Here is a 72,089-nt window from a genome sequence, read left to right as displayed (position 1 = left end):
TCCTCATAGTATTACTATAGGGTAGTGACTATATACTGCTGTATACTCCATTAGGACCTGCTCCTTATAGTATTACTATAGGGTAGTGACTATATACTGCTGTATACTCTGTAAGGACCTGCTCCTCATAGTATTACTATAGGGTAGTGACTATATACTGCTGTATACTCTGTAAGGACCTGCTCCTCGTAGTATTACTATAGGGTAGTGACTATATACTGCTGTATACTCTGTAAGGACCTGCTCCTCGTAGTATTACTATAGGGTAGTGACTATATACTGCTGTATACTCTGTAAGGACCTGCTCCTCATAGTATTACTATAGGGTAGTGACTATATACTGCTGTATACTCCGTAAGGACCTGCTCCTCATAGTATTACTATATGATAGTGACTATATACTGCTGTATACTCTGTAAGGACCTGCTCCTCGTAGTATTACTATAGGGTAGTGACTATATACTGCTGTATACTCCGTAAGGACCTGCTCCTCATAGTATTACTATAGGGTAGTGACTATATACTGCTGTATACTCCGTAAGGACCTGCTCCTCGTAGTATTACTATAGGGTAGTGACTATATACTGCTGTATACTCCGTAAGGACCTGCTCCTCATAGTATTACTATAGGGTAGTGACTATATACTGCTGTATACTCTGTAAGGACCTGCTCCTCATAGTATTACTATAAAGTAGTGACTATATACTGCTGTATACTCTGTAAGGACCTGCTCCTTATACTATTACTATAGGGTAGTGACTATATACTGCTGTATACATAGGGTAGTGACTATATACTGCTGTATACATAGGGTAGTGACTATATACTGCTGTATACTCTGTAAGGACCTGCTCCTCATAGTATTACTATAGGGTAGTGACTATATACTGCTGTATGCATAGGGTACTGACTATATACTGCTGTATACATAGGGTAGTGACTATATACTGCTGTATACATAGGGTAGTGACTATATACTGCTGTATACATAGGGTACTGACTATATACTGCTGTATACATAGGGTAGTGACTATATACTGCTGTATACATAGGGTAGTGACTATATACTGCTGTATACTCCGTAAGGACCTGCTCCTCATAGTATTACTATAGGGTAGTGACTATATACTGCTGTATACTCTGTAAGGACCTGCTCCTTATAGTATTACTATAGGGTAGTGACTATATACTGCTGTATACTCCGTAAGGACCTACTCCTTATAGTATTACTATAGGGTAGTGACTATATACTGCTGTATACTCTGTAAGGACCTGCTCCTTATAGTATTACTATAGGGTAGTGACTATATACTGCTGTATACTCTGTAAGGACCTGCTCCTCATAGTATTACTATAGGGTAGTGACTATATACTGCTGTATACTCTGTAAGGACCTGCTCCTTATAGTATTACTATAGGGTAGTGACTATATACTGCTGTATACTCTGTAAGGACCTGCTCCTCATAGTATTACTATAGGGTAGTGACTATATACTGCTGTATACTCTGTAAGGACATTGCTCCTTATAGTATTACTATAGGGTAGTGACTATATACTGCTATATACTCTGTAAGGACCTGCTCCTTATAGTATTACTATAGGGTAGTGACTATATACTGCTGTATACTCCGTAAGGACCTGCTCCTTATAGTATTACTATAGGGTAGTGACTATATACTGCTGTATACTCTGTAAGGACCTGCTCCTCATAGTATTACTATAGTGTAGTGACTATATACTGCTGTATACTCCGTAAGGACCTGCTCCTCATAGTATTACTATAGGGTAGTGACTATATACTGCTGTATACTCTGTAAGGACCTGCTCCTCATAGTATTACTATAGTGTAGTGACTATATACTGCTGTATACTCCGTAAGGACCTGCTCCTCATAGTATTACTATAGGGTAGTGACTATATACTGCTGTATACATAGGGTAGTGACTATATACTGCTGTATACATAGGATAGTGACTATATACTGCTGTACACTCTGTAAGGACCTGCTCCTCATAGTATTACTATAGGGTAGTGACTATATACTGCTGTATACTCTGTAAGGACCTGCTCCTCATAGTATTACTATAGGGTAGTGACTATATACTGCTGTATACATAGGGTAGTGACTATATACTGCTGTATACATAGGGTAGCGACTATATACTGCTGTATACTCTGTAAGGACCTGCTCCTCATAGTATTACTATAGGGTAGTGACTATATACTGCTGTATACTCCGTATGGACCTGCTCCTTATAGTATTACTATAGGGTAGTGACTATATACTGCTGTATACTCCGTATGGACCTGCTCCTTATAGTATTACTATAGGGTAGTGACTATAAACTGCTGTATACTCTGTAAGGACCTGCTCCTCATAGTATTACTATAGGGTAGTGACTATATACTGCTGTATACTCTGTAAGGACCTGCTCCTCATAGTATTACTATAGGGTAGTGACTATATACTGCTGTATACTCTGTATTGACCTGCTCCTTATAGTATTACTATAGGGTAGTGACTATATACTGCTGTATACTTTGTAAGGACCTGCTCCTCATAGTATTACTATAGGGTAGTGACTATATACTGCTGTATACTCTGTAAGGACCTGCTCCTCATAGTATTACTATAGGGTAGTGACTATATACTGCTGTATACTCTGTAAGGACCTGCTCCTCATAGTATTACTATAGGGTAGTGACTATATACTGCTGTATACTCTGTAAGGACCTGCTCCTTATAGTATTACTATAGGGTAGTGACTATATACTGCTGTATACTCTGTAAGGACCTGCTCCTCATAGTATTACTATAGGGTAGTGACTATATACTGCTGTATACTCTGTAAGGACCTGCTCCTCATAGTATTACTATAGGGTAGTGACTATATACTGCTGTATACTCCGTAAGGACCTGCTCCTCGTAGTATTACTATAGGGTAGTGACTATATACTGCTGTATACTCTGTAAGGACCTGCTCCTCATAGTATTACTATAGGGTAGTGACTATATACTGCTGTATACTCCGTAAGGACCTGCTCCTCATAGTATTACTATAGGGTAGTGACTATATACTGCTGTATACTCTGTAAGGACCTGCTCCTCATAGTATTACTATAGGGTAGTGACTATATACTGCTGTATACTCCGTAAGGACCTGCTCCTCATAGTATTACTATAGGGTAGTGACTATATACTGCTGTATACTCCGTAAGGACCTGCTCCTCATAGTATTACTATAGGGTAGTGACTATATACTGCTGTATACTCTGTAAGGACCTGCTCCTTATAGTATTACTATAGGGTAGTGACTATATACTGCTGTATACTCTGTAAGGACCTGCTCCTTATAGTATTACTATAGGGTAGTGACTATATACTGCTGTATACTTTGTAAGGACCTGCTCCTCATAGTATTACTATAGGGTAGTGACTATATACTGCTGTATACTCCGTAAGGACCTGCTCCTCATAGTATTACTATAGGGTAGTGACTATACACTCACCGGCCACTTTATTAGGTACGCCATGCTAGTAACGGGTTGGACCCCCTTTTGCCTTCAGAACTGCCTCAATTCTTCGTGGCATAGATACAACAAGGTGCTGGAAGCATTCCTCAGAGATTTTGCTCCATATTGACATGATGGCGGCATCACACAGTTGCAGTCGCAGATTTGTCGGCTGCACATCCATGATGCGAATCTCCCGTTCCACCACATCCCAAAGATGCTCCTCTATTGGATTGAGATCTGGTGACTGTGGAGGCCATTGGAGTACAGTGAACTCATTGTCATGTTCAAGAAACCAGTCTGAGATGATTCCAGCTTTATGACATGGCATTGCATTATCCTGCTGAAAGTAGCCATCAGATGTTGGGTACATTGTGGTCATAAAGGGATGGACATGGTCAGCAACAATACTCAGGTAGGCTTTGGCGTTGTAACGATGCTCAATTGGTACCAAGGGGCCCAAAGAGTGCCAAGAAAATATTCCCCACACCATGACACCACCACCACCAGCCTGAACCGTTACCGATACAAGGCAGGATGGATCCATGCTTTCATGTTGTTGACGCCAAATTCTGACCCTACCATCCGAATGTCGCAGCAGAAATCGAGACTCATCAGACCAGGCAACGTTTTTCCAATCTTCAATTGTCCAATTTCGATGAGCTTGTGCAAATTGTAGCCTCAGTTTCCTGTTCTTAGCTGAAAGGAGTGGCACCCGGTGTGGTCTTCTGCTGCTGTAGCCCATCTGTAGCCTCAAAGTTGGACGTACTGTGCGGCGTTCAGAGATGCTCTTCTGGCTACCTTGGTGTAACGGGTGGCTATTTGAGTCACTGTTGCCTTTCTATCAGCGCCAACCAGTCTGGCCATTCTCCTCTGACCTCTGGCATCAACAACGCATTTCCGCCCCCCACAGAACTGCCGCTCACTGGATGTTTTTTCTTTTTCGGACCATTCTCTGTAAACCCTAGAGATGGTTGTGCGTGAAAATCCCAGTAGATCAGCAGTTTCTGAAATACTCAGACCAGCCCTTCTGGCACCAACAACCATGCCACGTTCAAATGCACTCAAATCACCTTTCTTCCCCAGACTGATGCTCGGTTTGAACTGCAGGAGATTGTCTTGACCATGTCTACATGCCGAAATGCACTGAGTTGCCGCCATGTGATTGGCTGATTAGAAATTAAGTGTTAACGAACAGTTGGACAGGTGTACCTAATAAAGTGGCCGGTGAGTGTATATCTCTGACCTCATCTCCCGCTACCTGCCCACACATAACCTCAGATCCTCCAATGACCTCCTACTCCGCTCTGCCCTCATCCGCTCCTCACACAACCGTCTCCAAGACTTCTCCCGTGCATCCCCCATACTCTGGAACTCCTTACCACGACACATAAGACTGATCCCCACAATCACAGGCTTCAAGAAGGCGCTGAAGACTCCCCTATTCAGGAAGGCCTACACCCCCCAATAACACTATCACCGCACCCCCATCTGTACAGTCTCCCCCTCTCCTTCTGTCTCTACCCCCTTCCCTCATAGACTGTAAGCCCTCGCGGGCAGGGCCCTCTACCCCACTGTGCCAGTCGGTCACTGTTAGTATGATATCTACCTGTATATTCTGTGTACTGTATGTAACCCCCAAATGTACAGCACCTTGGAATTAATGGTGCTATATAAATAAATAATAAATAAATAATAATATTGCCACCATAGGGAAATTTCAGTGTGTTACATTAGCAGCTAATACAGGAACAGGATAATACACAGTAATATATTACAGGACACACATAAGCTGAGGAAGATACTAAAAATCCATAGCAGCTAAGGAAGAAAAGAAAGTAAGAAGACTTCAGGAGCATGTAGTTCTCTGTGCGGAGTGTCTCCGCTTGGTCTGATGTAGATTATAGAGCCTGACCGCGGGCGGGATTGGGGTGAAGCAGTCGGTCGCTGACAGGACTGCGCAGTGCTATTACATACATGGGGTGGGAGTTTCCTTCTGTCACCCCCCCACACACACACACACACCTGTACTGGGTCCAGGCGGCTCCCCAGGACAGAGCTGGAGAACATTTCCATTCTATCCTCTCTTTTCCTTTCTCCTTATCAGCAGTCTGGTGAATATATAAGACAAAGTTTCCTCCCTTTTATGCTATTAGTAGTCCTGTGTAGTTCCATGTATGTGAGACTCCTTACTTCAAGTCATTATTTTCCTTCAGGTTCCCAAAGTACAGGACTCCCACTGCTAAAGTCTAAAGACAATGGTCTATGACCCACCAAGGATGGAGGAGGACACAAGCCACATAGCTGCAGAGATGTTACACCTCACCCTAGAGATCGTGGATATTATAACTGGAGAGGTGAGACCTTCACAGGACGTCCCCCCTTATCTCTGACTATAAGAGGTGAAGGAGTCTTAGAGACTATGTACTGATCTGTAGTGTCTCTCTCCATACACAGGTGTACACAGTACTGAAGAAGTCGTCTGGTGAGTCTGTGACATCCCGTGTGTCAGGAGGAGGGAGCCGGGGTCCCATCACAGAGCCAGGAGGAGGAGGGAGCAGGAGCCGGGGCCCCATCACAGAGCCAGGAGGAGGAGGGAGCAGGAACCGGGGCCCCATCACAGAGCCAGGAGGAGGAGGGAGCAGGAGCCAGGGTCCCATCACAGAGCCAGGAGGAGGGAGCAGGAGCCGGGGCCCCATCACAGAGCCAGGAGGAGGAGGGAGCAGGAGCCGGGGCCCCATCACAGAGCCAGGAGGAGGAGGGAGCAGGAGGTGGGGCCTCATCACAGCCCCTCCCCCTCTCTCCCTGATACATGAGCAGAAGATTCTAGAACTCACCAACAAGATGCTGGAGCTGCTGACTGGAGAGGTGACACTGCTGGGAATGCTGGGAAATTCTCCAGTAACAGCACTGGAGGGCTCGGGGTGATGACTGTATCATTGTGTTGTCAGGTTCCTATAAGGTGTCAGGATGTCGCTGTCTATTTCTCCATGGAGGAGTGTGAGTATTTAGAAGGACACGAGGATCGGTACAAGGAGGTCATGATGGAGAATGACCCACCAAGGATGGAGGAGGACAGAAGCCACATAGCTGCAGAGATGTTACATCTCACCCTAGAGATCGTGGATATTATAACTGGAGAGGTGAGACCTTCACAGGACGTCCCCCCTTATCTCTGACTATAAGAGGTGAAGGAGTCTTAGAGACTATGTACTGATCTGTAGTGTCTCTCTCCATACACAGGTGTACACAGTACTGAAGAAGTCGTCTGGTGAGTCTGTGACATCCCGTGTGTCAGGAGGAGGGAGCCGGGGTCCCATCACAGAGCCAGGAGGAGGAGGGAGCAGGAGCCGGGGCCCCATCACAGCCCCTCCCCCTCTCTCCCTGATACATGAGCAGAAGATTCTAGAACTCACCAACAAGATGCTGGAGCTGCTGACTGGAGAGGTGACACTGCTGGGAATGCTGGGAAATTCTCCAGTAACAGCACTGGAGGGGGAGGGGTGATGACTGTATCATTGTCTTGTCAGGTTCCTATAAGGTGTCAGGATGTCGCCGTCTATTTCTCCATGGAGGAGTGGGAATATTTAGAAGGACACATGGATCAGCACAAGGAGGTGATGATGGAGGATCAGTGGCCCCTAACGTCACCGGGTAAGAGGAGACATTTATATGGGCACAGGCACAGTCTGACGTTAGGAGTTATAAGAGTTCACCACGTACTGGTTAGGTCCTTTTCTAGTTGTTTTGGTGGTAGGGTCAGGATGTCGCTGTCTATTTCTCCATGGAGGAGTGGGAGTATTTAGAAGGACACTAGTAGGGAGAGGCTGTGGATGGCGCATAATCTAGAATGGACCTGGTAGAGGCTGTGGATGTTGCATATCTAGACTGGACATGGGGTTGGCTGTGGATGGTGCATATCTAGACTGGACATGGGGGAAGCTCTGTATGGTGTGTATCTAGACTGATCCTGGGGGAGGCTGTGCATGGTGCGTATCTAGACTGGACCTGGTAGAGTCTGTGGATGGTATATATCTAGACTGATCCTGGGGGAGGCTGTGCATGGTGCGTATCTAGACTGATCTTGGGGAAGGCTGTGCATGGTGCGTATCTAGACTGGACCTGGTAGAGTCTGTGGATGGTATATATCTAGACTGATCCTGGGGGAGGCTGTGCATGGTGCGTATCTAGACTGGACCTGGTAGAGTCTGTGGATGGTATATATCTAGACTGATCCTAGGGGAGGCTGTGCATGGTGCGTATCTAGACTGGACCTGGTAGAGTCTGTGGATGGTATATATCTAGACTGATCCTGGGGGAGGCTGTGCATGGTGCGTATCTAGACTGGACCTGGTAGAGTCTGTGGATGGTATATATCTAGACTGATCCTAGGGGAGGCTGTGCATGGTGCGTATCTAGACTGGACCTGGTAGAGTCTGTGGATGGTATATATCTAGACTGATCCTAGGGGAGGCTGTGCATGGTGCGTATCTAGACTGGACCTGGTAGAGTCTGTGGATGGTATATATCTAGACTGATCCTAGGGGAGGCTGTGCATGGTGCGTATCTAGACTGGACATGGGGTAGGCTGTGCATGGTGCGTATCTAGACTGGACATGGGGGAAGCTCTGTATGGTGTGTATCTAGACTGATCTTGGGGGAGGCTGTGCATGGTGCGTATGTAGACTGGACATGGGGTAGGCTGTGCATGGTGCGTATCTAGACTGATCCTGGGGGAGGCTGTGGATGGTATATATCTAGATTGGACATGGGGAAGACTGGATGGTGCGTATCTAGACTGGACATGGGGGAGGCCGTGCATGGTGCGTATCTAGACTGGACATGGGGGAGGCCGTGCATGTTGCGTATCTAGACTGGACATGGGGGAGGCCGTGGATGGTGCGTATCTAGACTGTACATGGGGGAGGCTGTGGATGGTGTGTATCTAGACTGGACATGGGGGAGGCTGTGGATGTTGCGTATCTAGACTGGACATGGGGGAGGCTGTGGATGGTGCGTATCTAGACTGATCCTGGGGGAGGCTGTGGATGGTGCGTATCTAGACTGGATATGGGGGAGGCAGTGGATGGTATATATCTAGATTGGACCTGGGGAAGACTGGATGGTGCGTATCTAGACTGGACATGGGGGAGGCCGTGCATGGTGCGTATCTAGACTGGACATGGGGGAGGCCGTGCATGGTGCGTATCTAGACTGGACATGGGGGAGGCTGTGCATGGTGCGTATCTAGACTGATCCTGGGGGAGGCTGTGGATGGTGCGTATCTAGACTGGATAAGGGGGAGGCAGTGGATGGTATATATCTAGATTGGACCTGGGGAAGACTGGATGGTGCGTATCTAGACTGGACATGGGGGAGGCCGTGCATGTTGCGTATCTAGACTGGACATGGGGGAGGCCGTGCATGTTGCGTATCTAGACTGGACATGGGGGAGGCCGTGGATGGTGCGTATCTAGACTGGACATGGGGGAGGCTGTGGATGGTGCGTATCTAGACTGTACATGGGGGAGGCTGTGGATGGTGTGTATCTAGACTGGAGCTGAGAGTGGCCAAGTAGGAGATTAGTAGAGAAATAGCTAATGAATTGAGCATGATATTTTGGAGAATGGAAGAATATGTTGGAATGGAATGACTCCTTATTGGACTGTCTTTCAGGGGTTCTGGGTGCAGCTCCAACGTGAAAGTCTGTGATGAGACAAACTTTTTGATTTCTGGATGCAGACATTAAATGTTGCTCAGCTTTGGTCATTGTATGTGACTATTCTTATAGTTAGTTAAGTAACTGATATCAGTATTGTGGTCCATCGCTGGCTGCATGTCATTGGCTCACTCCTTTACTTAGAGGATCTTTCACCATCTAGGGCACATGTGGTTTAATACACCGCTAGAATTTCGACAGAGCGCTGAATTCAGGGCACTATTGGCTTTCCCGTTCTGTGCCCTCCGTGAAGAGCTAACAGTGGCGGTACCATAGCTCTTTACTGTCAGAAGGGCATTTCTGACAGTCAGACAGGAACGCCCTTAGTCACAGCAGCGTCTATAGCGCTGTACTGCGAGAGGGGGTGAGGAACGCCCCCCACCCTCCTCCTGATAGTACCCGTCCATAGACGAGTACTGGGCGGCGTTCCTCACTGCTCAGCGTCATGGTTGGGTGGTAAGCAACGTCCCCTCTCACAGTGCAGCGCTATCGATGTTGCTGTTAGGAAGGGTCTTTGTGACAGTCAGAAACGCCCTTCTGACGGTGAAAGTCTACGGTACTGGCACCGATAGCTCTTCACCGGGGACACAGAACGAGAAAGCAGATAGTCCACTGAATTGAGCGCACTGTCGGCTTTGTAGCGGTGTATTACACCACATGTGCCCCAGATGGTGAAAGGTCCTCTTTAACACTTCTGGGTGTTCTGTAGTTGTATACATGTATTGCTTATTGTTTAAGGCATAAATTGTAAGATAGCAATTATTTTTAAAAATTACTTTTTTAGGAGAAGACTGGAGAAGAGGCTCCCATGGACATGTCCGTTCTTCTGCTTATTCTGAAGGAGAAGATAACCAACCACAGATCAGTGAAAAGACAACTGGTCATGGATTGGGGAAAAGTGTAACATGTTCTGAATGTGGGAAACAGTTTAAAAAGAAATCGAATCTCTCCATCCACCAGAGAATTCACACAGATGAAAGGCCATTCTCATGTTCAGAATGTGAGAAATCTTTTACTAGGAAATCAGCTCTTGAGGAACATCAGAGAATTCACACAGGCGAGAAGCCATTTTCATGTTCAGAATGTGTGAAATGTTTTACTAGGAAATCACATCTTATTGGACATCAGAGAACTCACACAGGAGAAAAGCCATTTTTGTGTTTGGAATGTGGAAAATGCTTTATGCGTAAAGACTGTCTTGCCAGGCATCAAAGAATTCACACAGGAGAGAAGCCATATTTATGCTCTGAATGTGGGAAAAGCTTTAGTCATAAGTCAAACCTTTTTGAACATCTGAGAACTCACACAGGGGAGAAGCCATATTCATGTTTGGAATGTGGGAAATGCTTTATGCGAAAAGATTCTCTTCTGGAACATGTTAGAGGTCACACTGGGGAGTTGTCATATTCCTATCTTGAAGGCGGGGGCCATTTTAGTCAGAAATCAAACCTTTTGGAAGATTTAAGGGTTCACACAGGAGAAAAGCTGTTTTCATGTTGTGATTGTGGAAAACATTTTAAAAAGAAATATAATCTCTCCATGCACAAGAGAATTCACACCAATAAAAGACCATTTTCATGTTCAGACTGTGGAAAATCTTTCACTAGAAAATCAAACCTTGTTGGACATGAGAGAACTCACACAGGAAATAAACCATTTTTATGTCTGGAATGTGGAAAGTGGTTTAAACTGAAACATCATCTTGAGAGGCACCAAGGAAGTCACACAGGAGAGAAGCCCTTCTCATGTCCTGAATGTGGGAAATGTTTTACTCAGAAATCAGATCTTAGTAAGCATCAGAGAATTCACACAGGAGATACGCCATTTTCATGCCCAGACTGTGGGAAATGTTTTACTCAGAAATCAGGTCTTATGCAGCATCTAAGAAGTCACACAGGGGAGAAGCCATATTCATGTACAAAATGTGGAAAATGTTTCACAAGGAAATCACATCTCCTCGAACATGAGAGAATCCACACCGGAGATAAATCATGTTCATGTGGCGAGTGTGGTGACATTTGTAAGATGAAACATTATTTTATGAGACATCAGCAAAATGGAACAGGGGAAAAGCCATTTTTTTGTTCGGAATGTGGGAAATGTTTTAGCCAGAAGTCACATCTTATTAGACATCAGAGTGTTCACACAGGGAAGAAGCCATACTCATGCTCAGAATGTGGGAAATGGTATTGCCACAAATCTTGTCTTGTCATACATGAGAGAAATCACACAGGGGGAAATGCATTTTCTTGTTTGGATTGTGGCAAATGCTTTATGCTTAAAGAGTCTCTTGTGGATCATCTAAGAACTCACACAGAAGAGAAGCCATATTCATGTTCTGAATGTGGGGAATGCTACATGCTGAAAGGTCATCTTGAGAGACATCAGAGAATTCACACAGGAGAGAAGCCATACTCATGCTCAGAATGTGGAGAATGTTTTCTCCAGAAATCAATTCTTGTTCGCCATCTGGCAACTCACAGCCTGTAGCTATGTCAGTTAGAAATGAGTGGAGGAAAGAAGTGTAGTAGATGTGGAGCTCTGCTGTAGGGCCTGTTTACTCAGGAAGCCTAGAAAAGATAGACAATGGAAAACAGGAACTTGTATAGCGCCACCTTCTGGAAGGTAGCTCTCTTTGCATTAACATATGGTTTTCTATTACAATTAAAAGGAGTTCTTAGACCCTAAAGCAACAATAATGATGGGTAAGGCCTATAATACAAGCAGAAGTATAGTGGCCACAAACCAATGGTACAATGAAGCAATAATGACTGGTGGCAGACACAAGTTACCAGATCTGCCTACAGTCAGATCTATGATACAGGCCAAGGCTAAAAGATATCTTTCACCTCTAAAAGGGCAACATTGGGCTGCAATTTCAGAGGACAGTCAGAACCCCTGGCGTATTAGGCCTCCATCTGATGAACCTGAGATTTAGAGTTAAGGATGTCTCCTATTAATCCCTAATGACAAGTACTGTAATAATATGGCGCTGTCTTCTGAATTAACGGACTATTACAGGTTATTCTGTTACCAACCAGCCGATGTCATATACCGATCTGTCTGATCAGTGACCTCAGACTGTAGGAGCCACGTTCTTGGTTGATCCTGTCCACAACTCATGGGCTGACCTGTATACAACTTCATGTGAAAAAAATGAATAGAATTCAAAAAATAAATAAATTCCATGAAGCGTCTTTTCCTATATAAAATAACTTATGTATTGTTTTTAGTTTTTCTTTGTTTACATATTGATATCACCGCATCTATGAACAACCCTTAAAACAATACACGTGATATAATAACAATACATTTTATGTCTATACCACCAACATACTCCACAGCGCTGTACAATTTGTGGGGTTCAAGTACAGACAGAGATATTACAGAGAAATAGTCACTTCACACACTGGGACTGAGGGCCCTGCTCACAAGAGCTTACAATCTATGAGGTAGAGCGGGTGACACAAGAGGTAGCAGGGGCGGCATCAGAGGTAGCAGGGGGTGATATAGGAGGTAGCAGGGGCGGCATTGCTTATACAGGGGTCAGACACTTCTGTAATAGAGGTGACTGTCATTACACATATAGAAAGCTGTAGGAGCCGTCACCAGTCGTTTCCTGTATGTGCTGATGGGGCCTGCATATATAAAGTTAGCCTGATATGGCATCATATCATGTGGGGTAATGTGGGAACAGTGGAGGGTTTGTTTTAGGGGTTCTAATTACAATAGGGAAGGGTTACATTAGGACATGTGATGGGCCGGTCTGATGTTTTTTTAGTTTGCACTTGAAGCTGTAGAAATTGGGAGTTACTCTGATTGTCCGGGGTAGAACATTCCAGAGAAGTGGTGCAGCTCGGGAGAAGTCTTATAGGATCCGTAGTGGGAGGTTCTGATAATAGAGGATGTAAGTGTTAGGTCATTGAGTGATCGGAGAGCGGGGGATGTGTGATAGAGATGAGGGAGGAAAGGTAGGGAGGGGCGGTATTATGGAGAGGCTTGTGGAGGAGGGAGAGAAGGTTATATTTTATTCTGTAATGAATAGGCAGCCAATGTAGCGAGGGGGACATGAAACTGGGGGCAGAGATGGAGGTGACATGAATCTGGGGGCAGAGATGGGGGACATGAATCTGGGGGCAGAGATGGGGGACATGAATCTGGGGGCAGAGATGGGGGACATGAATCTGGGGGCAGAGATGGGGGACATGAATCTGGGGCAGAGATGGAGGGACATGAATCTGGGGGCCATGAATCTGGGGGCAGAGATGTGGGGACATGAATCTGGGGGCAGAGATGGGGGACATGAATCTGGGGGCAGAGATGTGGGGACATGAATCTGGGGGCAGAGATGTGGGGACATGAATCTGGGGGCAGAGATGGAGGGACATGAATCTGGGGGCAGAGATGGGGGAAATGAATCTGGGGCAGAGATGTGGGGACATGAATCTGGGGGCAGAGATGGAGGGACATGAATCTGGGGGCAGAGATGGAGGGACATGAATCTGGGGGCAGAGATGGGGGAAATGAATCTGGGGGCAGAGATGGAGGGACATGAATCTGGGGGCAGAGATGGGGGAAATGAAACTGGGGGCAGAGATGTGGGGACATGAATCTGGGGGCAGAGATGGGGGACATGAATCTGGGGGCAGAGATGGAGGGACATGAATCTGGGGGCAGAGATGGGGGAAATGAATCTGGGGGCAGAGATGGAGGGACATGAATCTGGGGGCAGAGATGTGGGGACATGAATCTGGGGGCAGAAATGGGAGAAATGAATCTGGGACAGAGATGGAGGGACATGAATCTGGGGGCAGAGATGGAGGGACATGAATCTGGGGGCAGAGATGTGGGGACATGAATCTGGGGGCAGAGATGGGGGACATGAATCTGGGGGCAGAGATGGAGGGACATGAATCTGGGGGCAGAGATGGGGGAAATGAATCTGGGGGCAGAGATGGAGGGACATGAATCTGGGGGCAGAGATGGAGGGACATGAATCTGGGGGCAGAGATGGAGAGGACATGAATCTGGGGGCAGAGATGGAGGGACATGAATCTGGGGGCAGAGATGTGGGGACATGAATCTGGGGGCAGAGATGGGAGAAATGAATCTGGGGCAGAGATGGAGGGACATGAATCTGGGGGCAGAGATGGAGGGACATGAATCTGGGGGCAGAGATGTGGGGACATGAATCTGGGGGCAGAGATGTGGGGATATGAATCTGGGGGCAGAGATGTGGGGACATGAATCTGGGGGCAGAGATGGGGGACATGAATCTGGGGGCAGAGATGGAGGGACATGAATCTGGGGGCAGAGATGGGGGAAATGAATCTGGGGGCAGAGATGGAGGGACATGAATCTGGGGGAAGAGATGGGGGACATGAATCTGGGGGCAGAGATGGAGGGACATGAATCGACTCATTGCCTAAAGATGTAGAGAAAATTTTAAATACATAATTGGTATGTCGCAAAATAAAGTAGTTTTAAAATGGAGGGGGGCAGACACTTAGGCTGTATGGGGCCCCAAAATTCCTGATGGCGGCCCTGCACCTGCCATACGATGTGTAACAACGCACTACCTAAACCTACTGCTACACACTGTATGGAAAGTGATTAGCATGGCTCCTAGAAATGTTACCATTACCTATAGCCGCGGAGTCCTGGAAGAGCTGATCTGCAGAGGTCCTGGCTGTTGCATCATCACAGATGTAATATTGATCCTATCCTAAGGACAGACCATCAATATTACAAAGATGGATAAACCCTTTAAAGATTTGTCCAGGAATTGTAGCGACCCATGTGCTGGGAGAGAGGTGTAAAATAAAATAGAAATAAATAAAAAGCACATTCACCTGTCCCCGGTCCTCTGTTGTCCGCCGCCAGTGTCCAAATAGTCTCGAGCCGGCACCTCCTTGCTGGGAGTCCTGCACCTCATATGATCGCTGAGACTATTTAGGTGCAGGATTTCCAGAAATGAGAACGAACAGACACAGGCGGGGACAACGGGGTGCTGGGCACAAAAACTGCTGGGGACAAAAACACTGAAAAAACATTGAGTTCACTGCTATTTTTTTCCACAGTGTTTTTTAGCTGCATCTCGCTGTTGTGCCTAATCCTTAAAGAGGACCTTTCACCATTTGGGGCACATGTGGTTTTATACACTGCTAGAAAGCAGACGGTGCCCTGAATTCAGAGCACCGTCGGCTTTCCCATTCTGTGCCCCCAGTGAAGAGCTATTGGTGCCGGTACCGTAGCTTTTCACCGTCAGAAGGGCAGTCAGTCAGTAACGCCCTTCCTCACTGTAGCGTCTATTGCGCTGTACTGAGGGGGGGCTTTGCTTACGGTCTAGTGATGACGCTGAGCGGTGAGGAACCTCTCCCCAGTACTTATCTATGGACGAGCACTATCAGGAGGGGAGGGAGGCGTTTCTCTCCAATCTGACAGTACAGTGCTATAGGCTCTACAGTGAGGAAGGGCGTTCCTGACTGACAGTAACAAAACGCCCTTCTGACAGTGAAGAGTTACGGTACTGGCACTGATAGATCTTCACCGGGGGCACAGAACGGAAAAGCTGATAGTGCGCGGAATTGTGCGCACTATCAGCTTTCTAGCTGTGTATTAAACCGCATGTGCCCCAGGAGGTGAGAGGTCCTCTTTAACATCTCAATATACTGTACATCACACTATAAGGATAAGGCCTAACACAGCGTCCCGCAGCAAAAAAGCGCTATGGGAAAACCCCCGACACCAACACATCAGTTTTTCCTGCAGGGCTTTTTGCAGAAACTCCACAGAAGTTTCCTCTCAGGACTTCCTGCTTCCATTATAGGTATGAGTGATGCTGGGGTAACACCAGCGCCCCATCTACGTAGTGTATAATTGGGTGTCATCAGCATAAAGATGGTACCTGAAGCCAAATCTGGCGATGGTTTGTCCAATGGGGGCTGTGTAGAGAGAAAAGAGCAGGGGGCCCAGGACCGAGCCCTGAGGAACCCCAACAGCAAGGGAAAGAGGGGAGGAAACAGAGCCTGCAAATGATAGACTGAAAGTGAGGTCTGAGAGATAAGAGGAGAACCAGGAGAGCGCAGTGTCCATGAGGCCGACAGCGGAGCAGAGTGAGGAGGAGATGATGGTCAACAGTGTCAGAAGCTGCAGAGAGGTCCAGAAGAATAAGAAGAGAGAAGTCACCATTGGATTTAGCCATTAGGAGATCATTGGAGACTTTTGTGAGAGCCGTTTCAGTAGAGTGCAGAGCGCAGAAACAAGTGATTATGAAGATAATCTTGTTTCCCTTAGTCCTAACAGCGGCACAATGTGGGGTATTTCTGCCCCTGTGTGCTGGTAGGACAGGCGGATATTTATTTAGCCAATCAAATGCGTGGCAGGCCCTATAAGAGGGCACAAGAACCTCCCCTCTGCGTGTAAATACAAAAGTACCTCCATAACATTTATATACAGTTTTATACATAAGATATGATTCCCAGGGTGGGAAATCTTGTGCCGCTGTTAGGACTAAGGGAAACAAGATTATCTTCATAATCACTTGTTCCCTGTCGTCCGTACCAGCGTAGCTTTGGCGCCCTTGTCTTTCCCCGTGTAGCTGACCAACAGGTTTTCAGTCCGCCTAAAGGGGCGAGTGTGCTGCAAGTAGATCTGCAGGCATCTGACCACATCCAGCTTGTGCCATCTTTCTTCTTCAGCAGAAGAAGGGAACGGAAAAAATACTGGAAGGGAAATCAGTTGGTTCCTGTTTACAGCAGATGGCACCTTGGGACGAAACCCAGGGAGGAACCTAAGCTGTACATGGTCAGAGAAAAAGGTGGTATATGGCTCCTCAGCGGACAAAGCTTGTAGTTCACTAACGCGTTTGGCAGTTGTGACTGCCAATAGCAGCGCCATTTTGCCGGTTAGTGACTTGAAGGAGACCTCTTCCAGAGGTTCAAATGGCTGGCCACATAGGGCGTTCAGGACCGGAATAAGGTCCCATTGGTGGACAGGGGTGTTTACCACCGGTCTCAGCCTAGTTGCCCCTTTAATAAAGGTGCTCACTAAGGAATCCTGAGACAAACGCCTCCCCAGATAGGCGGACAGGGCCGCTACGTGTACCTTGAGTGTGGCCGCAGCAAGACCTCTGTCTAGTCTGTCGTGAAGGAAGTCCAGGATCGCCTCCGTAGGGGGATCGGTGGAGTCCACTTGATGCTGCAGACACCAGGCATTAAAGATGTTACCTCAGTCTCCTCAGATCCTGGCATCTCAGCTCTCCTTGGGTTACCAGGTCTGGGAGTGGGGGAAGCCTCCAATATATGCCCTGACTCATTTGTATGAGCTGAGCAAACCAAGCCCTTTTTGGCCAGAACGGGATTATGGCTATTCCCGAGGCTTGGTCCTGTCTTATTTTTATCAATACCTTCGGTATGATTGGAATTGGAGGGAATATGTAAAACAGCCTGAACCTCCATGGGATGGACAGGGCATCCACCGCCAAGGGATTGTCCTCCTGGTACAGAGAGCAGAAGGTCCCCACCTTGGCGTTGAGTCGGGTAGCCATAAGATCGACCTCCGGGAGACCCCATCTCTGGACGATCTGTTGAAATACGTCTGGATTGAGAGACCATTCTCCTGATACGGTAATACCCCGACTCAGCTGATCCGCTACTATGTTCAGGGAGCCCTTTATGTGAACAGCGGATAACTGGACCAGATTCTTCTCCGCCCAGGCAAATATGAGATTCGTCTCTCTCAGCAAGGTTGGTGACCTGGTGCCCCCTTGTTTGTTTATATAGACTACCACCGTAGTATTGTCTGACCGGATTTTGACAGACTTGCCTTTCAATTCTGAGGCAAAGTGTACTAGGGCCAGGTACACTGCTCTGAGTCCCTTGAGATTGGATGACCCCAGCTCCGGACATCTCCATCGTCCTTGTACAGTTTTGTCTTGACAATGGGCTCTCCATCCCCACTGGGATGCATCTGTTGTCAACAGGGTCCACACTGTTGGGACCGTGGACCTTCCGTCTTTCAGGTGTATCCACCATCTGAGGGAAAGACGGGTAGCGGGAGAAAGGCAGATCTTCTTGTGCAATCCCCGTGGAGACCTGTTCCAGGTTCTCAACACTTCCATCTGCAGGGGACGCAAATGCCATAAAGCCCAAGGGACCGCCCTGGCCGAGGATGCCATCAGGCCCAGGACTCTCATGGCGGTCCAGATGGTTACCTGCCGAGTGCGCAATAGGAATTGTGCACTGGCTTGGATTCTTTCCTTCCTTGGACTGGAGAGGAAGATCTGCATCGCTTCTGAATCCACTATAAATCCGAGGAATTTTCTTCGGGTGGATGGAACGATTTCGGACTTCTCCCAATTGATAATCCTAACTCCTGTAGGAAGTTGATGGCAAGGTTGAGCTGCTGGAGGAGGGCAGCAGGAGACTGAGCTTTCAGTAGCCAGTCGTCTAGATAAGGGACGATGAAAAGACCCTGAAGTCTGAGGGTCGCAGCGACCGGAGCGATCACCTTGGTGAATACCAGTGGGGCGGATGTGATGCCGAATGGCAGAGCTGTGAATTGATAGTGCTCCCTGTGGCCGGCCATAGCGACGGCAATCCTGAGGAACTTCCTGTGGAAATGAGCAATGGGGACATGTAGATAGGCGTCCTTCAAATCGAGGGTAACCATCACCTCTCCTGGCCGAAGAAACACAGCCACGGAATCCACGGTTTCCATTCGAAATGACCTCTTCCTGATAAACCGATTGAGGTACCTCAGATCTATTATCATCCTCCAGCCCCCGGTGACCTTGGGGACCAGAAAGACGGGGAGTAGACTCCCAGACCGTGGTCTGAGGCTGGTACCTTCTCCAGGGCGCCCTTGGTAACATAGTCGGCAACCGAGGCTTCTAGACTGGCCTGCTGAGAAGGTGGAAGAGTTTGGGTGGAAACGAACCGATCTGGAGGTGGAAGATGAAAGTCGATGTGATACCCATGCTGTATGATCTTCAACACCCATGGGTCTTGGATATGGGTGAACCATGCTCTGGAAAAGGAGGAAAGACGTCCTCCCACAGGAAGGGGGGCAAAGGGAGCTGCCCCACGTCAAAACTCAGGCTTCCTCTTGGTGTCCTCCTTGGAAGCGCCACGACCAGCTCCCCTAGGGCGATATCTAGAACGCCATTGTTGGGAAGGGCGTCTATAATTAGAGGAAGAACCTCTGCCTCTAGAGGGAGCACGTCTGCCCCTGGATGCTTGAGGTAGGGACCTTCTCCTACCTTCAGCTAATCCCTCCATAATGGCGTCTAAGCTTTGGCCAAACACCCTTCCCGGCTCAAAGGGGAGAGCACAGAGAGCTGCTTTAGACGCAAAATCTGCCCGCCAAGGCTTTAGCCAAAGGGGTCTACGGGCCGCAGTAGACAACGCCATAGATTTGGCGGAGATTTTTAATTGATGGCGGGAGGATTCCGCCAAATAATCTGCAGCCCTATGAACTCTTTTCATAGAGGCCAGAATCTCATCTCTGTCTACGCCCGAGTCTATATCCCGCTCCAAGGCGGCTAAGCAGTTGCGCAAAAAGTCACCAACCGTAGAGGAGGCTATGGCCACAGAGGCTTGCACGGAGGAAGCTGAGTAGACCTTCTTCAGAACGGAGTCCGCCCTACGATCCAGAGGGTCCTGAAGATTTGAACCATCTTCCAAGGGCACCAGGGTTCTGCGGGACAGCTTTGCTACGGCCAAATCCACCTTCGGGGGAGGCCCCCAGGAATCCCACTGGGTAGTGTTAACAGGAAACAAACTCTTGAAGATTCTGGAAAGCGAATGTCCTTTCTCTGGCTGTTTCCACTGCTGCGCCATAAGGTCGGTCAGCGTGCCGTCCGCATGGAAGGCAATATGTCCCCCAGAGGCAGACGTGGAGGCTTCCCCGTCAACATCTCGGCCCACTGTAAACCGGATGGACTTCAGCAGCCTGCCCGTTTGTTCATAATGGAACGCAGGTCTGCTGGAAATGACTGAGTCGTCCTCGGAGGAATCATCCTCTGCCCCCCGCAGGTGTTCCAAGGGGGGGAGAGACGAGGAACGGTGCTCAGAGCATGGTCTCTTGGTGAGCTGAGACAAGGTGCAATGGATCCCTTTGAGGGAATCATCCTGCAAAACAAAAAGGAGAGTACAAGCAAGGGAAAAACTATTTACCCAAGCGATGCCCAAACTCACCATCTCCTTGACCCAGGCCATTATATCTCTGGGAGAGGGCTCCACAGGTGGAGGACCTCTGCACCCGCGACAACGGGCCCACTCATAGCCTGAAAATAGGCAAGTTATAGGACCAGTAGTACCCCGCAGGGCACAACCTTTCAAGCCGCTACCTACCATCAGGGAGCGGTGTGTCGCAATCGAAGCAGGAAAGATGTTTCCTCTTGGAAGAGGTTTTCCTCCTACCATCCCCAGGAGGGGTAGTAGAGGATGACATATCCTACAGAGAGAGATAATAGACCATGCAACACTGTCACCCTGACATCATACCAGCTTTAAAAAAAAGGGTAGATCTTACCAGGTCCTGTAGACCGGACAGCGAGGTGACGGATCCCAATAAAGTTTGCAAACTGGCAAAGAGTTCAAGATCAGTGAACACCACAATTGCATGCCTTCAGCAGATACTGCAGGAAGGTCTCTGACACCAGGCCAGCCAGCCTCTTAATTCTGGCCGGCTGGAAGTGGGCGGAGCCACAATCAAAGCAGGTGAGGCAACCTGCCCAGACAACTACTCCTGTAATCAGGGGTCTGCAAAGATATACATTCCCCCCCATCAAGAGGCCCTTAACCCGGGCACTTACCCCCACATCTCCCCGTCTTTTCCGGCCTTTAATAAGGCCCGAGTGAGCGGCCGCCGGCGCCAGGCCGTTGCCATGGCGCCATGATACTTCCGGCAAGACCGGAAGTGCGCGCTTACAGCGGCCGGCGGGGAACAGGATACACAACAGTGTGGTTCCACCCGCCGGCAGTCCGCGTGGCCACCAGAGGCGGCATGCGGAGTCCCCGGACTCTCACCAAAATGTCAGGTAAGTCACAAGGAGCGAGGAAGCGGAGGAGAGGGGGGATAGAGGGGGGTAACCACACATGGCTAACAAGCACCTTCTCCCCGCAGGGCACAGAAGGTGACAAGAAGAAAACAACCGCTCAGGAGGTGAGTGATCCTGCTGAGCTTCTCTAAGAGGACACAAGTCCTCCCACCTGTCCTCTGTCCACACAGGACAGAAAAAAACACGCAGAGGGGAGGTTCTTGTGCCCTCTTATAGGGCCTGCCACGCATTTGATTGGCTAATTAAATATCCGCCTGTCCTACCAGCACACAGGGGCAGAAATACCCCACATTGTGCCGCTGGTACGGACGACAGGGAACCAGATTGTAAGGGGTCAAGCAGAGAGTTAGCAGAGAGATAGCGGATTAAACGAGAATAGACCAGGCATTCCAAGAGTTTAGAGATGAAGGGGAGGTTAGAGACGGGTCGGTAGTTAGCAGCACAGGAAGGGTCCAGGGAGGGTTTTATCAATAGCGGGGTTATAACAGCATGCTTGAAGGAGGATGGGAAGATTCCAGAAGAGAGAGAGAGGGTAAATATTTTAGTAAGGTAAGTAGTGACAGCAGGCAACAGAGATTGGGGAAGGTGTGAGGGGAAGGGGTCACTACTGCAGGTTGTAGGGTCAGATGAAGAAAGTAGCTGGGAGACTTCCTCTTCTGTAACAGGTTCAAAAGATGAGAATGGACAGTCTGAAGTGCGGTTGGTGAGGGGATCAGTACTATGGTAGCTGAGGGGATCAGTACTATGGTGGGTGTGAGAATCAATGCTACCTGGGGCTTGGGCAGTTATTTCCTGACGGATCTTATCAATTTTCTCATGGAAATACGTGGCCAGGTCATCGGCACTAAGGTCTGTGAATGGCGTCTGCACCTTGGGTGTGAGTAAGGAGTGAAAAGTATCAAAAAGCCTTTTAGGGTTGCTGGAGAGAGAAGAGATGAGGGCAGTGAAATAGTCTTGTTTGGTTGCGGTGAAGTTTAGAACTATATGTTTTAAGCATAAATTTGAAGTGGAGGAAATCTGCAGGTGAACGTGATTTTCTCCAGAGATGTTCGGCACACCTAGAGCACCGCTGAAGAAATTGTGTCTGTGGCGTGTGCCAAGGTTGCTGCCTCCTATGTGGGACTTTATGAGTTGTGGGGGGCCAACAATATCTTTGGAAAATTATATATGAAAAATTATGGGCCGAGATTATTCTAGCTGTCCATTTCTCTCTTCCAGAGATGAGCAGTTTGGAACTTGCCAGACTGGTTTTGATACTATCTCACAGGGAAAAAAACAAAAAAACTTGATAGTCTTCAGTAGTTGATACCTTTATAATGGCTAACTCATAATGATGACAAATTACTGACGTTTCGGAACGCTTCGGCCCCTTTATCAAACTAAATTTAAAACATTTCTGAAGGATGCATATATATATATATATATATATATATATATATATATATATACAGTCCTATGAAAAAGTTTGGGCACCCCTATTAATCTTAATCATTTTTTGTTCTAAATATTTTGGTGTTTGCAACAGCCATTTCAGTTTGATATATCTAATAACTGATGGACACAGTAATATTTCAGGATTGAAATGAGGTTTATTGTACTAACAGAAAATGTGCAATATGCATTAAACCAAAATTTGACCGGTGCAAAAGTATGGGCACCCTTATCATTTTATTGATTTGAATTCCCCTAACTACTTTTTACTGACTTACTGAAGCACAAAATTGGTTTTGTAACCTCAGTGAGCTTTGAACTACATAGCCAGATGTATCCAATCATAAGAAAAGGTATTTAAGGTGGCCAATTGCAAGTTGATCTCCTATTTGAATCTCCTCTGAAGAGTGGCATCATGGGCTACTCAAAACAACTCTCAAATGATCTGAAAACAAAGATTGTTCAACATAGTTGTTCAGGGGAAGGATACAAAAAGTTGTCTCAGAGATTTAACCTGTCAGTTTCCACTGTGAGGAACATAGTAAGGAAATGGAAGACCACAGGGACAGTTCTTGTTAAGCCCAGAAGTGGCAGGCCAAGAAAAATATCAGAAAGGCAGAGAAGAAGAATGGTGAGAACAGTCAAGGACAATCCACAGACACCTCCAAAGAGCTGAAGCATCATCTTGCTGCAGATGGTGTCACTGTGCATCGGTCAACTATACAGCGCACTTTGCACAAGGAGAAGCTGTATGGGAGAGTGATGAGAAAGAAGCCGTTTCTGCACGTACGCCACAAATAGAGTTGCCTGAGGTATGAAAAAGCACATTTGGACAAGGCAGCTTCATTTTGGAAACAAAAATTGAGTTGTTTGGTTATAAAAAAAAGGCGTTATGCATGGCGTCCAAAAAGAAACAGCATTCCAAGAAAAACACATGCTACCCACTGTAAAATTTGGTGGAGGTTCCATCATGCTTTGGGGCTGTGTAGCCAATGCCGGCATCGGGAATCTTGTTAAAGTTGAGAGTCGCATGGATTCCACTCAGTATCAGCAGATTCTTGAGAATAATGTTCAAGAATCAGTGACGAAGTTGAAGTTACGCCGGGGATGGATATTTCAGCAAGACAATGATCCAAAACACCGCTCCAAATCCTCAGGCATTCATGCAGAGGAACAATTACAATGTTCTGGAATGGCCATCCCAGTCCCCAGACCTGAATATCATTGAACATCTGTGGGATGATTTGAAGCGGGCTGTCCATGCTCGGCGACCATCTAACTTAACTGAACTTGAATTGTTTGTCCAAAATACCTTTATCCAGGATCCAGGAACTGATTAAAAGCTACAGGAAGCGACTAGAGGCTGTTATCTTTGCAAAAGGAGGATCTACTAAATATTAATGTCACTTTTCTGTTGAGGTGCCCATACTTTTGCACCGGTCAAATTTTGGTTTAATGCATATTGCATATTTTCTGTTAGTACAATAAACCTCATTTCAATCCTGAAATATTACTGTGTCCATCAGTTATTAGATATATCAAACTGAAATGGCTGTTATAAACACCAAAATATTTAGAACTAAAAATGATTAAGATTAATAGGGGTGCCCAAACTTTTTCATAGGACTGTATATATATATACAGAGAAGGCACAAAGGATGTTAGAATTCCAGGAGGAGGGGGGGGGGTTGTTAGTAATTGGTAGAGACAATGTAAACACTTCCAGGTCCTTATCAGTTCACACGTTTCTGTAAAGAGACAGGAAACCCTGTGATACATTCAATCCACACTCCAGCGTTTGAAGCAGGGTCATAAATTTACATTCATGAATGCATCGTTCTCTCTTTGATCTGAAATTCCCTCTCAAAACTAAAATTTTCATGTGATCAGTGATATTGTGATCTTCATTGCAGAAATGCTTTGATACGGGAAGGTCCATTCTTTTTTCTCTAATTGTATGGCGATGTGAATTCATACGCATTCTAAGTTGCTGTCCGGTCTCTCCAACATACAGGTTATCAGTGGAACATTTGATGCATATTATTAAATACACTACATTGGGTGTGCCGCATGTGAACGTACCTGGGATTCTATATTCCTTGTTCGAGTTCGGTATCTTTGTCCTGTCAGTGGTCAGTATGTGAGGGCAGGTTTTGCAACGTTGCTGACCGCATGGGAATGTTCCTTTGTTAGTTGGAGGTGACAGTGAGCTACTGACAACCATATTCCTGAGGTTTGGTGGCTGTCTGTAGCACAGGAGAGGGGGGTCTGGAGATATGGATATTACACGGTGGTCTTTTTGTTGTAGTGGATGTAATTTGCGTGTGATTCCTCTCAGCGTCTCCAGGTGGGGGTTATATGTGACGACCAGGGGCACCCGAGTGTTTTCCTGTTTGGTATTGTATCTTAATAACTCTGATCTTGGTATCCTGGTGGCTCTGGTGATTTGGTTGTCAATTGTTCTTGGATGGTAACCCTGCCTCAAGAATGTGTTTTTGAGGCCTCCAAGGTGTTCGTCTCTATCTGTAGGGTTAGAGCATATGAGATGGTATCTGATGGCCTGGCTGTATACAATAGAGTTCTTTATGTGTTTGGGATGAAAGCTATCCTATCCTAGGTAGGTTGGTCGGTCAATCGGCTTCCGATACAGCGGTGTCTCAATTTTGTTATCCTGTATCTTGATGACTGCATCCAGGAAGTTTATTTCCGAGAAGGAGTGATTGAGCGTCAGGTTGATGGTGGGATGGAACTGGTTGAACTGTTCATGGAAGGTTATATATTCCTCCTGGAATTCTAACACCCTTTGTGCCTTCTCTGTATATATATATATATATATATATATATATATATATATATATATATATATACATCCTTCAGAAATGTTTTAAATTTACTTTGATAAAGGAGCCGAAGCGTTCCGAAACGTCAGTAATTTGTCATCATTATGAGTTAGCCATTAAAAAGGTATCAACTACTGAAGACTATCAAGTTTTTTGTTTTTTTCTAACCCACTGGCTGACATGGTACAAGAACGAACATTTTCCTTATCTCACAGGGAGAAAGACACTCTGGTCATGGGCTGTGTAAAAAATAGCTTATCTAGCTGGTCCTCTTCAGGGCCGCACCTTTGTGTCAATGTAGAGTGTGTATACACAGGATGTCTATAGTCCATTGAATGTTAGCTCCAAGAAGTGGCACCAAGCCTTTTGATCTCTAATTATCTTCGGAGCCTTGAGATACACATATACAGTGACTGGGGGGGGGGGGAGGGGGTAGCTTCCTGTTGGAATGTAATAATAAGATGGAGATTACAGTAGGTTTTAGCCAATGGCTAGAGGCTACCACTCCACATCCAATCCTGGTATGTTATGTTATAAGTCCAACCTGCTTTTGTCTGTATAAATACTACCTCTCTGTAACAATAAAGCAGAATTCATTTTGATACACCACCATCTGTGTCTTTGTGATTCTCCAGGCCAAAGGATGGGTGTAGCCTATTCAGGCCTGTTATTTAATTTGAAACTACAACAACATAAGCTCTAGGGGTCTTGTGCCCCTAACAGAGTGGAGGGGGGAGCCACCTCATCCAATGCGTTTTTAAGGGTTTTATTATAGTGACTGGTGGCCAGATTGGGACAGGAGATTGAGGAGATGGGGGACAGAGAGGACTGTAGAGTATCTGAGAGGTGCTAAGTGTCGATAGCACGCAAATTCCTATATGTGTGATGGGTAGGTGTATCTTGTGAAGGGGAGAGAGCACTGATGGTGAGAGATAGAAGGTTATGATCAGAGAGCGGCAGAGAAGAGATAGTAAATTTAGAAACTGTGAGGAGTCGATGGAAGACAAGATCAATCGTGTTGCCATCTACATGTGTGGCGGAAGAAGAACATTGTGAAAGACCAAGAGAAGTGGTTAATTATTATTATTATTGTTTATTTATATAGCACCATTAATTCTATGGTGCTTTACATACAATACACAAATATACAGGTAGATATAATACTAACAGTGAACGACTGGCACGGTGAGGTAGAGTGCCCTGCCTGCGAGGGCTTACAATCTATGGGGGAAGGGGGTAGAGACAGAAGGAGAGGGGGAGACTGTACAGATGGTGGTGTGGTGATAGTGTTATTAGAGGTTGTAGGCCTTCCTGAATAGGGGAGTCTTCAGGGCCTTCTTGAATCCTGTGATTGTGGGGATCAGTCTTATGTGTCTTGGTAAGGAGTTCCAGAGTATGGGGGATGCACGGGAGAAATCTTGGAGCCGGTTGTGTGAGGAGCGGATGAGAGAAGAGCGGAGTAGGAGGTCATTGGAGGATCTGAGGCTACGTGTGGGCAGGTAGCGGGAGATTAGTTCAGAGATATATGGAGGAGCCAGGTTGTGGATCGCTTTGAATGTTAACGTTAATAGCTTGAACTCAATTCGCTGGGTTATAGGTAGTCAGTGGAGGGACTGGCAGAGGGGAGCAGCTGATGAAGATCGGGGGGAGAGGCGAATTAAGCGGGCAGCGCAGTTTAAGGTGGACTGGAGGGGGGCGAGGGTGTTTACTGGGAGTCCATGTAGTAGTAGTCTAAGTGGGAGATTATGAGGGCCTGGACGAGCATCTTGGTAGTTTCAGGGGTGAGGAAAGAGCAGATTCGATGGATGTTCTTGAGCTGTAGGCGGCAGGAGGTGTTGAGGGTTTGATCGTGTGACTTGAAGGATAGGTCGGAGTCCAGGGTAACTCTAAGGCATTGTGCCTGTGGGACTGGGGAAAGTGGGGTTCCGTTAACTTTGATAGATGGGTCAGGTGGAGGGGCCATACGAGGTGGGGTGAAAATGATGAACTCCGTTTTCTCCATGTTCAGTTTGAGAAAGTGGGCAGAGAGGAAGGAGGCTACGGCCACTAAGCAATCTGGAACTCTGGCCAGCAGGGAGGTAATGTCTGGTCCAGAGATGTATATTTGGGTGTCATCGGCATAGCAATGGTACTGGAAACCATGAGATTCTGAGTTGGCCCAGGCCAAGGGTGTAGATGGAGAACAGGAGGGGTCCTAGGACGGAGCCTTCGGGGACACCTACGGAGAGAGGGCGTGGTGAGGAGGTGGTGTGTGAGTGGGAGACGCTGAATGTGCGGTCGGTGAGGTATGAGGAGATCCAGGAAAGGGCCAGGTCTGAGATGCCAAGGGATGAGAAAATTTCTAACAGGAGAGAGTGGTCAACTGTGTCAAAGGCAGAGGAGAGGTCAAGGAGGAGGAGGACAGAGTAATGGTGCTTGGCTTTGGCGGTTAGAAGGTCATTGGTGACTTTTGTTAGGGCAGTTTCAGTGGGGTGCCGGGGTCTGAAGCCTGACTTAAGTCTGTCAAAGAGCAGGTTGGACGAGAGATAGGAGGAGAGTTCGGAGTGGACGTGTTGCTCAAGCAGTTCTGAGGCGAACGGGAGCAGTGAGATGGACAATAGTTTGCTGGAGAGGACGGGTCGAGGGATGGTTTCTTAAGTATAGGAGTGACAGTGGCATGTTTGAAGGGAGGGGAAGGATCCATTGGCTAGGTTGAAGAGATGAGATAGGCCCAGAGTAATGACTTCAGTGAGCTTGGGGATGATATGTGACTGGATCGGGTCAAGCCTGAAGGAGGTGAGGTGGGATTTGGAGATTAGGGAGGAGAGTTTTTCATCAGTAATGGTGGGGAAACAGGTCAGGGATGAGGAGCAGCAAGTAGTTGGGTAGAAGGGTTGTCAGGGGTGTAGGGTGAGACTGTCTCTGATGGTGTCAATTTTAGTTTTGAAGTAAGAGGCAAAGTAGTCAGCTGAGATAAGTGATGTCGGAGGGGGGACAGGAGGACGGAGGAGGGAGTTGAAGGTGGAGAATAGCTGTTTGGGGTTGCGAGAGAGTGCAGATATGAGTGTGGTGAAGTAGACCTGCTTTGCGGAGGCGAATGTGTTCTTAAATGTGAGAACTGCCTCTTTGTAACTGAGGAAGTCTTCCTTGGAGTGGCTTTTCTTCCAGAGGCGTTCTGCAACCTACGAGGCATGTCTCAGTTTTTTTAGTCAGGTCGGTGTGCCAGGGTTGTCTATTGATCGGTCGGGCTCTGGTGTTTGTGTAGGGGGCCACAGAATCAAGGGCTGAGGTAATGGTGGTATTGTAGAAGGCAGCAGTGGCATCTGTGTCCTGGAGTGAGGATATATCAGCGAGTGGTAGGAGAGAGTCTGAGAGCGTGCTGGTGTCAAGGCGGTTGAGGTTCCTGCGAGGACGTGTTGGTTTAGAGGTTGGGGTGTCTATTGGAGAGGGCAGAGAATGTCAGCAGGTTGTGGTCAGAGAGCATGGATGGAGAGTTAGAGAGGCTGCGTATGGAGCAGAGGCGGGTGAATATGAGGTCTAACGTGTGCCTCTTTATGTGGGTGGCCGAGGAGGACCATTGGGAGAGACCAAAGGAGGCGGTGAGGGACAGGAGGCTGGAAGCAGGGGGGTGGTCTGTGTTAATGGGGATGTTGAAATCACCCATGATGCAGGTGGGGGTGTCGGTGGATAGGAAGTGTGTGAGCCAGGTGGTGAAGTGGTCAATAAAGGCAGCGGTAGGTCCCGGCGGTCGATATATCACGGCCAGTTGGAGGGTGAGTAGATACTGTTAGGATCACATCTTCCATCTTGTATTCTGTCAGCCATTTTGTAAGCTTTTTCTTATATAAGCTTCATAAGGATGTCTGTTTAGAGTTTAAGAGACCCCTTTAGGGGATAAGGTGTGTGGAATGTTGATGGTTGGGTTGTAACTCCTTATCTGTTTGTGGTGAGAATCTCATAACAGGTTCTATAACCAGTTGACCCTTAGCCACAAACCGGACTGGACAGATAGCATGTGATCATTATCTCTCGTGCTGTGATATATACATCTAGAATTAGTGTAAGATGTTGGTTTACACATAAATATTGTAAATTCTTCTGTATGTCATGAGAAAGGTCATCCCAGGTTGGAGTATAATAATGAGATGCAGAACTTATCCAATAGTCATGTGCCACAGCTTATGTATAACCAATCGGGTCAAAGTCCAACCTGCTTTTTTTTTGTATAAATGCTAACTTTCTGTAACAATAAATCAGAATCCATTTTGATACACGACCACCATGTGTCTCTGTTGATTCTCCGGGCTAAAGATGGCGGCAGCCGATCTTGGCCTGTTAATTAATTTTCCTTTACAGACAGCATATCTCTGGGGTATTATGATTTCCCCCGACAGAAATTGGCGCTTCCAACGTGCGGCTTGAGAAATAAGGAGACGGTTTACTGATCCCCCGGACAACCAGTGATTACAGAAGTTCCTGGGACCACAGATCCAACAAAAGTCAGCGCTGCAGGTAAGAACTTTTTTTCTTACCAATCCGATCTGTGTTTCTAAGGACTTTTGTTTTCCTGTCCGAGTGTGAGGTAAACACATATGTACCTTATATAGATAGCTCAAGCTTTTTGCAAAGAACCTAAAAGAATATATATTGTCTGTAAAGGGGGTGGGAAATGTTATACCTCATTCTTTGTATACTGTCCATGCTGTGATTTGATTGATACATCTGTTATAAAGTGTATAGGGAGGCATAGAAGGGAGAGTCAGTCTCCATTCGTAATACTGAGTGATTGAAAAGTCCTTGTTTAAGCACTAAGGACTGAGTAGAATCTGCGCAAGTACGTGTAAAGATTCAGGGGTGTTCGGAATAGGTTTTGCCTTGAGCACAGATACCGGAAACTTGTACATTAGAGATTAGTTCAGTGAAAACAGAGTGACTGTTTGGGAGATCCCACTAAGAGAGGTCAGTATGACCCCCAGAGCGATCTGTGTGACCCTGGGGAGAAATATGTATGACCCTCGAGTAGTCATGAGTGACCCTCTATTGTCTTAATTGCCCTAGAGGGGTGGGAGCTCACAGCTGACTGGCCATCAGCTAGTATGGGGAAGGGACCCTCTGAGAAAGGGTACACCCCATATGAACTAATAGAGAGAGAGAGAAAAAGTTGCCGCCCGAGAAAAAAAAAAAAAAAAAAAGAATAAATAAAAATCCTTAAGAGAGCAGGGGTTCCTAAGAACAGGATTGTTTGATAGTAAATTTTGGGAACCAATGGAGATTAGAGCATGCAGGACAGATACAGGAGCATAAGTTACAAAGGGATATGTGCTCTAATTGAAGAACAGAATGGGGGGAGTGCAGAGTCAGCCGGTATGGAAATCAACCCAAAAGATAGTTTAAGGAAAGAGCAGTTAGAAATGGAGGTGAGAAACTGCTGATAAGATGTTGGATAGTTGGATAAACATTAAGTAAGGAATGGTTACAGAAATAAGGTATTCAGTGTTTGTATATTTTCCTTAGTGTAAGGGAATGTATAGTGAGCCCCCACTCACAGTCCAGCTAAAGGATTAAATGTGGTCTGCATTGTGATGTTAGCACTATATATGAGTGGTAACTAGATAAAGATATAGGGAGAGTCCGCTGAAGTATATTGTGGCAGACTACTCACCAAGGTAGTAGATTCTGGGTGAAATCAGGTCTATAATGCTTTGAAAAACACCATGATTGTTGAAGCATTTATGCAAGGAAAAATGGCAGAAAAAGATCAGAAGCTCCTGTGTGTCTCTAATGGAGGTCAGGATAATTCACAATGAATGTCAGGCTCCCCCCCCCCCCCACCTCCTATTGTCCTCTGTATATCCACAGCAGAGGTATACAGGAGACAGGTTTTGCTAGGATTCAACAGAAGGGGGGAGGGGAGACACTGCAGGTAGCTAAGATTTCAGCTATGAGTGATACAATGTAACATCATTGGTATAATGTATGGAGAATTAGGAATATATGGTTTAATAATAAGTGAACTGTATAGTGTAAGCTGTTTCTAACCAGTATTTGACTTTGTGTAAGATTATTGTGATGTGTTACAGTGGTAAAAACTTTGATTGGAATCTTGTAAAGTAAAGTGTCAAAAAGTCTTGCAGTCAGCCCTCAAGGCAAATCTCAGATATAGTGTAAGAGTTTCTGAGCATCTGTAGCAACTAGATGAGTGGGGTCTGCCATGGAAATATTCGAAGACTGCACAGAAATATTAATATGTAATGTTGGTATCAGTATTGGCTGTTTAAATCATATTTAATGTCTTTAGAATTGGATTAATGTAATAAATTTTAGATAATCATCATTATGTTTATTTTCCAGTGATATACACATTGAGGAGAAGACGAAGGCATCTAAATCACATGTTTTGTTTATTTTTCTTCAATATTGAGCTGTGCAGGAATTATAACTAACCCTGTGATTACTTGTAGGAAAAAAAGAATAAGATGATATCACTGTACAAAATATATGAAAACTTGACAAGTTCTTTATGACTTAATGGATGTGTGTTGTCTGGAGCTCCAGTGTGAAGGTTGCATGTATGTATGAAGTAAATGGGCCCATATGTGTTACATGTACATGCTCTGTTTGCCTATGTCTGTATTGTTACATTTTCAGTCTCCACAGGGAGCAGATGAAGATATTGATAGCCCCACAGAGGGTGGTGATAAGTAGATATGAGTTCCTTTCCATCGTTGAATATATATACAGTATATGTCTTCTGGTGAATATGAGATGTACTTGATATACCTTGTACATGTGCTATGTACTCAATGTTTATTGGTTATGGGTTTATACTATAAATCTATGAATGTTAACAATCGGGAATTATTTTGTGAAAAAGTTTTATCTAATTAATGAATTAGTTTGTAATTCTGGAATAATTAGAAGTTTTAGAGAACTGAATTTATTTGGGATTGTCTAAACAAGCTGCTGGGATATGTAGTACTACAGGTATAACAAGTTTGGGAAAAGCCAGCTCAGCTGCTTCCATGATAAGACACAAGGGTTGCTTGCAGTGGAAACAAAGATAACAATCTCAGACTGCAGTGTGTCTTATTTATGTCTTCTAATGTAAGCTTTGCATTCTGTGCTGCACTACAAGTCCCATCTAAACCTGTTAACGATAGTTTCAGGGGAGGAAAAAGTCAGATAACTTAAAATTAATTTTATTTTTGCTAATTTGGTTATGTAAATGATGAATCTATTGTTAACTCTGATAAGAGTTCTTTCATTTTAGATGATTCTCGATTTAGGAATGATGGTGGATTCTGCACCAGATATGTCATGGTCACTGAATATGAGGTAAACCAAGGGTAAAACCAAGCACAAGTAGAACCATTATAGAACTGTATGGGTCTCAGCTCATGAAGCTGAACTAGAAGCCATCACTGAGACAGGGTACAAGGCCTGAGGGTAGGTGTTTGATATAGTGGGACTATGGTCCAATCTGGAGAGCGAGAGCTTTCTGTAGGGTTAATGTGAAGCCTAAAAGGATTTCCAGGCTGTTCAGATAGTGATGGACCCTGCTGCTGCCCCCACACAGGTGGGTATAGTCAGAAGTGAAGGCACACACCAAGGCTGATATGAAAGGAAGTAGAGGTAACTTGTGGGCAGACACTGCCATTAACCCAGCTGCAGAGGCCTAGGGGATATGCTTTATTGATAATTGGTCACTATACTAGGCCCAAAAACCCCTTTTAGCTCTCTTTTCAGGTTTTACAACACTGAAGCACCAAAAATGGTCCAGGACTGAAAGAGGATGTACAAGTCCTGATCTCCGGTGGTAAGAGAGTATTTTTACTGATAGCATTTGTCCCCACTGATGGCATAAGCAGCTCATTTCTAAGTGCACTGTTTAGTAGTAGCCATGTGTGACCTGGTGAGCGGAGGATGGGCGGCTGCAGGATTTAGTATCACTACTGACAGATATATGTGAGCCTGCATGACATGTGTTAAGTGCAAAGTAGGCCAAAAAGTGAAAAGTGTTTTTTTTTAGCCATGCCCAGAGCCCTTGTACCTGTTCCAGAGATTGCAGGATAACTATATGCTATAACTATAACTTTAGTAACTACTAAAGGTGAGACGGTATAAGTACGTGCTTGTGTGTATAGTTATTTCTCTTCAGGATGGCCTGAGGCATATCTGGTGAAGAAAGCCATCACAAGCGGGCTGCAGATACTGAAGATGTAGTGTGTCACTTGTATTTGTATTTTCTGTAAGGTACCCTCCTGACAGAAGAATTGGTTTTAACCCATATCAAACTTTCTTTGGGTCAGCCCCTAGGTTAGAGTTGTATTATGGTGTACTGACTGACTATGTGATGTCTTGGCAAAAACATCTGACTAATGTATAGTTTTGAGTTTTCTCCTCCCTCTCAGATTTTAAGTTAGTGGACGGGACCTATTCATTTGAACCAAGAGATTGATGACACGTGAGAAATCCTCTTGAACCAAGATTTGATGATTCGCCCCAAGTGCTGCTAACTACTAATACTTCTATGAAACTTGAAGGACAGAGTAACTGTATCCATGCTTCACATTGCAAAGAAGTCTCTACACAAACAGCGATGAAGATTCTCCTGATGTTACTGTTATAGATTATTCTGGCGATAAGCCTGCATAGAACATTTGACAATGAGTGGGACAATAAGTTTTTTTTCTTTAAACATCATATGATCTTGAATGAAGATTTGAATGTGTCAGACTGTAGGATATGTACTCATAGCCCCATATTAGCCTCAGTCATGTTATATATAGCTGTTTTCATAACACAACAGGAAGTAATGATACATAGTGTTTGAAAAATACAAAGCAGACTGAAAATAACAGGCCAGAACTATGATTGAGATTAATTTGGAATACAGGAACATATGAGGGGAATCTGGAAAGGTCCAGCAGTAGACGTTAAGTCACTGAAGTACCTAAATATGAATTCCTGTATCCAATTATCTCAAAATGGGGGAATTGTTAGGATCACATCTTCCATCTTGTATTCTGTCAGCCATTTTGTAAGCTTTTTCTTATATAAGCTTCATAAGGATGTCTGTTTAGAGTTTAAGAGACCCCTTTAGGGGATAAGGTGTGTGGAATGTTGATGGTTGGGTTGTAACTCCTTATCTGTTTGTGGTGAGAATCTCATAACAGGTTCTATAACCAGTTGACCCTTAGCCACAAACCGGACTGGACAGATAGCATGTGATCATTATCTCTCGTGCTGTGATATATACATCTAGAATTAGTGTAAGATGTTGGTTTACACATAAATATTGTAAATTCTTCTGTATGTCATGAGAAAGGTCATCCCAGGTTGGAGTATAATAATGAGATGCAGAACTTATCCAATAGTCATGTGCCACAGCTTATGTATAACCAATCGGGTCAAAGTCCAACCTGCTTTTTTTTTTGTATAAATGCTAACTTTCTGTAACAATAAATCAGAATCCATTTTGATACACGACCACCATGTGTCTCTGTTGATTCTCCGGGCTAAAGATGGCGGCAGCCGATCTTGGCCTGTTAATTAATTTTCCTTTACAGACAGCATATCTTTGGGGTATTATGATTTCCCCCGACAATACGAACAGAGTGCACTTCAAAGGAGGGGAGGGTGAGGGCAGGTAGCGCCTGGATAGGGGCAAATGAGCACTTGTCTGACAGGAGGACGCCTACACCTCCACCAGGTTTATTGTTGGGCCACAGTAGAATGTGAGAATTGCAAGCCTCCATAGGAGAGGGCGGCGGGGGAGACTGTGTCTGAGGGGGGTCAGCCATGTTTCTATGAGACCGAGAAATGTAAATTTATTGAGACTGAAAAGGTCGTGGATGTAGGCAAGTATATTACATATGCAGCGGACATTCCATAGTGCAGCAGAGAGGACAGGGAGAGAGGTAGGAGTGAGTGAGATTGGTTTGAGATTTTGGGGGTTCCATGCGCTAATGCCAGGTGTGGGGAAAAGGCCAACAGTGGGGAGTTGCTGAGGAGGGCCAGGATTAGGAGATATGTCACCAGAAGTAAGGAGGAGCAGGGAGAGGGACAGCAGGTGTAGGTAGGAGAGGCTGTGGGGGCGTTGTATTTGTCTGGGGCGGAAAGCCTGCAGGTTTGTGAGGACCTGCACAGAGAAAGTTATATGGTGGGGTAGGAGAGAGGGAGAGATGAGGATTTCTTTACTGACAAGGCTGGTTTGGGGTGGAAAAGTTGTTTTTACAAGGATTGGGAGAACAACAGTGATTAAGGTGAGAAGCATTTCTGTTAGGCAAGTGAGCAGTTTGCAGTAGTTGGTGATTGTTACCTTCTGTTCCCTTCTGGTCCGATTCTGGCCTAATTCTAGTCTGTACACTTCAATTCCACACTTCAGATGCAATGACCTAGGGGGCTTACATTTATACAACTGAAGGTTTGTAAGATGACTATCAGGTGTGAATTGAGGGTGTGGATAAATGGACATAGATTCAGGCCACAATACGGGGGGTCAGGGTATGGAGACAAAGAAATCAAGGCTATTGTAATTACTACAGAGTGGTTACAACATACCGACAAATTAAAAACACAATAGTAGCAGGATGAGAATGCTGGGGGTTGTAGTGCATGAAGCAGGACGGTTGCAGGACCGCAGTTAGATGGTGAATTCAAGAGGAGGACATACCGACAAATGAGAGAAACTGTGAGGCAGCTGGGGAGTGAGGGGTGTCAATAGGGATGTTAAAATCACCCATGATGAGGGTAGGAGATGATCAAATACAGCCCTCCAGCATTACATGCGGCACTGGCAAAGCTGTTCACCCTCGTGCTCAATGTTGGACACTTCCCCCAAGACTGGAACAAAGGCCTCATAACCCCCATCCACAACAATGGAGACCAATATGACCCCAACAACTACAGAGGGATCTGTGTCAGCAGCACGCTGGCGAAACTGTTCAACAGCATCATCAATAACAGAATCCTCACCTTCCTCACACAACACGGGGTCCTCAGCAAGAGCCAAGCAGGGTTCATGCCAAACCACCGCACCACAGACCATATCTACACCCTGCACAGCCTCATCAAGACGCACGTCCACAACACCAGAAGAGGCAAGATATTCGCCTGCTTCGTAGACTTTAAGAAGGCGTTCGACTCAGTATGGCACCCAGGCCCACTCCTAAAACTCCTAGAGAGTGGAATAGGAGGAAGAACGTACAACGTTATCAAGAGCTCCTACACCGGAAACCAGTGCAGTGTGAAGGTGAATGGGAAAAGGACAGCATACTTCCAACAGGCCCGAGGGGTCAGAAAAGGCAGTAGCCTGAGCCCAACCCTCTTCAACATCTATATCAATGAACTGGCTACAGCCCTGGAAGCCTCACCAACCCCAGGCCTCACCCGGAACGACCGGGAGGTGAAGTTCCTGCTATATGTCGACGACCTCCTACTCCTGGCCCCCACCGAGAAAGACCTCCAAGAAAGCCTGTCAGTGCTGGAAAAATTCAGCACCCCATGGGCCCCATCAACCAGAAGAAGACCAAAGTCAGAAGAAGGGCCACAACAAAGCCTCCACCCCACAATTCACACTGAACAGCTCCACACTGGAGAAAACCAACAGCTACACCTACCTGGGGCTGGAGCTCAGCCAATCAGGAAGCTTCAAAGCAGCAATAGAAACCCTGAAAGCAAAAGCCTGCAGAACCTTCTACGCCATCAGAAGACAACTGGACCACCTCAAACCACCGGTGAGGGTCTGGCTGAAGATATTTGACGCAGTCATCGCTCCGATCCTTCTCTATGGCAGTGAGGTTTGGGCTCCAGCCACCTACCCAGACCAGCCAAAATGGGATTCCAGCCCAACAGAGAACTTCCACCTGGAGTTCTGCAAGTACCTCCTCCATGTCCATCGCAGCACCTCCAACATGGCCTGCAGGGCAGAGCTAGGCAGACTCCCCCTATGGCTCACCATACAGAAGAGGGCGCTATCATTCTGGACACACATACAGGGCAGCAGCCTAGCTCTTACCACCACCAAGCCTGGCTGAGCCACAGAGCCCTGAGCAAACCAGGCACCCCCCAACCAAGCATCAGCCATCTGCCAAGCCAACACCCCCAACATGCCCTGAACAAGGCTCAAATAAAAGGAGTCATTGAGAGAGACAAAGAGCGGTACATCGAGGAATGGAGAAGCGCAATAAATAACTCCAAGAAACTCACCGTGTACCAATCCCTACGAAGAGACTACACCATGGCCACCTACCTGGAGAGAATACGCCACCCCAAGCACAGACAGACCCTGAGCCGGTACAGACTGAGCGCCCACAACCTGGAGATAGAGACGGGGCGATACAGGCAGACGTACAAGCCACGGGAGAAGAGACTGTGCCAGCACTGTGACCAGGGGGCCCTAGAAGAAGAGACCCACTTCCTGCTACACTGCACCAAATACTCAGCTGTGAGGGCCGTCTACTACCAAAGACTCTCTGCCCACATCCCAGACTGGGAGAAGAGGAAACTCTACATCCTACTGGGAGAAGAAGAGGCCACTGTGGAGATCGCTTCCCAATACGTGTCCAGCTGTCACCAAACAAGAGGAAAATGAGACCCCATGGACTGTTATACCCCAAATCACCCACCCCACCCCACCATATAGCGGTCACCAACTAAGAGGAAGATGAGACTCCACGGACTGTTATACCCCAAACCAAACCCCCCCCCCAATACCCGCCACTCCCCCCCCCACACTTTACTAGCTTTGGCAATGCCAAATATCTATTCGGAAGTGCCAATAAAGCCTGTTTGATTTGGATTTGTACTATGGTAGGTGAGGGGATCAGAGGTGACTGTGGTTATTTAGTGACTGAGTCCACTGTGTACAAGCACCTACATATTATGTGATCTGCTCCAGGCAGTGCTGACACACTGGATGGGAAAACTCCTTTAATCTACATTGGCAGTTTGCTAACTTTAAACATGTCAGGAAAAAGAAAATCTAATTTGTCACAAAACTGTAAAACAGCGAAAGCTATGAAGGAAGCCTGAAGTCACAGAGTTCTCAAGCGGAGCTCAGAAGGATTGAGCAAGCTCATTACATTGTGTCCCAGCGAGCTGCTGAGATGCCGGAACAATCACAGGCACGGTGTGAGGAACAAGTTCAGTGGCAGGACAGCTTGAGAACTGCCGAAGCAGGCGGATCAATGACGGCAGCAATTTACTTAATATAGGCAGATCACAGACGTCAACAACACTCACACGAAGTCACAGGTGTAGTGTTGTAGTGAGGATGCAGGTCTTCTGGAATAAGTCCACTATGAGATGGTTACTCTTGTAGATCAGAACACTTTATTCCATGCTCCATCATGGCTCCCTGTCTAACAACTCCTCCCCCTAAGCTCAGCTCCTCCTCCATTACTACCTCATTGTTGCTAGGCAGACAAAGCAGAATAAGTAAGCAGAACAGAACATACAGAACATACTTATAACAACATCACAACAGGCAGAGGCTGTTAGTTCATATTAAGCCCCCCACCCCCAGGTATCTCTATTAGGGTCTATATTACCCTCAAGCCTGCCTGCGTCTGCCCTGTGACATCATCACAGCTCCTTCATCCGTCTCCTCTCCTCCCCATGTACTGGTCACATGATGGTGACATCATCACAGGTCCTCTCATCCTTCTCCTCTCCTCCCCATGTACTGGTCACATGATGGTGACATCATCACAGCTCCTTCATCCGTCTCCTCTCCTCCCCATGTACTGGTCACATGATGGTGACATCATCACAGCTCCTTCATCCGTCTCCTCTCCTCCCCATGTACTGGTCACATGATGGTGACATCATCACAGCTCCTTCATCCTTCTCCTCTCCATGTACTGGTCACATGATGGTGACATCATCACAGCTCCTTCATCCGTCTCCTCTCCATGTACTGGTCACATGATGGTGACATCATCACAGGTCCTCTCATCCTTCTCCTCTCCTCCCCATGTACTGGTCACATGATGGTGACATCATCACAGGTCCTTCTCCCTTCTCCTCTCCTCCCCATGTACTGGTCACATGATGGTGACATCATCACAGGTCCTTCATCCTTCTCTCCTCCCCATGTACTGGTCACATGATGGTGACATCATCACAGGTCCTCTCATCCTTCTCCTCTCCTCCCCATGTACTGGTCACATGATGGTGACATCATCACAGGTCGTCTCATCCTTCTCCTCTCCTCCCCATGTACTGGTCACATGATGGTGACATCATCACAGGTCCTCTCATCCTTCTCCTCTCCTCCCCATGTACTGGTCACATGATGGTGACATCATCACAGCTCCTTCATCCGTCTCCTCTCCTCCCCATGTACTGGTCACATGATGGTGACATCATCACAGGTCCTCTCATCCATCTCCTCTCCTCCCCATGTACTGGTCACATGATGGTGACATCATCACAGGTCCTCTCATCCTTCTCCTCTCCTCCCCATGTACTGGTCACATGATGGTGACATCATCACAGGTCCTCTCATCCTTCTCCTCTCCTCCCCATGTACTGGTCACATGATGGTGACATCATCACAGCTCCTTCATCCTTCTCCTCTCCTCCCCATGTACTGGTCACATGATGGTGACATCATCACAGCTCCTTCATCCGTCTCCTCTCCTCCCCATGTACTGGTCACATGATGGTGACATCATCACAGGTCCTCTCATCCTTCTCCTCTCCTCCCCATGTACTGGTCACATGATGGTGACATCATCACAGGTCCTCTCATCCTTCTCCTCTCCTCCCCATGTACTGGTCACATGATGGTGACATCATCACAGCTCCTTCATCCTTCTCCTCTCCTCCCCATGTACTGGTCACATGATGGTGACATCATCACAGCTCCTTCATCCTTCTCCTCTCCTCCCCATGTACTGGTCACATGATGGTGACATCATCACAGCTCCTTCATCCGTCTCCTCTCCTCCCCATGTACTGGTCACATGATGGTGACATCATCACAGGTCCTCTCATCCTTCTCCTCTCCTCCCCATGTACTGGTCACATGATGGTGACATCATCACAGGTCCTCTCATCCTTCTCCTCTCCTCCCCATGTACTGGTCACATGATGGTGACATCATCACAGCTCCTTCATCCTTCTCCTCTCCTCCCCATGTACTGGTCACATGATGGTGACATCATCACAGCTCCTTCATCCTTCTCCTCTCCTCCCCATGTACTGGTCACATGATGGTGACATCATCACAGCTCCTTCATCCGTCTCCTCTCCTCCCCATGTACTGGTCACATGATGGTGACATCATCACAGGTCCTCTCATCCTTCTCCTCTCCTCCCCATGTACTGGTCACATGATGGTGACATCATCACAGGTCCTCTCATCCTTCTCCTCTCCTCCCCATGTACTGGTCACATGATGGTGACATCATCACAGGTCCTTCTCCCTTCTCTTCTCCTCCCCATGTACTGGTCACATGATGATGACATCATCACAGCTCCTTCATCCGTCTCCTCTCCTCCCCATGTACTGGTCACATGATGGTGACATCATCACAGCTCCTTCATCCGTCTCCTCTCCTCCCCATGTACTGGTCACATGATGGTGACATCATCACAGGTCCTCTCATCCTTCTCCTCTCCTCCCCATGTACTGGTCACATGATGGTGACATCATCACAGGTCCTCTCATCCTTCTCCTCTCCTCCCCATGTACTGGTCACATGATGGTGACATCATCACAGCTCCTTCATCCGTCTCCTCTCCTCCCCATGTACTGGTCACATGATGGTGACATCATCACAGGTCCTCTCATCCTTCTCCTCTCCTCCCCATGTACTGGTCACATGATGGTGACATCATCACAGGTCCTCTCATCCTTCTCCTCTCCTCCCCATGTACTGGTCACATGATGGTGACATCATCACAGCTCCTTCTCCCTTCTCCTCTCCTCCCCATGTACTGGTCACATGATGGTGACATCATCACAGGTCCTCTCATCCTTCTCCTCTCCTCCCCATGTACTGGTCACATGATGGTGACATCATCACAGGTCGTCTCATCCTTCTCCTCTCCTCCCCATGTACTGGTCACATGATGGTGACATCATCACAGCTCCTTCTCCCTTCTCCTCTCCTCCCCATGTACTGGTCACATGATGGTGACATCATCACAGGTCCTCTCATCCTTCTCCTCTCCTCCCCATGTACTGGTCACATGATGGTGACATCATCACAGGTCCTCTCATCCTTCTCCTCTCCTCCCCATGTACTGGTCACATGATGGTGACATCATCACAGGTCGTCTCATCCTTCTCCTCTCCTCCCCATGTACTGGTCACATGATGGTGACATCATCACAGCTCCTTCTCCCTTCTCCTCTCCTCCCCATGTACTGGTCACATGATGGTGACATCATCACAGGTCCTCTCATCCTTCTCCTCTCCTCCCCATGTACTGGTCACATGATGGTGACATCATCACAGGTCCTCTCATCCTTCTCCTCTCCTCCCCATGTACTGGTCACATGATGGTGACATCATCACAGGTCGTCTCATCCTTCTCCTCTCCTCCCCATGTACTGGTCACATGATGGTGACATCATCACAGGTCCTCTCATCCTTCTCCTCTCCTCCCCATGTACTGGTCACATGATGGTGACATCATCACAGGTCCTTCTCCCTTCTCCTCCCCATGTACTGGTCACATGATGGTGACATCATCACAGGTCCTCTCATCCTTCTCCTCTCCTGAGCTCCGCCCCTCATGTACTCGTCACGTGGTGATCACATCATCCCAGGTCCTTCATCTCTCGCACTGTAGCAGATACAGAGCAGGTCCTGTTTGGTAGTCACTGCTGTTGTCTTGTTCTCTCTGTTATCAGCCATCATCACAGGCTATATCAGTGGCTGCTCTCAGACGATGTCCGCAGCTGGACATATATGATAAAACATAGCTTGTGACTTCCCGGTAAAAGGTGAGTTGAAATCCTGGTTTCTGGTGGTTTTTAGGGTCATGGGGTGTTAGGGTTAGTTCACACGCCAATGGAGCGGATTTTGACCACGGATTTCGCCTCAAAATCCGCCTCCATACAATGGAGCCCTATGGGAAACGCTAGCGTTCGATTTTTTGAGTTAGCGGCGATAGTTGTGGCAGGCGGGTTTTGACCCAAGAGTGACGCAGCTCCCTCCTGTCACTCTCGGTGCCAAAATGCGCCCCCGTGTGAAGTAGCCCTTAGGGTTATGCCTTGTTAGGATGTAGGGGTGTTAGGGTGACATGGTTTGGTCCTATGAACAATCTGATTCCACTTATTCCCTGATAATAAAGTGCTGGGGAAACTGCGACCATTACTACAGCCAGAAAGTGAGCTCAAGCAATGGGCGGAATCCAAAGGGTTAACTATCCGCAGGTTGTCAGCCCCTTCGCCTTCTGCATTTGGACATGTGACGTGAAGGAATCAATGTGGCTTAGCCAATCCCACTGATGAAAATATTCTAGAGGAAACAAATATTCCTCAGATGGGAAAATAAGGGAACCAAAGCAGAAGGGGTGAAGAAGGTAACTTTCTAAAAGCGGAAAAGGGTTTTCTGCAGATGATACTTGACCTTGGAGAACTTCAGAGTGATGACTTGCTCACAGGGTTAATAGGCAATACCCAGGAGGAGATGGTTTCATCTGTGGCCAATGCCAGGTGGAGTCAAGGTGAATGTAGAGCTTATTGCAGACTTTTTCTATTAATAGACATGAGACTTGTGGCTGCATTAGAACTTGTACGTGCTGCGCACTGGTTGTGGTCACATTAAAGAGGACCTTTCATCAGTTCGGCCACATGCGGTTTTATATATTGCTTTGAAGATCTGTGCCCCAAGTGAAGTGCTATCGGTGCCCGTACCTTAGCTCTTCACCGTCAGAAGGGCGTTTCTGACTGACTGTCTTCACAGCAGCGCCTATAGTGCTGGACTGTGAGACCGGGGAGGAACAACTCCCCCCGTACTCGTCTATCGACGAGTACTATCAGGAGAGGAGGGAGCGTTCCTGCCCGGTCTCACAGTGCAGCGCTATAGGCGCTGCTGTGAAGAAGGACGTTCCAGACTGACTGTCAGGAACGCCCTTCTGATGGTGAAGAGCTACAGTACCGGCACCAATAGCTCTTCACCTGGGGCACAGATCGTGAAAGCCGACATTGCGCTGAATTCAGCTCACTGTCGGCTTTCTAGCGGTATATAGAACTGCCTGTGCCCCAACTGATGAAAGATCCTCTTTAAATATGGCACGTTCATCCGTTCAGTAGCAGAGCAGGCCCATAACCGTCAGATCTCCACTGGCAGCTAAATGAATTTCTTCTATCTTTCAAAGTTTTGAATTTTTGGAAAGGTCTAAAACATAACAGAAACTCTACACATTTGCAGCATGCACAGTGTATCCTGTAAAAATCAAACCCTCAATTCCCTATTTACACTGTACATGGAAGTTCCTGTAATTGTTCCCTGTGCGCGACCTCTCAATATTATTATCCTCCAGATCATTTATTGCCAGTAACACGAACTTTGTTATTCTCTATGGCCGGGATAATACTAGTGAGAATGGCATCTGACCCATCCTTATTTCTAAATCCTAAAAAACAGGATTTTCTGTTTCCTGCTTACTTTGGATGTAACCTAAATATGAGACAAAGGTATAGACTGCACTTGGTGCTGTGATGGTGAGGTTTCTGGGTGTAGAAAAGCGTCTCTCTGGATCAGATACAGGGTGAGTGACCTCCTCAATGTCTGAGATTTAATAACTGCACAGTAGGAGAGATAAAGATGGGAAGTCAAGAACCCCTTTCTCTCCAAGTTCAGTAAGCTAGGCTCTATCAGTCACAAATAATCGTGTTCCGGAGAAAACAAGTTTGAGTCTGTTTTTTTTTTGTTGTTGTTTTTTTTTTTTTTTTTTTTTTTTTGGGGGGGGGGGTTATCTTAAAGGGGTATTCCCATGTACATAGTTGTTTTTTTATTTTTTAATTTGTAGATAATTAAAAGATAAACATTTTTTCAAATATAAGTAATTAAACATTTTGCGGAGTTTTAAAGATTTTCTCTAAATATCTTGTGGTGACAGGTTTGTTGTCTTGATCGGTTGCCAGTGGATACGACCATTAATGCTGGACCTTTCTAAGGTCAGAAAATCAGCCATGGTTTCTTTATTGTGGCCGGAATATCTTCTGATACATGTAGTGTCCCTGCGTAATACCCCAGCTACAATAAGAAAATCATGGCTGGGTTCCTGACAAGTCCTAGACTGGTCGTATCCATGGCAACTGATCAAGATAACAGACCGTCACCACTAAGAAAGTTGGAGAAAAACTTTTTAATTACTTATATTTGCAAAAATGTTTAACTTTTGATTATCTACAAATCTAGATCTGATTATATTCATGGGAGACCCCTTTAATGGCGGGTGAAGTTCTAGGTTCATTCCATTTTCTTATGTTTTGTCTCTAAGCACTTCTTTTACTGAAGGATCCTACAAGAATGGACAAGGACTGGAAAGTGATCACCAGAAGAATATTAGACTTGACCTGGGAAATCATCTACCTGCTAAGCGGAGAGGTAAACTTTCTTTCTCATATAACATAAAGGTTTCCATTGTGTCCTCCCTTTCCCTTTCCTTTGTTCTTCTCTCATGTAACATATATAAGGAAGCGTTCACACTACCGTCGGTGTCCGATGCTAATGTCTGTGCAATATCTTGTGCGGACATTAGCATCGGACACTAGCTGTGTCCGTTACATTTTGCATTGATTTAAATGAACATCGGGTGCATTCTTTTACTGTCCGTGGGTGTCCTTAAGTGTCCGTTCACAAAGATGTCCAATTTTTCAAGCGGACAGCAAAAACCTACAAAAAACTAGATTTCAGACCTGCCCATGATCTATTCCATACAGACTTTCTCCTCCCACTGTGGTTAATAGCTGGGCAGATTAGATGGCTACTCGCGTCATCAATAGTGCACGACCACCTTAAGACGACAGTGTCACATACTCCCATTTTCCACAGAGAAAGGAAAAATGGATTCATTTCCCTAAGTGACTTTCTCATACACAGGATTACACAATGGTGAAGAAGACATTGGGTGATTGTGTGACTCCTATCAACCATCTCCAGCGGTCAAGAAAATGCAGCAGTAGCCATGATGCCATTACAGAGCCAGGAGGAGGAGGGAGCAGGAGTCGGGGCCCCATCTCAGAGCCAGGAGGAGGAGGGAGCAGGAGCCGGGGCCCCATCACAGCCCCTCCCCCTCTCTCCCTGATACATGAGCAGAAGATCCTAAAACTCACCAACAAGATCACTGAGCTGCTGACTGGAGAGGTGACACTGCTGGGAATGCTGGGAAATTCTCCAGTAACAGCACTGGAGGGCTCGAGGTGATGACTGTATCATTGTGTTGTCAGGTTCCTATAAGGTGTCAGGATATCGCTGTCTATTTCTCCATGGAGGAGTGGGAATATTTAGAAGGACACGAGGATCGGTACAAGGAGGTCATGATGGAGGGTCAATGGCCCCTAACGTCACCGGGTAAGAGGAGAATTGTATTATTACAGATCAGTAAGTTAAAGTGGTTTTCCGGGCAAAAAAAAAATCTTTAAAAAAAAAAAAAAAAAGATCTGCTAGTGCTAATAATGGGTTAATAAGTGCACTCATATACCTTTAGCAGTGTTTTGAGTGATTTCTGGGTGTCTCTGGGAGCTACCACTCCCTCACATACACAGGAGTGCATAATATTATAAATGACATGGTTTTGAGTAGAAATGTGGACAGTAGGGAGGCTGTAAGTACAGCGGATGGAGAAGGGGGGGGGATGAATATAGCAGATGTGGGGGTGGGGGTGGATATAGCGGAAAGGGGAGGCTATGGTTATTGTTGCTCCTGGACTATGCAAAGGCGTTCCCACTGTTCCTCAAAGTCGTTTCATGGGTAAAATCAGGTCCATTGACTGGGGAAATCTAGCTTGTAATTGGATTATACCCTTTCCGCAGACATTGCGATAGTGAGTTTTAACCTAGTGTCCATAGGCAGACACAGCCTGCAACACATCTTTTTGTCTTGCATCGTTTTTATTTTAACTTTCTTTTTCTCTCATATTTCACTGGGGGACACAGCACCTTGGGTATAGACCCGGCCACTAGGAGGCGCACTCTAGGAAAACGAAGGCTGTTGACTCCACCTACACAGTCTATACCCTCTCACAGTGTCGTAGAATGTGCCATAAATTCTCAGTGTTTTATTCAATATCCAAGTAGAGTTAGAGTAGTACTCTATCTCTACTTGGATATTGAATAAAACACTGAGAATTTATGGCACATTCTACTGTGTGACGTTCCATTATTGTTGATAACGCAGGGTTGGGACCCTACGCTCACACTAACCCTCATCTCCTACTGCAACCCTTTACCACAGTGTCGTAGAAATCAGGCAGTCCCCATCCTTAACTTGCCACATCAGTGGCTAGAGATTGCGGTTACCCCACTACTATGTGCAAGGTATCACTGATGGGGTGACCTTGCAGCGCCTGAAGACACCAGATAGGTAAATATGTGAAGGTGGACATGGGTGAGTATTTCTGCTTCCTCTTCCCCCTTCTTCCTATGTGGTCAATGTTCTGCTGGGCTCTCCCACTCTTCCCCCTAGGTCTGCAGCTTACCCTTTCATGGGTGGTGGTCCACAAGGGGGGGATGGCTTTCTGCTCTCAGTCCTGGGGCTTCTGCTGACTCCTTCCTGGCATTTTTGGCAACATCTTCCTGGGGGAGGGTGTTTCTGCCCTTTCCCCTCCTCTTTCTGGGCCCAGTTCTTCTGGTTTCCAGTTCGCGATGTCGGCGTCTGGAACCACATGGTGGCCGTGGCTTCTAACTGAGGCCACCGCTTCGCTGGCGTGTAGGCCGCACTAGGCCCCACCTCATCCTTGGGCTTTCCTGAGCCTTGGACGCCGCCCTGTGCTCCCATTGACTGGGCGTCGGTCCTGGATGGTTCCCTCCCCCTGTTCTGCACAGGAATCTTGTAGGACAGGGCTCTATTTAAATTGTATTTCCTGGTCTGAGGCTGCTCTACTCTTCCTTGCAGTTTCTGCTCCTGGGATCTTTTTGTGCAACTTGCCCGCAGCAGTTGGTGACGGTCTTCCTTCCAGCAGTGTCGTAGGTTACCCCTTGGGGATTCTTTTTCCTTTTCCTATCGCCATGTCCTCTCATGAAGAGAGTCCCCATGTCACGGCATCCCCCCCGTTGTCACATTTTGTACGGCTCCAGCTGCAAGCAAAAGTTTACTTGCGGACAGTCTGTGCCCATCTTTTCGCTCTGTAGCTTCTCACAGCCCGCTTAGGAGCCTCCTGGTCCTTCTCCCTCCTTTGATTGGGCGGTCTCTCTGTCCCAGGCCATGGGTAACTTGGACAGAATTAATTAGTCTATTTCGGTGTCTTTGGCCTGGCTGCCTGCCGCAGATTGCGGCACACCTCACCCCCCGATCTTCATCGGCTGCTCCCCTCTGCCAGTCCCTAGCACTGGCTACCTATAGCCCAGCGAATTGAGTTCAAGCTACTAACGCTAACACACAAAGCCATCCACAACCTGTCCCTTCCATATATCTCTGACCTCATCCTCACCTGTCCCATCCATATATCTCTGACCTCATCCACAACCTGTCCCCTCCATATATCTCTGACCTAATCTCCCGCTACCTACCCACACGTAACCTCAGATCCTCCAATGACCTCCTGCTCCGCTCTGCACTCATCCGCTCCTCACACAACCGTCTCCAAGATTTCTCTCGTGCATCCCCCATACTCTGGAACTCCTTACCAAGACACATAAGACTGAACCCCACAATTACAAGAAGGCCCTGAAGACTCCCCTATTCAGGAAGGCCTACACCCCCCAATAACACTATCACCGCACCCCCATCTGTACAGTCTCCCCCTCTCCTTCTGTCTCTCCCCCCTTCCCTCATAGACTGTAAGCCCTCGCGGGCAGGGCCCTCTACCCCACTGTGCCAGTCATTGTTAGTATTATATCTACCTGTATATTCTGTGTATTGTATGTAACCCCCAAATGTAAAGCATCATGGAATTAATGGTGGTATATAAATAAATAATAATAACATTCAGCGGCTGCTTTTGCAGCTCTCAGGGGTCATCCCAGTTCTAGTCCCAGGGGTGTCCTCGCAAGTGGACTAGGAGGTCCTCCTGTAGGTTACGGTCTTCTTCTCCCTCTCCTGGGAATTCTCCAGATAGAGGTTCTGTACACTACTCCTCCAGGACAGGTGGATCTAGTTCTCCTCCTGCTTACTCCGTTTCTTCTGGGGATGCCTCTGACCCCAAACCTGAGCTTCAGTGAGGCACATTGGTCGCAGCCGCTACACAGGAGCTTGTCTGTGCGGTACGGGATACCCTTCAGATAATACCCTTCCACAATAGCCGCCGTCCACCTTTGGTTTAGCCTAATCATAGGGCGTTTGATCATATACTGAAGGAACAGTGGCTTCATCCGTACCGTCCCCTGTCTTCTACCAGGAGGTCAGATGTTCTTTTTCTCTTTCCTGAGCAATGCGTTTCCAAATGGACCGAGCCTCCTCCTATTGATTCTGTTATTGCCAGGCTCTCCAGGGCCACCATTTTGCCTCTAGCTAACTCTGCCTCTCTCAGTGATCTCTCTGATAGGAGGTTGGACTCTCTCACTAAGGGTGCTTTTTCTGCGGCTTGCTCTGCCTTGCGCCCCTCTTCCTTCGTCCTGAGTTAGTAAGGCTTGCATTGCCTGGGCCAAACAGCTCAAGGCTGGTCTTTCTGATGAGACAGCTCTACAGGACAACTAGCTTCTGGTGGATCAGTTTATAAACGCTTCTAAATACTTATATGATGCTTCTCTTGAAGCGGCTTGCCGTTCTGCCAAGGCCGCTGCTATTATTGTGGTTATGCACGGCACGGACTGTTCCTGGAATGCTGAACCCGTCTCTAAAAAGGCTGTGGTTGCTCTTCCTTTTTCTCAAGGTGAACAGGGCCATCTCTTTAGTAGGAGCTTGGAAAAGCTCATTTCCCATGCTACTTGAGGTAAAAGTTCTGTTCTTCCTCAGAGAGGTTCAAGGCATCGGCCTTCTTCTTCTTCTGGCCCTTCCCAGCATTTTAGTTTTTTTTCAGGGGTTTTCCTCCCACTCCGGAGGGCTATCACCTCAGGATTCGCACTCCAAGAAGCCCTCCTTCAAGCCCAGACTTGCCTGGCAGCCCCGCTCTAAGCCTTCCAGGTCTGTTGCTGCCAAGCCCTCCTCTGCATGAAAGTCTTCTCCCACCCGGGGTTTCTCAGGTAGGGGTAGTCTGCTCGCCTTCCGGGAGGTTTGGCTTGCCTGGGTCGATGATGCCTGAGTTCAGGAGGTGGTGTCGACTGGCTACTCCATAGAATTTTCCGCGTTCCAAACGGAAGTTTTTTTTCATTCCTCTTTACCCTCTTCCCCCGCTTGTGCGGCTGTTCTCTCTGTCCCATCCTGGACCTGAAGTCTCTCAACAGATTTGTTCGAGTTCACAGTCTTCGTATGGAATTTCTGCGATTCCATGGAGCCGGGCGAACTTCTTTCATCCATTGACATCCGGGACGCTTGCCTCCATTGCTGTGGCCCATCAGCGTTTTCTGCATTTCATAGTAGGTTCGCGACATTTCCAATTTGTCTTGCTCTTCTTTGGGTTGGCCAAGATGTTGGCCCTCTGTCATGGCTATTCTTCATTCCAGAGGTGTTGCTGTTATCCTTTATCTGGACGATCTGCTGGTCAAGGCTCCCTCCAGGACAGACAGTCTCTCCAGTTTACAGATCACCCTGGATCTTCTTAAGCGGTTTGGCTGGCTCATCAATGAGGAAAAGTCCTGCCTTCTTCGTCCAGAATCTTAAGATCCGGGCCCTTCAACCCAGTGAGTTGTGTCTGCAGGAGAGGTCGCCGTTATCCCTCTGGTTCTGCATGCAGGTCCTGGGCTTGATTTTCTCATCTTTTGAGGACGTCCCCTTTTCCCAGTTCCACTCGCGGCCTCTTCAGCTGGCGATTGTGGTGCAGTCGGACTGGTGCCAGTCCAGCCTGGATCGATTAATTCTTCTGCCCCCTCGAGTTCATCTCGAGCTTCTCTGTTGGCTCTCCTTCCTGGGAATTTCCCCGGGGAAGTCCTTTCTTCCCATTCATTGGCAGGTTGCCACCAGCGATGCAGCCGATTCCGGCTGGGGGACACTGTTTGGAGTCTGGAATGTTCAGGGCCAGTGATCCTCGAAGGAAACTTCTTTCCAAATCAATCTGCTGGAACGGAGGGCCATCTTTCGGGCTCTGTGTCACTGGACCTCCCTCCTCCAGGGTCAGCCGGTCCGCATTCAGTCCAACAACTCCACCACCCTCGCCTACTTGAATCCCCAGAGTGTGACCAGGAGCTGGGCAGCTTTTCAAGGGCTGTCTCGCTCCCTGAGGTGGGCAGATGTTCATTTCCCTGCTCTCTCAGTTGTCCACATCCCGGGAGTAGACATTTGGGCTGCTGACTTTCTCAGCCAGGAAAGTCTCGAACCCAGGCGAGTGGTCCTTTCATTAAGAGATGTTTCTTCAGCTTTGTGCCAGGTGAGTCCTTCCCAATGTCAATCTCTTTGCCTCCTTTTTAAATCACAAGGATCCCTCTCTACGTGGCCAGGTCCACGGTCCCTCAAGCTTTCTCGGCCGATGCTCTCGTGATTCCCTGGTCGAGTATTCAGCTTTTGTATCTGTTTCCCCCTCTTCCTCTTCTTCCTTGGGTCCTCAAGAAACTCAAGGTCGAGGGGGTTCTTGCCATCCTGGTAGCTCCAGACTGACCTTGGCAGGCCTGGTATGCAGAAACCCCCTGGCCTCTTCCTCTGCGGGAGGACCTTCTGTCTCAAGGGCCGCAATTCCACCCCACCTTACGGTCGATGCGTTTAGCTAAGCTCAAGGCCAGGAAACCTCAGTTGGCAAAAATTTACCATCGCATTTGGAAGTCTTATGTTCGCTGGTGTGAAGCTGAAAATTGGCATCCTCTTTCCTTTTCTTTCCCCATGATCCTGGCTTTTCTTCAGTCTGGGTTGGATCAGGGTCTTGGCCTTTCTACCCTGAAGGGTCAGATCTCTGCGCCTTCTATTCTTTTCAAGAAGACCCTGGCTTTCCTTCCTCAGGTAAAGACTTTTTTTTTCAGGGTGTGGATCACTGTGTCCCTCCCTAACGGGTGCTAGTTGATCCTTGGGATCTTAACCTCGTTCATGAAGTACTCCAGGCTCTCCCCTTTGAACTTCTGAAGGAAATCTCTCTTTATTTTCTTTCCCGGAAAATGACTTTTCTTGTTGCTTATTTTTCTTATCACTTCTATTCACAGGGTTTCCGAGCTGGCGGCTTTGTTGCACCAATCTCCTTTTTTGGTCCTTCACAAGGACAAGGTTGTTCTTCGTCCTCCACCGTTTTTTCTTCCTAGGGTGGTGTCGTCTTTTCACATCAATGAGGACATTGTCTTGCCTTCCTTTTGTCCTGATCCTAAGCATTCTCGTGAGCCTTCCCTTCACTGTCTGGATGTTGTCCGGGCGGTTCGTGTCTACTTAGCTATCACGGCCCCTTTTCAACACTCCGATGTTCTTTTGTTCTTCCAGAGGGCTCTAGGAAGGGCCTGCCTGCTTCCAAGGCCTCCATCTCCAGATGGATTCGGTCTGTCATTAAGGAAGCCTATCAGCTTAGGGGTAAGGATCCGCCCTTCCGTGTGACAGCTTACTCTACCAGGGCTGTCGGTGCCTCGTGGGCTGTTCGGCATCAGGCTTCCGTTTCCCAGGTCGGAAAAGGGTGGTCCTCCCACTTTCTTAAGGAAGCTTGCTCTGCCTGCTTGTTATTTTTACTTGAATTGCACCTGTTTTTTTTTTGTTTTTTTTTCTTTCTGCTCCTTTTCCAGCCTCTTTATTCCCCTGCGGTCTTCATCCCTTTTCCAGCAGCACCTGGGAACCTCTCTGCTTAGCCTCCTGCAGCAGCTCAGTGTTCGCTCTTCTCCAGTTGTCTGGTACGGTATCCTCCCTTAAGACCCCCTGTGCCATGTCCTCTCGCCATCCCTCCCCTTTGCCCTTCCCTGTGCCGCTACGTTTTCTATATGCACCTGGTGTACTAAACAGTAGAAGGAGAGTAGCAGTCCCCCTCTGCATGATTGTCTTGGGCTCCTCGGATCGGGGGATTGCTACTCTCCTTTCATGAGATTTGGTTTTCCAACGTTGAAGACGCTTGGGTCCAAGAGGTGGTCTCAACCGACTGTGGTTTGAGAGTTCCATTGAGTTCTCCTATGGCATCTTTGTTCCCGGCCCCACTTCAGAGCATTTCTGGGGTTACTATTCCAACCTGTTCACCGTTCCATAGAAGGACAGCTCTCTTTGACCCGTCCTGGACCTGAAGGGGCTAAACAGGTTTGTTAATGTGCGCATGTTCCCCACAAGTCCATGCGGTTGGTGGTGACATTGCTGGAATCTGGCGTATTCCTGTCATCCATCAACATCGTCGATGCTTATCTCCACATTGCGCTGTTCTGTCAGCGTTTTTTTGTTTTGCGGTGGGTTTGTATCATTTTCAGTCTGTTGCTCTTCTATTTTGGCTGGCCTCCGTCCTCTACCCCACCCCCAAACCTGATTCCCCCCTCCCCCCCAAGAGTATTTACCAAGTGAATAGGTCCCTCATGGTCAAGCTCCGCTCCAGAGGAGTTGCCGTGATTCCATACCGACCTCTTGGTGAAGCTTCCTCCAAGATGAACAATCTGAGCATCTTGCGAATCACCTTGGACCTCCCTCATCAGCCTTTCACATCAACAAGGACATTGTCTTGCCGTCTTTCTGCCCGGATAGCAAGCACCCATGTGAGCATTCTTCTCACTGCCTGGATTTGGTTCAGGTTATCTGAGTCTATTTGTCTCTCAGTGACTCTTTCCATCGTTCCGTCACCTTGTTTGTTCACCGTTAGGCCTAGTTGCTTGAAAGGCTTCCACCCTGGTGATTTCATGCGCCTATCAGGGAGGTCGTGGCCATCCATATTACTAACTCCTTCCACGAGGGCTGTTGAAGCCTCCTGGGATGTTAAGTATTGGGCTTCTGCTGTCCAAGTCTGCCAGGCCGCCCCTGGGCGTCTGAACACTTTCACCATGTTCTACCAGAATCCCGCTGGCGTTGCAAGATACTGCAAGTGGCTGTGTGCTAGGTTGCTTGCATGGCCGTATACTTCCCACCACCTGGGACTGCTTTAGGAGATCCCATGGTGCTATGTCGCCCAACAAAATAAGTGAGAAAATTGGATTTTTCTACTGACCGTAAAAGTCCTTCTCTTGTTGTATTTGTTGGGGGACGCAGATATCACCCTTGTTTTCTAGTTGTACCTGACCTGGGCTATTGTGATTATTTTTAGGGTTCAGGACATGTTGTTGATTTTGGTTCCGCACTCTTTTGGAGTTTCTTGTGTGTGTGTCTCTCCTACTGCTGCAGTACAATCTGTCTGTGAAGAGGCTATAGCCTGGAGGCAGAGCTGAAATCTTTTATCACTAGTGTCAGCCTCCTAGTGGCCAGGTCTGTACTTATGGCGCTGTGTCCCCAATGAATAGAATAAGAAAATTATTTTACGGTGAGTATAACATCCAATCATACCCCACTTTATGGTATATAGGTCATCTTGTCTGCTTTGAGCCCAACTATGTGCTAAACTTCCTGGTTTGCTTAGAAAATTACTAAATTTTTAAGATGGCGGACCTCCATTTTACTGAGAATGGTCTCTCGACTAGACATCTTACTTCTTTCCTGTACACAAACCAGTTTCACGTGTCTATTTTTTTGTTCCGTTCTGTAAGCCCCTCCGAGTACATTTTTCTGCTGAATTATGTGGTCCTCTTTTTCTGGACATGAGTGGTGAGTGGCCTAGTTGCAGATTTATTATTCTGGTCACCTACCCAGAGATGGGGATCTAGTCTGTAATCTGCTCATGTGTGGTTCGGACTAACAGAAGAATAGCTTTTGTATCACAGACAACCATCTAAAGACACTGCCGGAATCTCTTCCTGCTGAGAATGGATATCCCTGAACACAGTGAGGTGGACTGGATTAACTTGGGATGTATCAGAAAGTTATGAAGAAGCAGAGCATTGTTATTTAGGGTCACCCCATAACTAAACCTAGAAGTGTCTGATGTATAGACCAATCTACGGCTGCTCATGTATTCCGTCACTGTGTGTTTGTGTCTCCACAGATGGATCCAGTAGGAGAAATCCCCCCAAGAGATGTCCCCTGTATTCCCAGGACTACCCGGAGGAAAATGTCCCAGACAATCCGCAGGTAGATGGTGCTAATGTCTCCCCAATATCTGACCGTAATGTACGAACCAAAGCTGATTTACCTTTTTCCTTGTTTGTTTAGGGTGAAGATCTGATTGTTTTTAAGGTGGATGTTATAGATGAAGCAGAAGAGGAGACTGGTTGGAAGGGACACGTCCATCAGCATCAGGTATTCTTCAAATAAAAAAAAAAGATATTCAAGAAAAAGTTTGTTCTTCTCCACCACCTTGGCGTCCTGACCTGCTTCGGGCTGCAGCCTTTCTTGGGATGTCCCAGCAGTATTGTGTTTGGTTCAGGTGGTCATGGAAAATATTACTGGGTTAGGGTTTGCTCTGTTGCATGTGCAAGTTTATTTAGAAAGAGCCTATCTTGGAGCCTGTTCACATTTCATCCTATAAATTGTGTGCCTTGTAACCAACATGGTGTGCGCACCCTCCATTGCTATTCATAACCACCAAAGCTTGTACCTAGGTAGCTGTATATAGGGTGAGCGGCCGCTCACAGCTCTTACAGGCTTCTTACAGCAGACCAATCTTGGCTGTGAATTTGTTTTATGTAAGAATCCATATACGTAGTGGCGGTGTGGAAGCATAAGGAGTTGTCTAGATCTGCTCCATGCTGGGTAATCCTTTACCACTGGACAGGAACCAGTTAACATGACAAGATTATATAGATTTCTGAAAAATACCTCTACCAATGTTGATGTCTGGGGCGCATCTATATATAGAGGTAGAGCTCGCCACTTCTGCACTCATACATGTACCAGACAGTCAGCAGGTAGATGGCGCTGCTGAGTCCTGGGGTACATCTATATAGGGGGTGGAGCTCACTGCTCCTGCACTCATACATGTACCAGACAGTCAGCAGGTAGATGGCGCTGCTGAGTCCTGGGGTACATCTATATAGGGGGTGGAGCTCACTGCTCCTGCACTCATACATGTAACAGACAGTCAGCCGGTAGATGGCGCTGCTGAGTCCTGGGGTACATCTATATAGGGGGTGGAGCTCGCCACTTCTGCACTCATACATGTACCAGACAGTCAGCAGGTAGATGGCGCTGCTGAGTCCTGGGGTACATCTATATAGGGGGTGGAGCTCACTGCTCCTGCACTCATACATGTAACAGACAGTCAGCCGGTAGATGGCGCTGCTGAGTCCTGGGGTACATCTATATAGGGGGTGGAGCTCGCCACTTCTGCACTCATACATGTACCAGACAGTCAGCAGGTAGATGGCGCTGCTGAGTCCTGGGGCACATCTATATAGGGGGTGGAGCTCACTGCTCCTGTACTCATACATGTAACAGACAGTCAGCAGGTAGATGGTGCTGCTGAGTCCTGGGGTACAGCTATATAGGGGGTGGAGCTCACTGCTCCTGTACTCATACATGTAACAGACAGTCAGCAGGTAGATGGCGCTGCTGAGTCCTGGGGTACATCTATATAGGGGGTGGAGCTCGCCGCTCCTGTACTCATACATGTAACAGACAGTCAGCAGGTAGATGGTGCTGCTGAGTCCTGGGGCACATCTATATAGGGGGTGGAGCTCCTGCACTCATACATGTACCAGACAGTCAGCAGGTAGATGGCGCTGCTGAGTCCTGGGGTACATCTATATAGGGGGTGGAGCTCCTGCACTCATACATGTACCAGACAGTCAGCAGGTAGATGGCGCTGCTGAGTCCTGGGGTACATCTATATAGGGGGTGGAGCTCACCGCTCCTGTACTCATACATGTACCAGACAGTCAGCAGGTAGATGGCGCTGCTGAGTCCTGGGGTACATCTATATAGGGGGTGGAGCTCGCCGCTCCTGCACTCATACATGTACCAGACAGTCAGCAGGTAGATGGCGCTGCTGAGTCCTGGGGTACATCTATATAGGGGGTGGAACTCACCGCTCCTGCACTCATACATGTACCAGACAGTCAGCAGGTAGATGGCGCTGCTGAGTCCTGGGGTACATCTATATAGGGGGTGGAGCTCGCTGCTCCTGCACTCATACATGTACCAGACAGTCAGCAGGTAGATGGCGCTGCTGAGTCCTGGGCTACATCTATATAGGGGGTGGAGCTCCTGTACTCATACATGTACCAGACAGTCAGCAGGTAGATGGCGCTGCTGAGTCCTGGGGCACATCTATATAGGGGGTGGAGCTCCTGTACTCATACATGTACCAGACAGTCAGCAGGTAGATGGCGCTGCTGAGTCCTGGGGTACATCTATATAGGGGGTGGAGCTCGCCGCTCCTGTACTCATACATGTACCAGACAGTCAGCAGGTAGATGGCGCTGCTGAGTCCTGGGGTACATCTATATAGGGGGTGGAGCTCCTGCACTCATACATGTACCAGACAGTCAGCAGGTAGATGGCGCTGCTGAGTCCTGGGGTACATCTATATAGGGGGTGGAGCTCACCGCTCCTGTACTCTTACATGTACCAGACAGTCAGCAGGTAGATGGCGCTGCTGAGTCCTGGGGTACATCTATATAGGGGGTGGAGCTCCTGCACTCATACATGTACCAGACAGTCAGCAGGTAGATGGCGCTGCTGAGTCCTGGGGTACATCTATATAGGGGGTGGAGCTCGCCGCTCCAGTACTCATACATGTACCAGACAGTCAGCAGGTAGGGGGCGCTGCTGAGTCCTGGGGTACATCTATATAGGGGGTGGAGCTCGCCGCTCCTGTACTCTTACATGTACAAGACAGTCAGCAGGTAGATGGCGCTGCTGAGTCCTGGGGTACATCTATATAGGGGGTGGAGCTCCTGCACTCATACATGTACCAGACAGTCAGCAGGTAGATGGCGCTGCTGAGTCCTGGGGTACATCTATATAGGGGGTGGAGCTCCCCGCTCCTGCACTCATACATGTACCAGACAGTCAGCAGGTAGATGGCGCTGCTGAGTCCTGGGGTACATCTATATAGGGGGTGGAGCTCGCCGCTCCTGCACTCATACATGTACCAGACAGTCAGCAGGTAGATGGCGCTGCTGAGTCCTGGGGCACATCTATATAGGGGGTGGAGCTCCTGTACTCATACATGTACCAGACAGTCAGCAGGTAGATGGCGCTGCTGAGTCCTGGGGTACATCTATATAGGGGGTGGAGCTCCTGCACTCATACATGTACCAGACAGTCAGCAGGTAGATGGCGCTGCTGAGTCCTGGGGTACATCTATATAGGGGGTGGAGCTCCTGCACTCATACATGTACCAGACAGTCAGCAGGTAGATGGCGCTGCTGAGTCCTGGGGTACATCTATATAGGGGGTGGAGCTCGCCGCTCCTGTACTCATACATGTACCAGACAGTCAGCAGGTAGATGGCGCTGCTGAGTCCTGGGGTACATCTATATAGGGGGTGGAGCTCCTGCACTCATACATGTACCAGACAGTCAGCAGGTAGATGGCGCTGCTGAGTCCTGGGGTACATCTATATAGGGGGTGGAGCTCACCGCTCCTGTACTCTTACATGTACCAGACAGTCAGCAGGTAGATGGCGCTGCTGAGTCCTGGGGTACATCTATATAGGGGGTGGAGCTCACCGCTCCTGTACTCTTACATGTACCAGACAGTCAGCAGGTAGGGGGCGCTGCTGAGTCCTGGGGTACATCTATATAGGGGGTGGAGCTCCTGCACTCATACATGTACCAGACAGTCAGCAGGTAGATGGCGCTGCTGAGTCCTGGGGTACATCTATATAGGGGGTGGAGCTCGCCGCTCCAGTACTCATACATGTACCAGACAGTCAGCAGGTAGGGGGCGCTGCTGAGTCCTGGGGTACATCTATATAGGGGGTGGAGCTCGCCGCTCCTGTACTCTTACATGTACCAGACAGTCAGCAGGTAGATGGCGCTGCTGAGTCCTGGGGTACATCTATATAGGGGGTGGAGCTCGCCGCTCCTGCACTCATACATGTACCAGACAGTCAGCAGGTAGATGGCGCTGCTGAGTCCTGGGGCACATCTATATAGGGGGTGGAGCTCCTGCACTCATACATGTACCAGACAGTCAGCAGGTAGATGGCGCTGCTGAGTCCTGGGGTACATCTATATAGGGGGTGGAGCTCCCCGCTCCTGCACTCATACATGTACCAGACAGTCAGCAGGTAGATGGCGCTGCTGAGTCCTGGGGTACATCTATATAGGGGGTGGAGCTCGCCGCTCCTGCACTCATACATGTACCAGACAGTCAGCAGGTAGATGGCGCTGCTGAGTCCTGGGGCACATCTATATAGGGGGTGGAGCTCCTGTACTCATACATGTACCAGACAGTCAGCAGGTAGATGGCGCTGCTGAGTCCTGGGGTACATCTATATAGGGGGTGGAGCTCCTGCACTCATACATGTACCAGACAGTCAGCAGGTAGATGGCGCTGCTGAGTCCTGGGGTACATCTATATAGGGGGTGGAGCTCCTGCACTCATACATGTACCAGACAGTCAGCAGGTAGATGGCGCTGCTGAGTCCTGGGGTACATCTATATAGGGGGTGGAGCTCGCCGCTCCTGTACTCATACATGTACCAGACAGTCAGCAGGTAGATGGCGCTGCTGAGTCCTGGGGTACATCTATATAGGGGGTGGAGCTCCTGCACTCATACATGTACCAGACAGTCAGCAGGTAGATGGCGCTGCTGAGTCCTGGGGTACATCTATATAGGGGGTGGAGCTCACCGCTCCTGCACTCATACATGTAGCAGACAGTCAGCAGGTAGATGGCGCTGCTGAGTCCTGGGGTACATCTATATAGGGGGTGGAGCTCACCGCTCCTGCACTCATACATGTACCAGACAGTCAGCAGGTAGATGGCGCTGCTGAGTCCTGGGGTACATCTATATAGGGGGTGGAGCTCGCCGCTCCAGTACTCATACATGTACCAGACAGTCAGCAGGTAGGGGGCGTTGCTGAGTCCTGGGGTACATCTATATAGGGGGTGGAGCTCGCCGCTCCTGTACTCATACATGTACCAGACAGTCAGCAGGTAGATGGCGCTGCTGAGTCCTGGGTACATCTATATAGGGGGTGGAGCTCGCCGCTCCTGCACTCATACATGTAGCAGACAGTCAGCAGGTAGATGGCGCTGCTGAGTCCTGGGGTACATCTATATAGGGGGTGGAGCTCGCCGCTCCAGTACTCATACATGTACCAGACAGTCAGCAGGTAGATGGCGCTGCTGAGTCCTGGGGCACATCTATATAGGGGGTGGAGCTCCTGCACTCATACATGTACCAGACAGTCAGCAGGTAGATGGCGCTGCTGAGTCCTGGGGTACATCTATATAGGGGGTGGAGCTCCCCGCTCCTGCACTCATACATGTACCAGACAGTCAGCAGGTAGATGGCGCTGCTGAGTCCTGGGGTATATCTATATAGGGGGTGGAGCTCGCCGCTCCTGTACTCATACATGTACCAGACAGTCAGCAGGTAGATGGCGCTGCTGAGTCCTGGGGTACATCTATATAGGGGGTGGAGCTCGCCGCTCCTGCACTCATACATGTACCAGACAGTCAGCAGGTAGATGGCGCTGCTGAGTCCTGGGGCACATCTATATAGGGGGTGGAGCTCCTGTACTCATACATGTACCAGACAGTCAGCAGGTAGATGGCGCTGCTGAGTCCTGGGGTACATCTATATAGGGGGTGGAGCTCGCCGCTCCTGTACTCATACATGTACCAGACAGTCAGCAGGTAGATGGCGCTGCTGAGTCCTGGGGTACATCTATATAGGGGGTGGAGCTCCTGCACTCATACATGTACCAGACAGTCAGCAGATAGATGGCGCTGCTGAGTCCTGGGGTACATCTATATAGGGGGTGGAGCTCGCCGCTCCTGTACTCTTACATGTACCAGACAGTCAGCAGGTAGATGGCGCTGCTGAGTCCTGGGGTACATCTATATAGGGGGTGGAGCTCCTGCACTCATACATGTACCAGACAGTCAGCAGGTAGATGGCGCTGCTGAGTCCTGGGGTACATCTATATAGGGGGTGGAGCTCGCCGCTCCTGCACTCATACATGTACCAGACAGTCAGCAGGTAGATGGCGCTGCTGAGTCCTGGGGTACATCTATATAGGGGGTGGAGCTCGCCGCTCCTGTACTCATACATGTACCAGACAGTCAGCAGGTAGATGGCGCTGCTGAGTCCTGGGGTACATCTATATAGGGGGTGGAGCTCCTGCACTCATACATGTACCAGACAGTCAGCAGGTAGATGGCGCTGCTGAGTCCTGGGGTACATCTATATAGGGGGTGGAGCTCGCCGCTCCAGTACTCATACATGTACCAGACAGTCAGCAGGTAGATGGCGCTGCTGAGTCCTGGGGTACATCTATATAGGGGGTGGAGCTCACCGCTCCTGCACTCATACATGTCCCAGACAGTCAGCAGGTAGATGGCGCTGCTGAGTCCTGGGGCACATCTATGTAGGGGGTGGAGCTCGCCGCTCCTGCACTCATACATGTACCAGACAGTCAGCAGGTAGATGGCGCTGCTGAGTCCTGGGGTACATCTATATAGGGGGTGGAGCTCGCCGCTCCTGCACTCATACATGTACCAGACAGTCAGCAGGTAGATGGCGCTGCTGAGTCCTGGGGTACATCTATATAGGGGGTGGAGCTCGCCGCTCCTGCACTCATACATGTACCAGACAGTCAGCAGGTAGATGGCGCTGCTGAGTCCTGGGGCACATCTATATAGGGGGTGGAGCTCCTGTACTCATACATGTACCAGACAGTCAGCAGGTAGATGGCGCTGCTGAGTCCTGGGGTACATCTATATAGGGGGTGGAGCTCGCCGCTCCTGTACTCATACATGTCCCAGACAGTCAGCAGGTAGATGGCGCTGCTGAGTCCTGGGGTACATCTATATAGGGGGTGGAGCTCACCGCTCCTGTACTCTTACATGTACCAGACAGTCAGCAGGTAGATGGCGCTGCTGAGTCCTGGGGCACATGTATATAGAGGTAGAGCTCGCCGCTCCTGTACTCATACATGTACCAGACAGTCAGCAGGTAGATGGCGCTGCTGAGTCCTGGGGCACATGTATATAGAGGTAGAGCTCGCCACTCCTGTACTCATACATGTACCAGACAGTCAGCAGGTAGATGGCGCTGCTGAGTCCTGGGGCACATCTATATAGGGGGTGGAGCTCACCGCTCCTGTACTCATACATGTACCAGACAGTCAGCAGGTAGATGGCGCTGCTGAGTCCTGGGGTACATCTATATAGGGGGTGGAGCTCGCTGCTCCTGTACTCATACATGTACCAGACAGTCAGCAGGTAGATGGCGCTGCTGAGTCCTGGGGTACATCTATATAGGGGGTGGAGCTCACCGCTCCTTATGTTGATCTGTTAGATCTTCCTCCTGTATTTCTGATGTATTGGACTGAATTGTGACCTCTGACCAATCAGGGAGAAGATGTGACTGATATTAAAGCGGAGGCTGAAGAAGAGAGGATGAGGGGCCGTCACCTGTGTAAGAGGGAAGTGGAGGAGGAGATTCCAGGAGGTGTTACCACAGGTTCGGTATAGTGAATGGAGGAGTATTCAGGGTTTTCTTAAGGTTGAGTTCCTACTTATGGCTAATGAGCAGAGTATTTTTGCCATTGTGTTGTTTTTTTTTAGTGTTCGCTTTATTTCGTACATGTACCGTATATACTCGAGTATAAGCCGAAGCCCCTAATTTTAATACAAAAAACTGGGAAAAGTTATTGACTCAAGTATAAGCCGAGGGGGGAAATGCAGAAGCTACTCGAAAATTTCAAAAATTAAAATGGCCGGAGCTTTTGGGTGCAGTAGATGCTGGGGAAGGGGAGGGGGTGTTTGGTTGTCTATCTGCCCCTTCCTTGAGCTTGAGGACTGGGGATTTTTCCCCCACTTGGACCTCAGTCTGGCTGAATATAGGGGATCTGCAGTGCTCCTATTAACCCCTTCCAGACAGATCTGCAGATCCCCTATAGTCAGCACTTTTGCCAGACTTAACCAGTCTGAAAGGGAAAATTTGGAACGGCTGCCTACCCAGACCGCTGCTCAGTTGGCGAACTGTAGTCCTCTCTCTGGATGACCTCATTGTTCCATCTCCAGGAGTGGTCCTGGCATATGGACCAGGAAATCATTTTACAGGCACGGTCCTCGCTGCCAGATAGGGGAGTGCCCCCACAGCTCCTCTCCGACAGGCGGAACCCTGTCTTCTCTCTTATGGTCTGCTTCTACTGGGGACGCCTCTGACTCTGACCCAGAGTATTAGCTAGGCACATCTATAACCACTGCTATGCACGAGCTCAGTGGGTGCTCAGCCATGTGGTCAGTGAGACTCCACAGATCTGAGGATTTGGCCCCTACTACTCAAGAGGACATCTCCTGCCACAGTCACCGCCCTCCTCTGGCCTCCCTCAAACTTGAGGTGTGAACCAGATCTTGAGGGAATGCTGAACTCACTCTAACCTTCCTTCCTCCAGTCGGATGTTCTTTTGTTTTTTTTCCAGGCCGAGGATGGTCCCATGTGGCTGGTGCCCCTGGTGTAGACCCCGCGATAGCTCGCTTCTCCCGAGCTACCATCCTGTCTTTAGAAGTGTTCTCCACCTCCCGATGCAATCCTCTGTTCGAGGGTGAACTCGACCTCTGCTGGAGCCGCTTGGCGGTCTCTGTAGCAGCTGGTTCCTCCCTGTGGCCTTCATTTGTGCCTTTCAAGGCCTACATTTCCTGGGTTAAAACAGCCCCACAAGGTTCTCTCCAGTGTTGCCGCCCTCCAGAGGCATGGTTCAAGATGTTCAGCTGCTTGTCTCTCATATCTTCAACTCGTCCAGGATGCTTCTCTGGAGCAGCTCGCCGCTCTGCCTGGCACCTACCTTTTTTGTGCCAACTCGCTGTTCCTTTTGGATCCTTTTCATGGCATGCTGAATCCTTTGGAAGTAGGTTGTGGTTCTTTCCTTCTCTTGGAATTAACGGGACCGGCCTTTTGTTTAGCCCCTGCCTGGCTCATTACTTAGACTATAGGAGGAAGTAGCCCTATCCTTCGCCCATAGTTTTGCCGTGATGCTCTCCTCCCTGAGTTTTTCCTCCCGGTGATGATGTCTCTTCTGGTCATCCTCTGTTGCAGAGGAGCTGTTGTGATTATGCGCCTGGATATCCTCTAGGTGCAGGCTCATGGTCATTCTGACAGCAGGTGGATTACCTTGGTCCCCTTTAGCTGATTTTGCTGGTTCTTCAGCAAGGAGAAGCCCAGCCTCGTACTTTCTCTGCTCATGGCATTCCTGGGCATGTTGCTCAATAGGCTCCTGGTCAAGTTTTTTTCCCTCCCAGAGTCAGAGGTTCTGACCCCCCCTATCCAGTGTGTCCCACCTCCTGAGGATCCCTTTGTGCTCTCTTTGCTCCTGCCTGCGAGTCCTGGACACGGTAGCATTGACCTTTGAGGCTCAGCCTTTGGCTCAGTTCCTTCTCAGTTATTGCAAGTGGTTTTTCTGACCGCTAACTAGTCTCAGTCCAGCTCGTCTGCCTGTCCTCCTGCCTTCCCGGGTTCACCGAAAACTTTTGATTGGCTCTCCTCTCCAGGACTCTCTCAGGGGACTCCCCCCCCCCCCCTTACCCCTCCTCCTTTTGAAGTTTATTCCCTGCCGCCAGTCTCCTGGCCGGTGAGCAGTCTTCGGCTCCCTGACAGTTTCAGGGCCGACCATCCATAGCAAGGCCCTCCTGCACATCTTCCTCTGGAACTGGGGACCTACTTTGTAGCCCTCTATCATTGGACCTTTCTCCTCCTAGGGCACCCGGTGAGTGTCCTGACCAGCACCTACCCCTTGGTCGCCTTCTTGAACCTTCCGGTTAGCTCCAGGATGCAATGTGGCCTTCTGTACGCCTCACAATCTTTTCAATGCATCTTGTTCTGGCTAGTTCAGTGGTCCACGTTCGCGTGTGGACCGTTGGATGGCTTATGCCCAAGTTTCAACGTCTGCACCGGAGGAAGACGCATGAAAAGGACGTTCTAGAAGAAGATGGAGGCGGCGCTGGAGAGTTCTCTCGCAGCATTGGGGACGCCCACAGCGCTGCGAGAGAACTCACTTGCATAACAGTAGAATTTTAACCAAACAGCGGGGCGAAGAAGACATCTAAAGGTAGGAGAATAATATATAGCAAAAAAAAAAAAAAAAAAGGGAAGTCCACAGCCAACAGCAAATTGATAATATATTGTAGGATTTCCTGATGCGCGGATAGAGCCTCCCGGGCGAGGACAAAGACACAATGCAAAATGGTAGGTTTATCCAGCAACCAAGGAAAGTCCAGTAGTAAAATAAAACAACTTTTATTGATGCATAGTACAGTCCATAAAAAACATGGAGATACTGTGTGTGGATAAAAAAAAATATTGCCTACAAAAACATACCCAGATGGAAAAACCTATTCATATACACTTGGCTAACCGCTGACGCGTTTCGAGTACTTCATCTCTTAGTCATAGCGATGACACTGATAGTGAGTGCGCAGGATAGATACCCTGCCAGCCAAATGTGAAATTGAAATCAGGTGATTTGCACCCGTGGGTTACATATACACACAGCTGATAAAAACAAAACACATGCGTATGTCAGTAATATCAAATCCATTATAATAATAGTGATACAAAAACTATCTGTTAAATTATAAAACATACATAAGAGTAATCACAAATCCATAGGGTACATAACAATAAAAATCGCATAATCTGCATGATTCACATATAGACTATGATCAAGAGCTCACTGAGTGTGAAAGCATAGCTTGGAGGAGAAGATTTCTACACAATGAGACAAAGAAACTGATGATTAATACCATAGAAAAGTCCATTAGATGTTTCCACATGAAATTCATACAGCAAGAGGAATCAGAAACATTATCAAAGAAAGGAAATGACTACAAGAAACACCATCATGTGATGGTCAGGTGACTTCAGGAAGTGAATGCAAATCAAGTACAGAAGCAACACATATTAAAGGGGCTCTATCAGCAAAATCCTGCTGCTAGAGCCCCACATATGCGTGAATAGCCTTTAAAAAGGCTATTCAGGCACTGTCAAAGTTATATTAAACTACCCCCCACTCCCTGTTTTAAAATAAAACCCTAAAAAAGAATATGATCTACTTACGCATCGTGCATGCTGGGCGGGCATTCAGGGTCCGCCGTCTTCTTCATCCACGCCTCCTCTTCCTGCGATGTCCTCAGGTCCCGTCCTCCTCCGGCGCTCGCGAACTGACATTGATAAAGAAAAAAAAAAAAAGTCCTGTGCGCATGCGCTGTAGCCGTAGTAGAAGCTGCATGCTACTGCGCATGCACCCAGGCCATTTTTTATATCAATGTCAGTTCGCGAGCGCCGGAGGAGGATGGGACCCGAGGAAGAGGAGGCGTTGATGAAGAAGATGGCGCACCCTGAATGCCCGCCCAGCGTGCAAGATGCGTAAGTAGATCATATTCTTTTTTAGGGTTTTATTTTAAAACCGGGGGGGGGGGGGGGGTAGTTTAATATAACTTACGGTGCCTATCAGCATGATTTTGCTGATAGTGTCCCATTAAACTAAGAATCACAAACATTTAAACCTGTCTTATGTTTGTACGTTATGGCATAAATGACACAGTGACATGATGACATAATAAAGTATCATATAGCAAAAACCAAAAAACGATTGACCATATAGCTAGCGTGTGTAATTTAAACAACACGTGGTAAGTATCAATGGTAATATAATCGTATAATAGCACTAGCAGTATATTCTGCGAGTGTATAATCAAAAAAAGCCAAAAAAATTAAAAAATTAATAAAAAAAATAAAAAAATATGTAAAACAAAAATTAAAAAACACGCAACTGACAAAAAAAATGTTTCTATTTTTTTTGTATGTATATTTAATAAAAATAAACCAAATCAGTCCTAAAATTAAGACCCTGAGGATAACGTGTAAATAACTCAAAAATCCAGAAAGCTTTGCGTTTGAGAAGCTTCCTGCGCCAATCGTCACCTCGCAAAGGTCTCGTTACCTGTTCAATTGCAAAATATTGGAAGGACGATACATCCCCCTGATGTTGAAGAATGAAATGTTTAGATGCTCCTGATACATTAGTAGTGATGGGTTTGTTACAATCGGTTAGATGTTCTGGAATACGTGTTTTTAGAGATCGTGTGGTGCAACCAACGTAATAAAGATCACAGGGGGAACACCAGACAATGTAAACAACATACTTAGATCTACAATCTAGCCTACTCTTTATGTGGTATATTTTGCGGTTGACCTTCTTATGAAATGTAGATGTTCTTTTTACAAATTGGCATGCTTCACATCTCAAGGCAATAACAATGAACTTAATTTGCAATTCACCCACATGGTTCAACATAAGATGGTAAATTTTTTGGATATATCGTTAACGGGCGATGTTGCCAAACGTAAGGCGATATCCTCCCTTTGTAAGGAACAAGCCGGCAACACCATTTTACATTTTAGGCCAATACCTATTGGTGAAATAAGATCTAAGAGGGCATGTTCTAACACCATGGATTATCATGTTAAAAAATGGGACATTCATAGGAGAATAAAATCTAGGGGCTACCCCTCTTGGTCACTCCAGAGAGTGGTGAGGATAGTGGCATGAAATGTAGAACATCTTTATTACAGGATTCCACCAGGATTAGAGATAATAAAACTTATCCCAATAACTCGGTTTACTTTTGTACCAATTACATTTCTGATTATAAACGGGTTGTTAATATTATTCGCAAACCTATACAGTACCTCTGTTGTTACGGGATGATTTGTTGGCCAAAATTTTAGGTGACGGATGTCGATTTGTTTCACGTAGAGGAAAAACTCTTGGGAACGTGCTATCTCCCAGTTTGTTTATTGATTCTTGTAATGTCTCTAACAGCAGTTGGTTGGATTCCAAAGGTTTTTTCCGATGCGGAGCCTTGAGATGTGAAGCATGCCAATTTGTAAAAAGAACATCTACATTTCATAAGAAGGTCAACCGTAAAATATACCACATAAAAGGTAGGCTAGATTGTAGATCTAAGTATGTTGTTTACATTGTCTGGTGTTCCCCCTGTGATCTTTATTACGTTGGTTGCACCACACGATCTCTAAAAACACGTATTCCAGAACATCTAACCGATTGTAACAAACCCATCACTACTAATGTATCAGGAGCATCTAAACATTTCATTCTTCAACATCAGGGGGATGTATCGTCCTTCCAATATTTTGCAATTGAACAGGTAACGAGACCTTTGCGAGGTGACGATTGGCGCAGGAAGCTTCTCAAACGCAAAGCTTTCTGGATTTTTGAGTTATTTACACGTTATCCTCAGGGTCTTAATTTTAGGACTGATTTGGTTTATTTTTATTAAATATACATACAAAAAAAATAAAAACATTTTTTTTTGTCAGTTGCGTGTTTTTATTTTTATTTTATTTTTTGGCTTTTTTTGATTATACACAGAATATACTGCTAGTGCTATTATACGATTATATTACCATTGATACTTCCCATGTGTTGTTTAAATTACGCTAGCTATATGGTCAATCGTTTTTTGGTTTTTGCTTTATGATACTTTATTATGTCATCATGTCATTTATGCCATAACGTACAAAGATAAGACAGGTTTATATGTTTGTGATTCTTAGTTTTAATATGTGTTGCCTCTGTACTTGATTTGCATTCACTTCCTGAAGTCACGTGACCATTACATGATGGCTGTTCTTGTAGTCACTTCCTTTCACACTCAGTGAGCTCTTGATCATAGTTGATAAGTGAATCATGCAGATTATGCGATTTTTATTGTTATCTACCCTATGGATTTGTGATTACTCTTATGTATGTTTTATAATTTAACAGATATTTTTTTGTATCACTATTATTATAATGGATTTGATATTACTGACATACGCATGTGTTTTGTTTTTATCAGCTGAGTGTATATGTAACCCATGGGTGCAAATCACCTGATTTCAATTTCACATTTGGCTGGCAGGGTATCTATCCTGCGCACTCACAATCAGTGTCATCGCTATGACTAAGAGTTGAAGTACTCGAAACGCGTCAGCGGTTAGCCAAGCGTATGCGAATTTGTTTTTCTATCTGGGTATGTTTTTGTAGGAGAATAATAGCCTTTAAGGGAAAACCGACGTGTCAACGACCAAAAAAATGTTCTTAATGGTAGAATCCCTTTAAGACCAAGCCAAAGCAAATTCAACAGAAAGTGAAACTATAAAGGAGTGACTTACGTATCCTGCTGCCTTATCAATAACTGCTTGTGTGTTTTTGGAATTATATTTGTTTTTATGTTTGTCTAAACTTTACTTTGGAAAAATTACAAAATCCATTTATAATCCTTCCAGAAACTCTCAGTAAGGGCTCTGAGGGAGACTTCATGTTCTCACTGAATTGTAAAGTTGAAGATGAAGATATCATGCAGTTCTCCTTAGGAGACAATCTACAGCCAGGACTTCACAGTACAGATCTATCCGATAATCCTCCTAATAATGAGGAGCCGTTTCCCGGCCAACTTGTTGTCAGGAGTACAGGGCAGAACGAGGATGAACTGAGAATTGAGACTAGGGAGAAACAATTTTCATGTTCACTATGTAGGAAAGTCTTTACTGATGTATCAAACCTTGTTACATGTGAGAAAAGTTACACAAAAGAGAAGCCATATTTATGTTTGGAATGCATGAAGAGCTTTCTGTTAAAAGCAAATCTTGTTAAAAATAACTCCATCCTCGCAGAGGAGAGGCCTTTTCTGTGCTCAGAATGTGGGAAACGTTTCACTGTTAAAGCCAAACTTAGAGATCATCTGAGAATTCACACAGGAGAGAAACCATTTATATGTTCTGAATGTGGCAAATGTTTTATTCTGAAATCCGATCTGGTCAGACACCTGAAAATTCACACAGGAGAGAAGCCTTATTCATGTTCAGAATGTGCAAAATGTTTTATTACTAATGCCAAACTCAAAGACCATCAGCGAGTTCACACAGGAGAGAGACCTTTCACATGCTCAGAATGTGGGAAATGTTTTACAAATAAATCCAATCTTGTTAAACATGAGAGAATCCACACAGGGGAGAGACCATTCTCATGTTCTCTATGCGGGAAATGTTTTATTACAAACGCCAAACTTGGGGATCATATGAGAAGCCACACAGGAGAGAAGCCATATTCATGTGGAGTATGTGGGAAACGTTGTATCAGTAAATCAAACCTTGTTACACATGAGAGAAGTCACACAGGAGAGAAGCCATATTCTTGCTCACTATGTGGGAAATGTTTTCCAAAAAAGTCAAATCTTGTTAAACATGAGAGAGGTCACACATAGAAGTCATTATTGTTAGTTATTACTGTGGGAGGGGTTGTAGAGATGGAGGAAGCCTTGTACATAATTCACACAGAGACATTTTTCATGTTCATAATGTGAAAAATGGTTTATTGCGAAATTCAATCTTTATGCTGATGACACCCAATTATACACATCTTCCCGTGACATCACCCCTGCACTCATACAGAACACCAGTGACTGTCTCTCTGCTGTCTCTAATATCATGTCCTCGCTCTATCTGACACTAAATCTTTCTAAGACTGAACTACTACTGTTTCCACCATCTAACAGATCTGTCCCTGATATATCCATTGCAGTCTCAGGCCTTACTATAACTCCTAGGCAGTAGGCCCGCTGCCTCGGGGTCATGTTTGATGCAGACCTTTCCTTCACCCCTCATATTGAATCACTCGCACGCTCATGTCACCTCCACCTTAAAAACATCTCCAGAATACACCCTTTCCTTACCAGAGATACACTAAAGACACTTATTGTCTCTCTGATTCATTCTCGCCTTGACTACTGTAACTCCTTACTAATCCGTCTTCCCCTCACTAAACTCTCCCCTCTACAATCTATTCTGAATGCAGCGGCTCATCTATCAGGCTAGACACTACAGCGAGGCCTCCGGTCTGTGCCGGTCGCTACATTGGCTGCCTATTCATTATAGAATAAAATATAAAGTCATCACCCTCCTCCACAAGCCTCTCTATAATGCCGTACCTCCCTACATTTCCTCCCTCATCTCTATTGCACATCCCCTGCTCTCCGTTCACTCAATGACCTAACACTGACATCCTCTATTATCAGAACCTCCCACTCCCGGATCCTATAAGATTTCTCCCGTGTTGCACCTGATAGGGAAATGAATACATTCATATATATGTGTATACATTCTTTCAATAATACTTGAGCTTGTAGAACGCTTCTCTCCAGGTCAGCCTGACCCATCGTCCATATTAATCAGAATATGTGCAGACAGAATGCTACACCCCATAATAAACCAGATCATAATAAAGTCATAAACTTCTATTAACACAGTACAAATAATATTAATAGTAGATAGTCATTGGGACTTTGCTTTGTCATGTAACAAGATGACTTCAGCTACCATTCCTTCAGCTATCATGTGGTGTGATGGAAATTTACCTTTTTGGGAAATTGTCATTGGATATTAAAATTGCTTATTCATATATGTACGCCCACTTTAATGGGTATAAAAGGTGTGATGTATGCAATAAAGCTATGCTTCTACCCAGGTTCAATTTGTCTGTTTTGAATGCATCACTGACTCGAGTCTTTATCTTTAAATTTTAATATCATCCAATATACTTAAGTAGTCCCATTAAGACCACCCTGACTTCTCTGGAATGTTCTATCCCGGACAATCAGATTAACTCCCAATTTCTACAGCTTCAAGCGCAAACTAAAGACACATCAGACCGGCCAATCACATGTCCTAATGTAAACCTTTCCGTACCGTAAATAAAATCCCCAAAATGTAACCCTCCACTGTTCCAGCTCCCACATTACCCCCATGATATGATGCCATTTTAGGATAACTTTATATGTCTATGCACTATCCACGTTACAGGACACGAATAGTGACCCCTATTACAAAATTGCCTGACCACTGTATAAGCAATGCCACCCCTGCTACCTGTGATGCTGCCCCTGCTACCTCTTGTGTCACCCCCTCTACCTCATAGATTGTAAGCTCTTGTGAGCAGGGCCCTCAGTCCCACTGTGTGAAATGACTTTCTTTTGTAATGTATCTTTCTGTCTATATTTGAACCCTACGAATTGTACAGCGCTGCGGAATATGTTGGTGCTATATAAATAAAATGTATTATTATGCATCTTGGAGAACATGAGAAAAGTCACAGCGGAGAATCCATTTTGCTGTCTG

General features: G+C 47.1%; 1 protein-coding gene and 1 pseudogene across 1 annotated transcript in view; both read left to right on the top strand.

Annotated features, from left to right (window-relative positions):
- LOC142186989 (uncharacterized) overlaps nucleotides 1–12,353 on the top strand; it is a 22,243-nt gene extending 9,890 nt beyond the window's left edge. The window contains exons 2-7 of the mRNA XM_075261404.1: nucleotides 5,732–5,872; nucleotides 5,973–6,383; nucleotides 6,467–6,658; nucleotides 6,759–6,962; nucleotides 7,046–7,169; nucleotides 10,019–12,353. Of these exons, the coding sequence (XP_075117505.1) occupies nucleotides 5,774–5,872; nucleotides 5,973–6,383; nucleotides 6,467–6,658; nucleotides 6,759–6,962; nucleotides 7,046–7,169; nucleotides 10,019–11,724 (2,736 nt within the window). The 5' untranslated portion in view covers nucleotides 5,732–5,773 and the 3' untranslated portion in view covers nucleotides 11,725–12,353. The remainder of the gene's footprint in view (nucleotides 1–5,731; nucleotides 5,873–5,972; nucleotides 6,384–6,466; nucleotides 6,659–6,758; nucleotides 6,963–7,045; nucleotides 7,170–10,018) is intronic.
- A 29,925-nt stretch (nucleotides 12,354–42,278) lies between these two features.
- Nucleotides 42,279–70,279, top strand: LOC142186991 (uncharacterized; annotated as a pseudogene).
- The last annotated feature ends 1,810 nt before the right edge of the window (nucleotides 70,280–72,089 follow it).

This window comes from Leptodactylus fuscus, unplaced genomic scaffold, assembly GCF_031893055.1.
Source record: "Leptodactylus fuscus isolate aLepFus1 unplaced genomic scaffold, aLepFus1.hap2 HAP2_SCAFFOLD_126, whole genome shotgun sequence".
Taxonomy (NCBI): domain Eukaryota; kingdom Metazoa; phylum Chordata; class Amphibia; order Anura; family Leptodactylidae; genus Leptodactylus; species Leptodactylus fuscus.
This window is presented reverse-complemented; position numbering and strand designations above follow the sequence as displayed.